A 60,948-nucleotide genomic window follows, 5' to 3' on the forward strand; every position below is an offset into this window, starting at 1 on the left:
AACAACAACTACTACTACTACGCCTTCATCCCAAAATAATTGGGGTCGGCGATATGAACCAAAAAAGAAAATCATTATGGGTCTTCCACATGAATCCTTTTCCTCCAATCATTTCTATCCAATGTCATGTCCTTGGTGAGGTTCAAAGCATTCATATCCTTTCCTATCACCTCCATCCATGTCTTCCTAAGCCTACCTCGACCTCTTTTAACTAATATATTTTCCCATTTCTCCATCCTTCTAACTGGAGCATCATTAGGCCTTCGCCGAATATGTCCAAACCATCGTAAACGGTTCTCTCTCATCTTATTTTCAATGGGTGAAACGCCTACCTTCTTACGTATCTCCTCGTTCCGAATCTTATCTTTTATTGTATTTTCACACATCCATCTCAGCATACGCATCTCAACTACACTCATTTTTTTAATATGATGTCTCTTGGCAGCCCAACATTCTGTATCATATAGTAAAGCAGGCATAATAGTCGTCCTATAAAACTTTCCCTTCAACCGCAATGGCATTCTACAATCGCACAAAACTCCAGTTGCACTTTTCCATTTCATCCACCCAACCTTTATCCTATGATTTACATCTCCATCAATTTCTCCATACTTTTGAATGATAGATCCCAAATATTTGAAACAATCATCCACTAGTATTTCTTGCTCACCAAGCTTCACTACACTCTCATCATTACTTCGTTGCTTACTAAACCGACATTCCATGTATTCTGTCTTACTCTTACTCAACTTAAAACCTCTTGCTTCCAATGTCTGTCTCCATAATTCTAACTTAGCATTAACCCCAGCTCTAGACTCATCAATCAAAACAATATCATCAACAAACAACATACACCACGGCACATTTTCTTGAATTGATCTCGTAAGCTCATCCATCACTATAGCAAATAGGAAAGGGCTTAAAGTAGATCCTTGATGTAACCCAACCGTTATAGGAAAATTGGTTGTCACCCCTCCACAAGTGCGGACATTGGTTACTACTCCTTCATACATATCTTTAATTATTTTAATGTACTTGAGAGAAACACCTTTCTTCATCATTGTCCACCAGAGAACGTCCCTAGGTACTCTATCGTATGCCTTCTCTAAATCAATAAAAACCATATGCAAATCTTTATTCCTCTCTCTATTTCTCTCGATAAGTTGTCTAAGAAGATGTATAGCTTCTATAGTTGATCTTCCAGGCATAAAACCAAATTGATTATCCGATATCATAACAACCTTCCTCAACCTAGACTCAATCACCCTCTCCCAAAGTTTCATAGTATGACTCATGAGTTTTATACCATGATAGTTTGTGCAATCTTGTATATCACCCTTATTTTTATATAGAGGCACCAAAGTACTCTTCCTCCACTCATTATGCATCTTATTTGTCCGCCAAATCTTGTTAAAAAGATTTGTCAACCATTCTAAACCTTTCTCTCCCAAGCATTTCCAAGCCTCGATAGGAATACCATCTGGGCCAACTGCCCTTCTTGATTTCATTTTCTTCAAAGCCTCTGCAATTTCTTTCTTTTGAATCTTGCGCATGAAGTCACGATTCATCTCATGAAAAGGAATAAAAAAGTCTCCAAGATCCTGAGCATGACTTTCATTAAATAGCTTATCAAAATAATTTTTCCATCTCTCCTTAATCTCCTCATCTTTGACTAAAACCCTTTGTGTTTCATCTTTGATACATCTAACCATACCCAGATCCCTCGATTTTCTATCTCTCATCTTTGCAAGCCTATAAATATCCTTCTCGCCTTCTTTGGTATCCAACTTGTCATAAACCTCCTTATATACCTTATCCCTCGCGTTCCGAACTACTTTTTTAGCTTCCTTCTTTGCTATCATATACTTCTCCAAATTCTCCTTATCACGACTCTTACTTAGATTTTTATAACACTCTCTTTTAACCTTAATAGCTAATTTGACATCCTCGTTCCACCACGACGTATCCTTACCTAGCGGTGCACTGCCTTTAGACTCACCCAATACCTCCTTAGCCACATTTCCCATGCCACCCGCTATCTTATTCCACATTGATTCTGAATCCTCCTCGAGACACCAATCAGCTTCCTTAACTACCTGCTCTACAAACATTCCTTGTTTAGCTCCTTTCAGTGCCCACCACTTAATTCTAGGATCTATCCTATGTCTATCCCTTTTGTGGCATTGTCTAATTCTAAGATCTAAAATTAAGACTCTATGTTGTGTAGCTACACTTTCTCCCGGTATAACCTTACAATCAATGCAACAACCCCTATCTCTCTTTCTAAGTAGGAAAAAATCTATCTGACTCATATTAACCCCACTTTTAAATGTTACTAAGTGAGACTCCCTCTTCCTAAACCAAGTGTTTGCTAAGATCATATCATAGGACAAACCAAAATCTAAAATCTTTTCCCCACTTTCGTTTCTTTCTCCTATACCATAGCCTCCATGGATACTCTCAAAACCATCCCTACTAATGCCTACATGCCCATTAAGGTCATCGTCGATAAAAAACCTTTCTCCATAAGATATCCCTTGTACTACTCCATCTAAATCTTCCCAAAATTGACGCTTAATGGAATAATCTAAACCTACTTGAGGAGCATAAACACTAATAATATTAATAATATATGTACATAATACTAATTTAATAAGTAAAATCCTATCACCCTTCCTACGGACCTCAACTACATTATCTATAAACTCACGACTCATAACAATCCCTACTCTATTCCTATTCCTATTTATTCTTGTATATCAAATCTTATATCCCCAAGGTTCTATCACTTTTGCTTTCTCACCTACCCATTTGGTCTCTTGTAGACATAAAATATCAATCTTTCTCCTACACATAACATCTACTAACTCTACCAACTTACCAGTTAAAGACCCTATGTTCCAAGAGGCTAACCTAAGTTTATGGTCTTGGACTAACTTCTTTACCCCCACCCGTCCAACAAAGTGAGGGAACCCTTGCCTATTTGACACCACACCCGGGCGCCGGTGTGACGCGTCGCTTCCGGGCGACGACCTAGCAACCCTTGCCCATTTATCACTGCCTCCGAGCCTATAGAGTACAGCGCGTCGCTCAGTAGGGAACGCCCCAACGAAATTCTCATATTGGTTCATATTCATAGGGTATGACTAAGTTTTTATGCTGGCTGTCGCAAGCCTATCGCAACCCTCCTCCTTTATCCGGGCTTGGGACCGGCAATGTATAACGAAACAGTTATACACAGGCGGAGTTAAATACCAAAAATATAAAAACTATAAAATTCAAAGTTCCATATTTGAAAATGTTCTTTCCAATTTTCATAAAATTAATGCAATTAATTAGGTAAATAATAATAATTATCAAGGTACTATGCAAACATGTCGGGCTAACTTGGTAGCCCGCAAGCTAATCCGGACCTGACCCACCTATATAATGTTAGATTTTTTGCTCAAAACTACCTAACTATTCCCTTTATCTTCTATTTTTTCTTAAGTTTGTCGGTAATGGGTTTTCTACGAAACATTTTTGGGAAAACTTATTTTTATATAGAAGAGTGGTGCCTTAAAGGGCAAGGCCAAAGTCATTAGATTTTAGGCTTGTGCCTCACTTTATTCTTGAATCTTGGATCTTGACCTTTACCTGGACTTTTGAATTGAAATTTGGACCTTGGGCTTTGGGTTTAGGTTTAGACATCATTTTAGTACTTAGGATGAATTTAATTCCTAAGTCTAAAATTGTCTTTGACCAGCTCATTTATGGATTTTGACTTAGCTTAAATTCTTTTTAAATTTTTTGGATCTTATTTGGATCAATTTGAACCTTGCCCAACATTTTTGCATAGACATTAAAGATTTGAAACGGTCCATAACCGCCCCTTATCCTTAGATTATTTGACCTTAACTCGATCAAGGTTGGATTTGACCTTGTCAAGGTTATTTTGGACCTATTTTGATGTCTACCCATTTGGGCCATTATGGTCGGCCGTTTTAGTCGAACATGGTTCATTAATTTGGCCATTTTGGCCTCTTAGGGTATGTTTGATAGCTTGTCCAGGGTTGGACAAAATGAACAAAATAGATGGAACAAAACATTGGTTTTGTTCGTTCTGAAACAATTGTTCCAAGTCAAACATTTGTTTGGATCGTACTCAGATGTTATATTCCAAATATCTATTGTTTGATGTCTTCTACCAAGAAACCCCTAAATTCGTCAAAATCTGGCAAGGGGGATAGCTTTTCGATGGTGCGGGATGGATTTGTCGTGACCCCGATGCGTTTGACAAAAACCGTTGATCGTGCACTGGCCGACGACAACCGCTGATGAAGAAAGAGCTCATCGACGTAGGCTGTTCATGGAGGCCAATGCTTTCCATTTACGAAGGTTGTCGACGACAACCCCTACTGAAGAAGGAGGTTGCCGTTCACGAAGGTCGCTAGCGCAAGCCATTCACAAAGGTCGATGCTTGCTATTCAGGAAGGTCGAGAGGATGTATGTCGAAGAGGATGCTCGTTGTTTGTGTAGGTCTAGAGGATGTAAACCCTCACATAATTCCACTTCCTCTCCCTCTTCACACTCCCATCATCCCCAAGTTCACCCCTCCCCACCTCTCACTCTCCACCACCTCATAGAGAACCCCAATTGCTCTCTCTTACCTCCTTAACCTCTCCACCTCCTCCTCGCCCTTTCCCTCCAATTTCCCACCACACACCGCAGAGCACTCTGCCATCTCCCTGAACTTCTTCTCCTTAATAAACCAGGCGAGGTCCTCTCCTTCCTCACCACTATCACCACAATTGTTGCTGCCAGAGAAAGTGAGGTCGAGGAATGTTGCCGGTGGGCACCTCCGACTGCCTGAGGGAGACAATATTTCGGAATCCAAGGGAGAAGAGGGTGTCATCGGCGAGGATGGCTATGACAACATCGTACACAGTGTGGTTAGAGGGTCGGCTACAGAGCGCGGGGTCATCGTCCATGAGGGAAAGAGAGACGAGCATGCCCATCAATGCTTTTTTTAAATAGTTTTGCTCAATCCTGTTATTTTTGTAATAGGGGGGTATGTAGAACAAAAATAACAATCAATAATGGATGCGACAAACAATATTCTGCGTGTCTGCCACATCTCATGTTTGCTAAAAAATGTGATCTTGTTGTGAAGCACCAAAGAAGAGAGAGAGAGAGAGAGAGAGAGAGAGAGAGAGATCCAGTTACTATTCAGATCTATGTCGAGTTGTAATCCTGATTTGGTTAACCTAGGTCCAGTTAGTCCAAACTTGTTTGGTCATGATCCGATTAGCCCAAATCCATTTGGTTAGCTCAAATCTAGTTAGCATCCAAATCCAAGCTAAAATCCAGATCTGATTGTTATTCATATTCCAATCAGGATCCAAATCCAATTGCTATTTAATTCTCTATCCAGGGTCTAGATCAGGTTGTTGTTTATATTCATATCTAGTGTCCAGATCTAGTTCTTGTTTGTATCTATATCCAGATCCAGTTTTTATTCAGATCTAGATCCATTTTCTATCCAAACTAGTTGATATTCAGATCCATTACTAATATTCTGATCCAATTATAGTTCGGATCCTATCCAGTTGAAGTTTGGATTCATATCTAGTTGAAGTTCAGATTCATATCTAGTTGCAGTTTGGATTTATACCTACTTGCATTCAGAATCCATACTCATACCCAACATCCGTACCAAAATCAAGCCTATATCTTCTTATCCTAATCAAAAAGTTGTTCAAGGTATTTTGTATTGAGGTTATTGGTCTCAATTTGTACAGGGCATTGACCAATTTTTTGTGAGTAGGCAAAAGCTTTGTTGTATCCTGGGAGCGTAGTTGCAGAAATACCCTTTATAGTGAGGACTTGATCCTAAGTGGAGCAACTATCACTTGAAAGAGAGTGTGTGTATACCCCTACCTCCGAGCATACCTGGTTCAAGCTTAGTTGCCAGACCCACTAAGTTAAGCATAATTCCCAACATTTTTCAAGTGAAAGATTTGTAAATGATGACTATGAAGGTTAGAAACCAAGAGTTGCCCAAGTTGTCTCAATTCGATGGCACTAATTTCAAACGGTGGCAACACATGGTGTTAATCTTCCTTATAATTGCAAAAGTGGTGTACATGTTCACGGAAGACCATGCAGAAGAATAAGAGGATGAAATCATTGTTGAGCAGGAGACTAAAGTAAAAATTGGATTCCTTCATGTGTCACAGATACATAATGAATGCACTTTTCGACACTCTGTTCAACCTCTACTCAGAAGTCAACACAATAAAGAAGTCGTGGGAAGCACTTGAAAGGAAGTACACAATGAATGATGTAGAAAATCATAAGTTTTTAGTTAACAAGTATATGGATTTCAAATTCTTTGATGATAAGTCATTGCTACCTCAAGTCCATAAAATACAGATCTTGGCTAATCAAATCAAGTCTAAGGGTATAAACCTTGACGAATCATTCCAAGTAGCTACAATCATTGGAAGATTGCCCCAATCTTGAAAAGATTATTGAAACAAATTAAAATATAAGAATAAGGAGTTTATCTTAGAACAACTTCTTCAATATCTTAAAATTGAGAAAGAAACTCGATCTCGAGATAAGAAAGATAAAGTAAAAAAGTTTGTGCTAAGGTAAACATTGTTGAACGCAAACCAAAGTTCAAACCCGGACTTAGGAACAAAAATAAAAATCCAAGTTCATTGTTAAGAGAAAAAAAATGTTTTCTACTATACTTATGGAAAACCGAGTCACTATGCAAAAGGATGCCAACACTGAAAGAAATTTCAAGGCAATAAAGTTAGTAAACCCGATGATGACCCCATAGTTGTAGTTAATGAGATATTTATGATTAATTCGGATAAAGAGTGATATTTGGATTCTGAGTCAACGATCTATTCATACAATGATAGAAGTATATTTAAAACATACGATACCAGAGGAGAAGACCATATAATTTATATTAAAGATAAACATGAAGCTAAGGCTCATGAAAAAGGAAGTGTGAAACTTTACTTCACCTTCGAGAAATATTTAATCTTCCAAAATGTGTATCATGTACCTACCACCATGAAAAATCTTGTATATATTTATTTTTTTATAACTCATGGTTTCAAAATTGTATTGGAATCCGACAGTATTATACTATCGAAGAATCACAAGTGTGTAGGCAAAGGCTATGCCATAATAGGCTGTTCAAACTCAATTTGAGTAAGAAAGTTAATTTTTCTTCTATTTATATGCTTGACTCATATGATTTATAGTATGTTAGATTGGGACATATTAATTATAAATCTTTTGAGAAGCATGAGTAACTTATAAATTATTTCTAAATGCAAATCTAGACATGTTAGAAAATATGATGTCTAAATTATTAGATTTAATACACATTGATGTATCGATTTGAAAAATACTTCAACTCGTAGGGGTAACAATTATTTTATAATATTTATTGATGATTTCGTATTTCATGAAATCAATAGATGAATCATTTGAAAATTTTAAGATTTTCAAAGCTGAAGTTGAAAGCTTTGCAAAATAAAGTCTTATAGATTTGATAGAGGTTGTGAATATCTTTCAAATGAGTTTATTGAATTTTATAAAATTCATCAAATATATAGACAAAATATTGGTCAAGAAAAGAATGTGTACAAAATGTTAAGGTTATTGTTTGGTTTAAAATAATCACCTAAACAATGGCATAAAAAAATTGATGAAATAATCATTTCATATAGTTTCAAAATTCATGACTTTAATAAATGCATATATAGAAAAGTAAAAAATGGTCATGTTATAATTATGTCTCTAAGTGGATGATATGTTAATCATAAGTAATAATGCATACATAATACCAAGAGCTTTCTTTTATCTGAATTTAACATGAAATATATAAGTTTAACTGATGTTATACTTGGTATTAAATTAATGAGATATGAAAATGGTTATGCATTTACTCAATCTCACTACATTAAAAAAATATAATCATTATAATTGTAAGCATATTACTACTCTGATTGATCATAATATTAAGTTATCGATTAACACTAGAAGAAACATATCCTAATTGGAGTATGCAAATATTATTGGCAGTTTAATATATACTATGAATAAAATTAGGCCATACATAACTTTCAACATGAGTAAGTTGAGCCGATATACTAGTAATACAACATAAGAGCATTGTAATGCTATATACCAAGTCCTGAAGTACTTGAGAAAACTCTAAAATATGAAATATTATATGAGAGAGAACTCATTGTACTTGAATGGTATAGTGATGCAAACTGGATTTCTAATTTCAGTGAATTATTATCCACAAGTGGTTGGATATTTACCCTTAGATTTGAAGCAATTCTTTGGAGATCTAAGAAGCAAGTTGTGATAATTCATTTTACAATAGAAGCATAATTGATAACATTAGTGTCAACTAGTATAAAAGCTAAGTAACTAAAGAATCTTTTAATGGAGATATCATTAGGAGTTTAGCCAGTATCCTCGATAGCTATGTGTTGCAATAGTCAAGTAACTATATGCAAAATGAGAAATAATATTTATAGTGAAAAATCTAGACATATCAATCTTAAGTATAATTATGTGAATAGTTTACTCAAACAAAGAGTAATCTCAATTGAATATGTGAAATCTTGTAAAAACTTAGTGGATTCATTGACAAAGAATTTTTTTTTGAGATATCGTATTTAAGACATTGAGGAAAATAAGGTTAAAGTCTATAAAAACAATCACCATTGATAGAAACTCAACTTCATGATAAGGGTCAAATCATGTTGAGTGATTCAATAAGAAGAACAACTCTCTTAGTGATTGGATTGATCACTTAATATTTTTTTATTTCTAATATCAAGTGTTTGAAACCTGTGTACGATGGTTGAGTTCGAATTAAACTATTAATAAGAGTCATAGGCCTTATGACTGAGGTATTTCAAATAGGTTTACATTCTTGATAGACTTACCTATGTGAATATGAAGGTAAGGGTCACCTTCTATGAGACTTAGACCTTGTCTCTAGAGCACTCATAAAATTGAGATACACCATAAGACCCTTAATATGTGATTTTTATATATTGGTAGACACACTATGACCACCTAAAGTAAAAGTGTGTTATGGTGTTTAGAAGGTCAATTAGGATTATCAATTCAAAGTTAAACGCTATTGAAGTCCCAAACTAACTAAGACTAAGTAACATTATCATGGGGGTTCAAACCTAAAAGGTACCTTCACTTATGCACTAAATCTTCACGAACAAGCTCTTGAGTCCTCTTCTTATCGTTTTGATTCACATAAGGGATTGTTGGATTTTTTGTTTAAAACTACATAAGTATTCCATTTATATTTCATTTTTTCGTAAGTTTGAGGGTAATGAGTTCTCTACAAAAGTTTACTCTTACATTGAAGGTCTTATAGAAGGGTGGTGCCTTAAAGGGCAAAGCTTTCAAGGGCAACAAATATTGGGCTTGTGCATCACTTTATTCTTGAATATTGACCTTGATCTTGATCTTGACACTTTACCCTTAACCTTTGACATTGGATTTAGATTTGGATCTTAGACATTGGATCTTGGGATTTGAGTTTGAGTTTGAGTTTAGACTTATATTTTTAGTACTTGGAACATATTTAATCCTCAAGTCTAAAATTGTCTTTGACTAGCCCATTTATGGACTTTGACTAAGCCTTAAATTCTCTTTGGATTTTTTGGATCTAATCCGGATTCATTTGAACCTTGCCCAATATTTTTTCATGGGCATTAAAAGTTCGAAAGGTCCATAACCGCCCCTTATCCTTAGCTTGTTTGACCTTGACTTGGTCAAGGTCAAATTTGACCTTACCAAGGTTATTTTGAACCTAGTTTGGTCCTACCCGTTTGGGCTATTATGGATAGCTATTTTGGTCAGTCATGGTCCATTAATCAATCTGTTTTGGCCTCTTAAAGCCCTTTATGGCCTTTATTGTGGTTAGGGGGTTGAGGCTTGTATAAACCCTAGCTCTCTCTCATTTATCTCATTCCTCACTACTCTCCTCTCTCTATCTCGAGCTCTGCTCTTCTCTTTCTTGAGTTAAGAACTCTCTCTCTCTCTCTCTCTCTCTCTCTCTCTCTCTCTCTCCTGCATTAGACTCAAATTCAGGTAGAGATATGATCCTCTTAGTTGGACCAGATTTTTGGGTATGGTATCGGGTTTAGACTCGGGTCTAATTGGGTTCACTATAAGAAAAACCATACTTGGACCCAATAAGAATTAAATGAACCAAACCCAGACTATACTCGTTTAAACCATATTTTTATCATTTTTACATTGAAAATTTGCAGGTCTTAATCGGAACTCGGGTTGGAGCCAGGTCTGGTATAAAATTCTATGAACTATACCCAGGTCCATGCATTAATCAAACCTTTGGGTCTGGACCCAGGTCTTAATCGGGTCTTCTTATTTATCACTATACCCGGATCTTATAGGGTTTGGTTTGGGTCAGGTCCAGGTAAACCAAGCTCGTTGACACCCCTACTAGAGATCATACCTTGGATCATATTTTATTGAAATAAAATTATATTTTTTGTGCCATAAAATTTTGGTGCAAGGTGAGCTGCTCATTTTTGAAGCCTATGAAAATCCATATTTCACATCATAATCATGTGATCTAAAGCATGTTTTTCACGAGCCAACCATGTAGGTCACATCTTTAGGGTTTTTTAAACCATCAAATGTTTTGATTGGGCAGCTCAAGGTTGGAGATTTCATTGATTAGAACCCACATTCATTCATCAGGCCATAGTAGATTGAGGCTACAAATCACCAAAATCACCGGTGGCATAGCTTCCCGTTGGTAAAACCCTTGAGCCCACCGGAGACTATACCCAGTTTTGACCATACGGTAAGGGATGCCACCTATAGGTTTCGAACTTGTGACGGTCAACTTGGCGACATTTACAATTCGCCCATACTACCAGATGAGTGGAGCCTTTGTGTGCTCAATCATCAATTTTTTGTGTCATGGTCCATTGGTTTTTTAAGTTTAAAAAACTCTTGCTTACATGTTATGATATCATGATAGAAAACATGCATTTCACTAAATCAACCTTGTAGATCATGTTTGTAGGTAAGGGGTCAATGTTTTAGGCATAGGTCCATTAGCTAGAAACCCAACCCATTATATGTTGGAAATTCAACTTAACTTAGTGGGTCAGGCGACGAAGCTTGAATTAGGTGTGCTCAGAGGCACACGTGTATATATATATGCTCTCTTTCAAGCGATAATTGCCCCACTTATGATTAAGTTCTTGATGCAATGAGTATTCTAACAACTACGTTCTTAGGATATAATCGAGCTTTGACCTACTCACGAAAAATTGGTTCACACCTTGCACTGGGTGAGACCAATAACCTCGACACAAACTACCTTAAACAACCTCTTAATCAGGATAAAAAAATCTAGGCTTGATTTGGGTTTGGATCCTGAGTATGAGTATGGATTCTAAATACAAGTAGGTATGGATCTAAACTGCAATGGAATATGGATCCAAACTTAAACTAGATATGAATCCGAACAACAAATGGATCAGGATCTGAACTGTAACTGGATTGGGATCTTAACAATAGATCTGAACATCAACTTGGTCTGGATAGCAGATGGATTTAGATCTGAGTAAAAATTGGATCTGGATATGGTTCCAAAGACCTTAGATAGAGATCCAAATAATAATTAGATCTGAATCCTGGATAGGGATCCGAACAATGACCATATTTGAATCTTGAATAGAGATCCGAACAACTAGATCTGGAACCTGACAGAATAGCAGCCATATTTGGATTCTGACATGGATATGGATCCTAATTGGATCTGGGCTAACCAACTGGATATGAGCTAACCGGATTGAGACCAAACGAGTTTGGGCTAACTGAATTTGGGTTAACCGGATCAAGATAGCAACTCGACCTGGATCCAAATAGTAACTGAATCACCTGAGTCCGAACCAAACCTGACCCATTGACAACCCCCTAATCTATAGTAAACAAACCAGGCTGAAAACATCTATAAGGTAAGATTGAGATCACGAGAGGTTGTTGACCCAAGTGCACATTAGGGGCACACTACTCGATTAACCTTGTTGGGCATATATACTCCCAGAGTGCTTGGGAGATATGTACTTGGCTCATTTCTTCTATTGTACTCTATGCAAACGGCTGCCCTTAGGACTCGAACCAGCAGGCTCGGACAATTTTTAGCCAATTGGGATGAAACCACTCACACTCAAACCATGGCCAAATAAATGACCAAAATTAGATCAGTTGTAGGGATGTCAACGGGTCGGATCTAGGTATTACCGAATCCAACTTGATCAGATTCAGATGAAAAAAGATAAAACTGAATTCGGATCTTAAACCCCCTATTTACACTTCATTGGAATAGGATCTTAGTTGAATTCGGGTTTTAATCAGATTCAGATTTCAATGCAAAATTAATATCGAATCTAAATCCGATTTCTAACCGCATTCGGATTTGGCTACCGAATCCTACTAATCAGATTCGGATTCAGGTCGGAGATCGGGTTACAACAGACCCCTTGACATCCCTAATCAGTTGGGTGATTACTGAGTCAGCCTGGTGATTCCAACGACTACTGGGTTCAGATAGTCAACATTGAGAACTAAAAGTTTAGCATCAAATATAATGTTTTTTCATTTAAAAAAAATTGATTAGAGTAACCATAAAAGAGTGGCCTATATATTTCCTCGTTACTTCTTTTGTTCCATGCCTTCCTACAAGAAGTGCAGCTTCGTCTACAAACAGCCTTTGTCTAATATGGAACTCTCTCTCTCTCTCTCTCTCTCTCTCTCTCTCTCTCTCTCTCTCTCTCTCTCTCTCATATGCTACTGGAACTAGAGTAATCCAAGATCTTCCATGAGGATGGAGATTTTCCCACTAGTAAGTCATTCTGCATATTAATGTTCTCCTTAGGATTTGTTTGCTTAGAAAGATTGTTTTTTTCCTCCAAATACAAATTCTTCCAGTCACCACCGGAGAATACCAAGTGAGGAATGAACATTGTCTTAAATAAATGAGCATATGAACATGCCTCCGTGCATATATTCTCATATCATACCATCTCCCCACGACTAAACTTCCAGTAAGAATTTTAAGGAAAATCCAACCTTCAGAAACCCCACAAACAAAAGCCAGAGACCAATAAGCTTGCCCTTGCCATATATGACGTGGCGAAACAAAATCTCTAAGGGAGGAGGAAATTCCGATCCTCCTGTTGAATCAAAACTTGGTTTCATTAGTTCCTCCACTACCATCATTCTTCAATTCTCACCGTGTGAATCATTCAGACCTAGAAGAATTTCAGTAGCTGTTTCATATTTTTCGCCTTAAAAAATAGGGAATATAAAAATGTATGCCAAGTCTCGTCAGTTGGTAACAGAATCATCTCCATGCAAATCCTGAAAGCTAGGGACTGCAGCTCTCTCCCTATCTGCTTCCTCTTTGTTCAACATCCATGCCAAGAGCCACTTTACTATGAATAACTCCTAGCAAAAATTTGTAGTCTGCTCAACAAAATTCTCACCAATAATCTCCACAGGAGCATCTTCCTTCAGCAAAATGATGGAATCTATTTGCATCTCGAACAATGATTTCCCTCCTTATGATCATTGAGATGTACTTTGTCCATGTATGACAGTCACCACAAACTCTAAGGTTCTTTGTAATCCTAATCACACTTCCAGCTGGTGTGCTAATCAACCCAAATGCAATTGCCAACCTTTCACTATGATCAAACAACATCTTAATCTTCATCTCTTCTGAGACATTGTGCAATACAGAGCTTGTATCTGGCACATATCCAAGTGTCTCAATTTGCATTAGCAATGTATGCAGCATCTGATAGATCTGGGTAGAACATGGGTGAGATGTATCCCCTGCTAAGAATGCATGGACACTGCTACTAACTTCTATCAAACTATACCCTGGTGTTTTATACAGTCTTCTGTTTCTCATAACAGCCCTCACCTTATCTACTTCACCCCATCTGCCTGCTCCCGCATAGATATTAGAAAGCAATACATAAATTCCTGGATTCATAGGGTCTAGTTGGAGCAGTCGATCGGCAATTTTAACACCCAATTCTCTCTTTTTATAAGTTCTGCATGCACTTAACATTGCCTCAAGCACAGCAGTTCCAGGCTCAAAGGGCATGCTTTTGATCGTCGTCTCTGCCTCTTCTATATGCCCTGCTCTACCTAGAAGATCAACCACACAAGCATAATGTTTCTCACTAGGTTTGAGGCCATGGCGTCTCACCATGCAGTCAAAATAAAACCTTCCCTCGTCCACCATACCCGAATGGCTACACGCAGTCAGAAGCAAAATGAATGTGGTTTCATTGGGTTCAACTCCTTCCTCTAACATCTGATTATAAACATCAATAGCATCATAACCATGGCCATGCATTCCATAGCCAGCAACCATTGCATTCCATAAAATCACATCCCTTGCAAATGTAAATTGGACAAACAATCTTCTTGCAGAGTCCAATTTCCCACATTTTGCATACATATCAATCAATGCAGTCAAGTTAACCACCTCAAATTCAAAACCATGACGAACAAGATAAGCATGAACAGTTCTCCCTTTTCTTAGAGATCCTATATGTGCACATGCATGCAGCAAACTAACAAGAGTGACAGAATTGGATTTGATGCCTTCAGCCTGCATTCCTCTGAAAACCTCCAATGCTTCATCAGCCTGGCCATTCTGTGAGTATCCAGCCGCCATTGCAGTCCATGAAACAACATTCTTCTCAGGCATTCTATCAAAAACATGTCTAGCATTATGCATAGATCCACATTTTGAATACATGTCAACAATCGCAGTGCTGATTATGATATTAGGCTCTAGGCCCCTTCTTATTGTGCAACAATGCACACTTTTTCCATGATGCAGATTTGCAATTTCAGCACAACCTTGAAGTAAACTAACCAGAGTGGCACAATCAACAACAAAGTCCATATTCCGAACGAGCATAAATGCATCTGCAACCAATCCATTATGCACATAGACTGAAATCATAGCATTCCATGACACCAAATTCCTATTCAACATGCCATCAAAGACTCGCCGTGCGCTCTCTACATCCTTAAGCTTTCCATACATATCAACCAAAGAGGTTTGAACCAAAACATCTGACCCCATTGCACATACACATGTATATCCATGAACCAATCTCCCAAGCTGCAAACTGCCACCTATAGCACAAGCTTGAATCAAGCTTGTCATAGTCACGGGACTTGCCCTAATCCCATCCATTTGCATTTCAAAAAACAATTCAAATGCTTTCTCAATATCACCATTGCGAGTGTAACCTCCAATCATTGCATTCCAACAAACAACGTCTCTTCCAGGAATTTTATCAAACAACCATCGAGCATCATCAATCTCACCAAACTTCACAAGGAACCCAATAGAAGCGCTTCCGAAGAAACGATCCTTCTCAAGCCCATAATCAAAAGCATTGACCATAATCTTCTTTCCATTCTCCAAATCTGACAAGTTCTCACACGCCTTCAGAGCCAGCGTGCAAATCGAGCTATCAAAACCGAAGCCTTCAGAGTGCATCTGATTATACAATTCCAAGCATTTTGAGTATAACCCATTTCGGTGGTACCCTCCAATAATGGAATTCCATAGAGGTACGTTTCGTTGAGGCATTTTGACAAACACCTGGTGTGCATCTTGTAGGCGTCCACATTCAGAGTAGAGTTTAACCAATTTGGTGGCAAGAAAGATGTTGGTGGAGAGGCCATTGGCTACAATTTGGGAATGGATGACTCGGGTGGAGTTTGGTGCCTTGGAGAACTGCTGCAGTAGGGATAGATAGCTTTTGACTATAGGTGGTAAACAGTGGGGCTCTTCAATGGCTGTGGTGGAGAAGAAAGGTGGCAGGGGTATTTTGAAAAATATGGAAGAGAGATGCAACCGTGGAGTAGGATAAAACATGTGATTGAGGAGGGCATGCAAAGAGGGTAATTTGGGTAGTCTAAAACTCACTCTCTCTCTCTCTCTCTCTCTCTCTCTCTCTCTCTCTCTCTCTCTCTCTCATCTGAGTGCTACCGTGCCACCATGTGAACAAAAAGAAAGTAGAGGAATTGAAGAGTTATATACCAAGCACAGAAGTAAATCTAAACCATCCATCTTAAAGATGGAGGGTGGTGGTTTGTATTTTATCACAAGGGCCAGAATGATAAGTTATGTCAGTATGGTTTGACAAAGTCGAACGGTCCCCTTTTCTCATATGGAACTAACTAGTAGGGATGGCAGTGGACCGGGGGAAAGCGGGGCCCCGCCTCGCCCCGTTTGGACCAGGGATGAAGGGTATGAAACGGGGATGGAGGCGGGGACGAAGGTTAAAATCCATCCACGTCCGGGGGGTGGAGGCGGGGATGGACGTGCACTTTTCCCCGCCCCGCCCCATCCCCGCCTCATCCCCGCCCCGACCACTTTTCCCCGCAATATCCCCACCCCACCCCGCCTCATCCCCGTTTGAACCGGGGATGGAGGACATGAAACGGGGATGAAGGCGGGGATGGAGGATAAAATCCATTCCCCGCCGGGGATGGAGGCGGGGGTGGAGGATAAAATCTTGAGGTGGGGCGGAGGTGGAGACCTTGTCCCCCGCCCCACCCCGCCCCGCCCCACTGCCATCCCTACTAACTAGCCATGCATTCTTTTAAGGCTTTATATCACCCATAGTGACAAACCCTTTTTTTGGCAAAAATCTCGTTTGTCAAAAACTCGCGAAAAAAATGATATTTTTTCATAAAACTCGCATTTTTTGGCAAAACCTCAGCAATAAAAAATATAATTAAAAAATATAAAAAAAATTATAACAAAATATTAATAACAATTATTTTAAAATAAAAATACACAGTTTTTTCACAATAAATAGCTGTTTAAACCATAAATATCACATTTAAATCACGGTATTTATGTTTTTTCATAAATCTCACGAGAAATTACCGTTTTAAACTTTCAGGCAATTTCCAACAATATTATCGCAAGATTTTCATAAATCTCGTGATATTTGTTACAGAGATATCACCGAGATAGTTGGCTGGCTGGCTTGCGTTGTCATAACTGAGTGGTCTTGACTCTTGACTACAAATCTAATGAGGGCTACACCCCCAGCTTACCTATCAAGAAAAAAAAAATCAAGTGCATGATATTAAAAAGCTCTTTTTCTACCGAGGTGGTATCCCATGTGGTAAGCGGGGGCCTGTGCCAAGCTGAAGGCCCAGGTTCGAATCCGCCAGCCACATGGGGCTCAAGAGATATCTGGTAAGGGTCTGCTTAACCCCAGCTGGACTTTCAAAACACAAAAAAAGTTATTTTTCTTCTTTTACATTGTTGCTCCTGAACGAGATTTATTAATTTCACTGAAAAATCAGTAGGTTCACTGTGCACGTCCGTGTGCACTCTAACCTGCTATCAAATCAAATGATCAGATAGTCAAAAAATTCTATAGACATTATTTGCATAGTTTTGTTTTAGCTAAAGACAGGTTTTGGTTCGTGTGGTTACAATGTCCAAGAAGGATTCTCAAGGGCTTTAAAATTCAACAGTTCGCAATGTACCAAAATTTCATGATCCAAACAGTTTACTTCTGGTTTTAATTCGAAAAAACACACGATCAGATACAATGTTGTCAATATAGATTTCGGACCGCAATTGATTCAAAGGATCAGCTGATTCAAACTCGAGCCAACTCAAGTCGAGTTGGTCATTTTTACTTAATTAATATAAAAATCATTTTGTTAAATATTAGAATATTTTCAAAATATTAAAATATTAAAAATCGCCTGAGGGCTGAATCAGCCCTTATGGAATCAATTTTGGGTATGCAATACAAATCGGCCAATTTGCACCGATACTAAAAACACTGATCAGGTATGATCCCTAGCAAACAACTCATGTTAAACCCATCTATGAGATCAGATCGAATAAGAGAAAGGTTGTTGACCCAACCCGGTCAAACATCGATGAACATCAACGCCAAGATAAATCAAGGATTCTTTTTGTGCCATCTAGTGCAGGCCACTTGAGTGTTAATAGTTTAGGTCAAAGATATAATCCACAAGGACCAGCTTCATTCATATCCATATGGAGGAATTAGATATGGATCAGTATAAGTCGCCACGAATGCGTTTAAAAGACATCTCATCAATTCCATAGGATCCATTTTGCGGTTCTGTGTATTCTGGTACTCATGAGATGGAGGCTGCCAAGAACTGCATGATATAATAGGCTGAGTAAACCCAGTCTCTTCCCTGTTGCAAGGTATGATTTCAACAAGGAAAGAGATTTGTGGGTATGGACCATGCGGGGATTGGCCATTGGCAGCCCTTTCTCCAAGAAGCTTGATGTTTTGAGGAATCCCTACATTGCAGAACCACCCATATTCAGAGGGTGTGTGGATGCACATGATCTTTTGCTTGAAAAGGTCAGTTACAGAATTACAATTCCAAGAATCAAAGCAGTGATAATGAATCACTTGGCTTCTATTTATAACCTCTCGACTTTACAGGGGAATTCACGTGTTACAGTTAACAGATAATCAAAAACAATTCTGTCGTTAGTCGTATGTGATGTACCTGCCCACTGAAAGGTATGGAAATTGTCTTGCAAGGCGGCAGTTGATTAGCTCGTCCCCGACGCGAGGAGCTACCTCAGCTTTTGCCTGGTCCGTGCCTGAGGCCTACAACAATATTCATGTGAGAACCCATGTCTGTATGTTATTGTGTAAAGAACAGTAAAACAAAGATGATTAGAACATATTCTTAGAATTAATCACATGTATATCAGTCAGCATTTTACCAACAAGTTTCTATGCAAAAAAGGACATCATTCAGCGTCATTAAAACGAAGATGGAAGATGGTTCAAGGCAAATGAGACGCAAATGTATATGAACTCCAAATTGGATATGAAAGCAGCACCTGAAACGCTGCTGATTGTGTAATTGTTGTGTAACTAATGATCAACCCATTACATCCGCCTAACACGATGGGATCTGTTATTTGTAGAATCATGTGTACTGTCATGTACTCTGGCATGGTTCTGGCTTCTGTCCCTTCCTCCCAAACTGCTGTCGCTGAAGCTTTCATGAATATGATTGTTCGCTTCAGAAAACTCGCCACTCCATGAATGCATTGGAATAAGATAGCTGTCATCCTTCGAATTTTTCTTCCGCCTATCAAGGCGCTTCACATTCTCGGATATCTGTGAAAAGGTTTCATTTATCCGTGCGATCCCCCGCTCTACTGGCTCTACCACGTGTGAAACAGTAAATTTCACATCGTTAACCATCTGCATGCAGACAATGCATCATCAATCATGATGAACCAGATAACTCAATCACTATACAAAATAATGTCAAAGCATCAAGCACCAGGACTTCAACCAGGAACTTAACACTTGGTAAATTTGTTGGCATGAAAAACAAAAGGGAAAAAAATTGTGGTGGAAGACATACTATTTCGCCACTTCCCATCACAACATCACGCACACTTTGTCCAAAATTTAATCGTTTATTTCTGTCATCAGGCCGAGCAAACCGCATCCTAGTTGACCTTTCACAGTCTCGCAGCTCTTCCAAATCTGGCAGAGCCTCAGGAGATGCATAGTCAGCCATCACAGCAACATTGTGCACACACCTTTCCCCATGCTCATAAGGCTGTGCTGGGAAAACATAAAGGTGTACAATAGCAGCTATGCCCATCTGGATTAAGTCGAGCACACAAAACCAATATCAGAAGAAAACATAATGGCATGCTAAGCAGCGTAAAAATAGGAGATAAAATAAAAAACAGGATGAAAAAAGGCTACAACACTGACAGGTCTTTGATTTACTTCAAATTAATGAAATAGCTTTCAAACTTGCACATGAGCTTCTACCATGTTGGCTAAACTCGATGTACTCTCCAGGAAATTAGAATACAAAATGAGTTCAAAAAACTGAACTGCTGTCCTCAAAATCTACATGAGCAGCCCCTGATACAAGACCATATGTAAAAGAACGAATCCCTACCCTAAAAGGAAAATTTAAGTTTACTGGTTATCACCTATTGCACTACACCACCATAGTATGTCTAACATATGTACCTAACATGACAGAAGATATTCAGTGGACACAGATAGGTTGTCATAGTTTTGCAAGTTGTAGATCAAAAGGATCTAACAGAGCACACACGCAAGTTAAGGGACCACCAATGAAACCATATGATGTTAAACATTTACGCATGTCAAATATCATAGTGATCAACATGTCATAGAACCTGCTCTGTTCTATTATCACATATACCCATGTTAATTTCTTCACCTGATTATCCATATCCTAGTGACGTAGCTGACCCATGTCTGCATCAAATGATTTAACTAATAAGCATGATTTGCAATAACAACATATGGATCACATAATGTAACAACTTGTAATGATTCTGCAGTATAGCCAAGTCCATCAAACAACTCAGTAATTAAATTGAATAAAAAACCTACATTAGCAATTGCATATCACTTGGATAAGTATCAACTTAAGGGAACTTATTGTATCAAGAGATGAAAAAAGACTACCAAAATAATGAAATGAAGCAAGGCAGTTAACATGGCATCTTCATAAACACATTGCATCTGCCTAAATAACTTTCCTCTTCCTCCAAAAATGAGGGTCTTAATTTTGTCTTGCTCTTTTTAATTTTTTTTCCTTTCTTTTTGTGTACATGAATCAAACATAAGTTCCACCCATTCAGACGTTTCAACAAAATGGCAATACTCATCCCCATCTCTGGTTGTTTCTTCATATGAACATCTTGAAAAGCAAGCACCAGTGCCACAGCCACAAGTCCCTTATCTCATTTGATCACAGCCAGGGAGCAAGTCAATTTTATTTCACATTACACTTGTCCATCCAGTAGTATTCCCTTTGTATACTGTTGCCGCTTCCCACTGGGAACAGATCTAGCATTCTCATAAACACACATGAAATGTGGCCACATTTTGGTCAGGGGAAATATCTCTGACATGAGTTGACAAGAATCATACTACTCGCTTTAGATCCTCTCTCGACATGTCAGTTTTTGCCATTGACCGAAAAAATCCAAGATCTTGAGGAGGATAGTTCATGACTACGAAACTATCCTCTATGCAGTCACACTCTATGCTGACATCTTCCCATAGTAGAGTGATGTTTCAAACTGCCCATTAGATGGAGCATGTAAGGGATGGTCTTGTCATGCATCAAATTATCCAGAAAAAATCAAGTAACCATTGGGCATCTTGTCATTCACATTAGTTACAAGGTCTAGACCAACCATATCCCTTCTCATGAAACTCCCCTCTTTCAGCAAAATCATGCATGATCTCAATAACGAAGGACATGGTTCCTTCCCCATTAGTTGTCAGAAGTTAGTTGGAGATCTAAACTTCAGCCATCATATACAAGGCTGAAATATGATTCTTACCAAAGGCTAAGTCAGATGTTTCAAGCTAATGGTGTTAAAGGGTATACATGGAATGATTTCAACAGATTTGCCATATAAAATTCTCTAATATAATGCAACCTGCATGTAAACAGACAACCGAAAAAAAAAATCTACCTTAAGAATTGATCTGGAAGGTATCGAGTATGAAAAGGTCACATATAACGTTCAACAGGGTTTGAGAATAGAATCGAATAATACTGAATATGTCAAGGCTACATATGATAGTCAAAAGCATGTCTCGAGTAATATACACACCTCAATGCATATGAAGTAATCCTGAATCCTTGTCTTGAGTTCTTGAGCCAAAGAACCCCTAAAAGCCCCCATAGAGAATAGGAATGCAACAGCCACACCTTGCCACCATGTTAAGAATACTATAGACTTGAACACAAGAAACTTCGCCAAAGGTTTGATGGACTCCAGCCTGTCTTTTGTGACAGAGTAAAATTGTACAAGGCAATACAATGCCCAGGTTTGGCTGAAGTTTAGAACAACTGCAAGGTAGGGGTAACTGCAGGTGACATTAAATTGCAATTGCTCATAATCTATCACTTGGGCAGAAAAAATGGCATGAATAGCTACTGCAACAGATAAATGCATTTACTGTGTAATAACCACTTTAAACATCAGCAACAGAAAAGCAGTCAAACCAGAAGATGCAACAAGTAATGGCAGAATCTTATGAGATGGCAATTCTTAAAGATAGTAAAAGGAATGAAAGTGTTATCTTACCCATAGTGCCAATCAAATTTCCCCTCACAATATATCCCGAAAAACTCAAAAACAATGGCCAAAAATGCACAAATAGTCTTCAATATCATCTGAAAAAGCAGCTTAGATGTCAAAGTACAATAAAAGCATGCATATGTTAAACAGCTAGCAGGCAACAATAAGTTGAATATGAGGATACTGATGAAAGAACAACAATGAGGACATACGTATTGAACTATGCCAATTTTTACAGCTTGATAGAAATCAGGGCCAAGATACCAGTGCTTTATAAACCAATTCAAAGGGAATGGATGCTTTACAACTCCATCTGTGTATGATGCTTCCAGAAGGGGAGTCATGGAACCTATTGTATCTTGTCCCTCCATAAACTTGATAGTGCTTTCCTCACCACCTATACAAGAGAGACAGAGAGAGAGAGTTAAACTACTTAAACGAAATAAGAATACATTTAATAAAGAAAAAAATCAAAAGAGTAGAATTTGCGTACCTAAGCAAGCTATTAAATATCTCTCAAAACAATATAATGCAAAAGCTTCGTAGCAATCGCGCATTATTTGACAATTAAATGACATCTTTGAGTCCAATAATGAAATGAACTGCATCCAAAAAACAAAAAGAAAATAAGTAGCACTTTAGTTCAAAGGTAAGAAAAGTTGAACACATTCAATCAGTCCTAACTAGCAATCATCACTTTTTAGGATATAGTTTGTCTATCATCAGAAACATAGGGACCAAATAATGTAATGGAACAGAAATACAAGTTTTTAATTTTAGATCATAATGATTGGCACTTGGCAGTGTGTGGGCCTGAACATATTCAGATTTATAATGGGCTGCTAATGTGTTTTCAATGGTCAATAAGACACCTTTCGAAGTCAGAGTTTAACATGCTAATACTGGTTAGGCATGTTATTCAGAAAGTTAGTAATGACACTTGGAAAATATATGTTAATAATGCTTTTACAATAACACTGCTTTTTGTTGCTATGTTTGAAAATAGAGGATGCAGTTGTTAAGTTTGAAGGATGCAATCAAATCCACATAATATACAAATGTCAATAACAAGAAGGATAAAAAATGGGGAAACGTAGAAAAGTCAGGGTATCTTAAAAACAGATTAAAACAAATAGAGAGCTACAAGGCACAAAAACTATACAAGTCATCTATTGCTTCTCTAGCCAAAAAGCGAATGACTGCAACTTACATGATGACATTAAACCTTGTGCAGGACAAGGTAATGATATAGCCAAACAAAAAGAGTGAAAGACCCACAGATTAGTTTTGCACACAAAAGTTGTTTCTGTTATAGAGCTTAGTTGAGAAACTTGGAAAGAGTATGAGAATACTTCAAGTTCCATCAATCTCTTGTAAGGTTAACCACCGGGTATAAAAACAGAATAAGTTAATCAATACGTAGATAACAGACTAAACAAAGTTATAACAAGCATGACATATAGAAGCAAAAAGACCCTTTGATAGGAAAATATACATGAATACATGTAAAACTCTACTGCAAACTCAAAATGTAGGTGAACCATCCAAGGAATATGAACAACGTTCATACTACAGATGCAAACAAATTAAGCCAAGCCAAAGTTCACTTAGGCTTCGAGGATAGAAACAATCCGGGTTTGTCAAGTCATGCCAGACATTCTGTCTGATGCCAACAGGCTAGGAATGGGCATGTACCATAAGCAGAACCCCTTCTTATGAGTATCTTTAAATCTAAAAGTTTATAGAATACTATATATCGGTAAAATCCATATGACGATACAAAGAACACCCATCTTACCGATTGTGTAGCATAAACAGGAACCATCAGAATGATCCCAATCAGAAATTTCTGCTCCTGAAAATTCAACATTGATGTCTAGACATTATAACTCTGACTAAAAGAGATAGGCAGAAAAGCATCATTGGTTGAATGACATCCAAAAGAAGAGTAGATTGCAAAAAAGAATGTGGAAAGCACAAAATGTGAATGCCAAGCATAAGATCAAGACAAACGATGACTTATAAATCTACTCTTTTTTTCAACCTCTACAACTGCAAATGATTGGAAATAAGAGCAAGGGATAAAGAAATACCTCGGGCTGATTGTACACGTTTAGGTGCTCAATGATAAGAAACAAAGACAATGCAAGGGCAATGAGCACAAATATTCCAGCACTAACAATTGGCCAGCTATGCAGCAACCTGCCTGATCCATCCATACTGGAAGACCATAGTCCTCTTGATCCACTTGATGACTCAGCTAAAGCAAGATGAAGAAGAAATAACAAACACCAAGCTCCTCTCCATGCCATCATGAATGCCAGCTTATGGAAAAATGAGCTCCAAAGATCATGAAAATTTTAACACCCTTAGTTCCTATCAATTTGACTATGAAACACTTTGTGTGATAAATGCAGAATGGCCATATGGATTATGGAGTCCTCAAACACTTCCAAATTAAACCACAATGCAATCATCAGATAGAAATGATTCAATCAAGCAACAGAACACACAAAAACAGCATCTAGAAAGCTGTTTTGTGATAATCAGCACTATTCTATATCTAATTTCCCTAGAGGCATGAACAACTTAACAGGAATATTTTGTTTCCATAAAATCTATTTGGTCATCTGAGAAATTCATTTCACACGGATGGATCAAGAAGAGCTTCAGACTTGATGCATATAATGACCATGAAAACCTGCAAATAAAAAGTAAAGTGTGTTAGCTGGGACCACGTGTAATGGATTTACAGCCACTTAAAGCCAATAAAAGGAAGCTAAACACCAATAATAGACAATCTATCCAACAAAACTACTAAGATATGAAAAGCTTCAGAATGTTTATTAGCTAGTGGCTGTCACAGGTTTATTGGGATTTCCAGAGACCGCAAATTAACTTGAACAAACTCATATGTATGTATGTGTGTGTACGTATGTATGTGTATATATATGTGTCAGTATATGATTTTTTCCTTTAAGTACAAATTCTTCAACAACGATTCAAAATCATTATGATTAAAAATATTACAAATAAATCTAAGTTGAAAAGTGAAATCATATGTAATCAATGGCAAATCTAAAACAAAAAACACATACATAAATACAAAACAAAAAATCAAGATCGCAAAAAAGAAATAGATAAGGACACTATTGATTGCAATGTTGTCAGTATCAATTTCAGACCTGAATCAATTTTCAAGAATCAAAACGATTCAAAGAATCAACTGATTCAGACTTGAATCAAGCTAGCTGAATCAGTCAAAATAGTTTTTTAACTTAAAAATATTATAAAAATAAAAATTAAGAATATTAAAAAAAGGTAGATTCAACCCCACATGAGCCCAATTCGAGGTGATTTGGGGTTGAATTGCCAATTTGAATCGATTGTGGGCCGATTCATAACAATTCTGACAGCATTGGTTGATTGTGTCCTATACAAGTTTGACCGTGTCCGTGAAGTATTGTGCCGTGTTGCACCATGTTGACATGGTATACACATGCTAAGTGAAGTCTGTGTGACATAGATTAGCTAGATTGACATTACTTCATTCATATAACTCCTCTTTCATACTGCAATCATATTTTACTGACAACTAAAATAGAATGGTTGATATATCTACATATACACATGCACAAGTTAAACTTACTAATGTCAATATAACATAGTATAGCTACTGTCACGGACAGAACAGCTACAACATAGTTTCATAAAGTATAACAGTCACCATATAAATAATGAAGCTGCCCTAGCACACTGCAATTGAAACAAGCATGGTGACGATGGGAGAAAAAGATGATTTGTGGCTTTGATAAGGTACAATTGCAACAAGCATGTCACATACACAAATCCAATGTGAATCGAGGCATTCTCAAAACATATAGTGAACAAAAATAGTAGCATAACCTGAAGATCTATCATCTATGCGAAGATCAAGCCATTTGTCTTCACATGCTCGTGTGCATCCTTTTCGATTACCAACCATAAACAACAACAGTGACCTTACACCACGAATACTTGTTAAGTACTAGCTAGTAGAGGTTACTTGTGCTTGTGCAGGAATATTGTAGTTCGGGGGTTGTTAGTGAGAATGGACAAAAAAGGAAAATATTCAAATCATACCCATAAATTTTGACGGGACTAACTTCGCATATTTGGCAGAATTTATGCGAACGGTGATTAAGAGGAATGGATACATTGGGTTCTTGGATGGGACCAAGTCTTAGCCTAATGCATAAGATGCCAACTATGAGGCAAGTCTGACAAATTGGGAAAGGGACAATGCCAAGGTGAAATTGTGGCTCTTGGGATCGGTAGAGCACAATATTTCAGTGAATATCATGAAGTATGAAAATGCCCAATATGCTTGGGCCTATTTAAAGCAAGTGTACGGGCAATCCAACTGGGTAATGAGGCACCAACTAGAACAAGAGTTGAAGTCTCTGAGGTAGGGGAATGAGTCATTTCAGGACTTCTATGCTCGCTTTCAACAAGCATCAGATGGTTTGATATCCATGTTGAAAATTTTGAAGTGTGATAGATGCAATGGGTGTGTTGAGTGCAAGAATCAGGATATTGAGGCCAAAGACCAAAAGCAAGTGAATTATTTCCTTATGGTGCTTCATCTTGAGTTTGATGGTGTTCACAACAACATAATTCATCGGTCCTTTCTCCTTTTTATGGTGTAGACTTTGGGTGAGATACTTGCAGAAGAGAGTAAGCTCAAGTCTCTCATTATCCAGGCTCCATCAGAGAGTGTGCTTGCAGTAACCTATCAGTTTGGGGGTCGAGGTGGTGGTAGAGCAGAAGGTCGGCCTAATGAAGATCGTGGGGATATGAGTTCTAACTTCTATCCAGTGCCATTATTGCAAAGGTTTTGGGCACATGCAAAACTCTTGCTCATTCCTCAAAAAGAAGAAAGGTGAAGTTGTATCTGCCTCCACTGAGGAAGGAAGTCCCATTCTTAAGGCCAGTTCAACTGATTTGAGTAGTATCAGTCCTCAGATTGGCGTGTCGCATGTGCAGAGTTCAGTTCAGCATGTGAGTGGTACTCACTAGCTATTGGAGCAGGTGCAATAGCAGATTCACCAACTTCAGCTCCTTGCGCAATTAGCCACTGACCCCTCCACTTTTGGTCCTTCCTCTTCTTCTGGTATTGCTTATGCAAGTATTCTTGGTAGTACCCATGGTTGGTTGATAGACTTAGGGGCATCCTGTCATATGACAACCCATGAGTCCATTCTAACCGATTGGCATCACTGTAGAGGTGTCTTTCGCACTGCTGACAGGTCTTCCATGTCTATTTCTAAAGTTGATAATGTCTCCTTTAGTTTTTTTCCCATCCTTAGCCATGAATCTTATTTTTGTTGGTCAAATAACCAAATTTAACTGCAATGTTACATTCTTCCTATTGATTGTATTGTGCATGATCAACTATCATGGAGGAGGATTATATTTGGCCTTAAGAGAGATGATCTTTATTATCTGGATTGGTTGGACACACGCAATCAAAGAAAATGTAAAGTTCGTCGGGAGGCAGCTGGTCTGGATGAGTCATTTTTGTGGCACCAGCAACTGGGACATATCTTCAACTCTAATTACTTCGAGATGCTTAAGAAAGTTGAAGTTTGTAGTTTCTGGTTATGTGCAAGAGTGTGAGAGTTGTAAGTTGGCAAAGGCTCAGCATTTCCATTTGGTTAGAGAGAGAGTCGAAGAATCCATTTGAACTTGTACATTCAGATATACGGGGATCATCTCATGTCTTGTCTAAAGGTGGTTTGTCATATTTTGTTACCTTTATCAATGATTGTATAAAGTTTACATGAATTTTGATGCAGTGAGGGAACCGGCTTTGGTGCCCTTGATCTCAGACGATGATGGCACGACCCTCACGGTCGTGCGATATGCAGAAAATAAGAGGATGGTCCACCGAAAACGATAACACTTGTTTTTATTTTCAATATAGAATTCAATCGATCAATAGAAGGAACATAACCAAAGGAAAGGTAACAAAAGAAAGGAATAAAATCCAAAAAAAAAAAACTGCTGAAAGACAAAATGAAAAGGCTACTGCAATGTTCAGTATTCTCTGCCTTCATGCAACCCTAAACAGGGTATTAATAATGCATGACTGGATCTGGGTCTCGGGTCCAGTCCTTGGACCCGAGGTAACTTGTTGTTGCTGGTGGATCGGGGCTCTGTCAACGTGCAGTGCTACTTCCAGCCTTGGCTCACCTTGAGTAAGTGCGCAGGGGCACCACTTCCTTGCACTGGGGCACCGGACTCGCGATCGGATCCATTGTCTGGGTCCGATCGTCCATCCCATCGGTGCCAAGATCCATGGACACGCCTGGGCCACCCTGTGTAGACCGGACCCGGTCCTGCTCTGCATCGATTTACTTTATGAGAAATAAAAATGAACTCTTTGAAATTTTAAAGAAGTTTTGTGCAACGGTTGAAAACCAATTCTACACTGTAATTAAAGTCATTCGTACTGACTCTGTTGGAGAGTATATTAATGGCATATTTGAGTTTCTTGTAGGATAAAAGAATTGAACATCAAAAGACTTGTTCCTACACACTTGAGCAAAATGGCGTGGCAGAAAGGAATAATTGACATATTTTGGAGACTAATAGAGCATTACTTTTTGATAGAAGGGTACCTAAAGAATATTGGGCAGATGCAGTTTGTATGACAATATACCAGATCAATCATATGCCATCAATTGTACTTAAAGGTATATCTCTATTTCAAAAGTTGTATGGATTTGTACCTAATTATAGCATCTTTGGGTGCACTTGTTTCGTTTTACTACCTAGTAGACATAGAGATAAGCTTTCACCACGTTCTGTAAAGTGTTAGTTTTTGGGGTTTTCTCATGGACAAAAGGGTTATAAGTGTTATGATCCAATGTAGAAGCCTGTATGGATTTCAAGGCATTTGGTATTTCATGAAGATATACCTTATTTTAGCAAGATTGAACCTAAGGAAAAGGTATATGGTGACTTCTCCTTATACCTTTTCTTCAGTCAAACGGGGTGGAGAGGAATGTGATAATTCAGGGGGAGATAACTAAAGAAGGGGGGGGGGGGGGGGGGAGAGAGAGAGAGAGATAGCTCAAGAAGATGGAGGTAGGTTTGGTTTATCCTACTCTAGGAGGCAAGACAATGCGCTAGAAATATCATTTGGGGATAAAATAGAACCTCAAGAAGTAGGAAGTCCATAGGCCAATTTTGATCCCCTTCCAGCTGATTCAAAGTACACTAATCAAGAGCCTTTATCTTCTGTATCTTCTCCACCTCAAGTACGTTGTCTATCTAGAGTTTTTATTTCTTTCACTTGTTTTGTGTCATATGAGTCTTTTGTTAAAACATATGTAATAATACCATAATACCCTATCGGGTATTATGGTCTTTTCACAAAGTACCCAATAAGGGTACTTATTTTATTTCTTTTATTTTACTGTTTTTTATTTTTGTTTTTATTTTTTAAAATGTATTTTTTGGATACCGAAAAGGGGCCCCACAATAGAGTCGTTGGGGCCCCCAACGGTCACATTTGTAACCGTTGGGGGCTCCCAACGACTCTATTGGGAGCCCCTTTGGTCTCCTTTTCTTATAAATAGGGGGAACCCCCCTTGTATGTTGTATTGCTCTCTAGAGCTCCTCTTCAATAATAGTGATATTATTTTTCATGTGTGTAGCCTTTTTATAAGGCCCTTCATATATCCCTTAGTGGATTTTCTCTCTTGTGCGTGTTGCACTTGTCCGTGTGGGACATAGTGAATGCTTTAGCATTCTTGGTTTCTTCCGCATATTTCATTACATGGTATCAGAGCCATACGATCTTCTAAAGGTAAAATCGTCTCTCTCTACTTCCTTTCTTTCTCACATCTTCATTGTGTAGCAATAGAAGTCAAGATCGATCTATCATTCAAACTCAATGGGAAAAATTACATGATGTGGGCATCCGCAATGGAGAATAATCTCAAAGGCAAGAAGCTTTGGGGTTATGTAATGGGAACCGTTCCGGAACCCCAACTTAAGCTCACAAAGATGGAAGGAGATCAAGAGAAAGCACTTGAAGGCGATGCTCGTCTCAATGCCATTGAAGATTATAATCATCAAATGGAAGATTGGGAGAGCAACCATGCAAAAATCCTAGCATGGTTTATGAATAATGTCGAACTCAAGGTATGTGCAAATATTGCAAAATTCCGCCGGGCAAATGAAGCTTGGTTTTTTATGAAGGGTATGTTTACCCAAAAGGATCTTGCAAGAGCTTATTTTTTGCAAGAAAAAGTAAGAACCACAAAACAAGGTGACATGAGCATACAAGATTATTATAGTGCTCTAAATCCTTTGTGGGATGAATTGGCTCTTTTAGAGCCTAAATGGGTGGCTATGGAGGATGTGGTACTAAGACAAAAACAAATGGAACAAGATAGATTGTTTCAATTTTTATTTGGGCTTCGTCCCGAATTTGAACAAGTGAGATCCTCACTTCTCCATAGATCCACGTTTCCTCCCTTAGAAGAGACTATTGCCGAGATTACTCAAGAAGAGACTAGGCATAGCATGGGTAAAAGCATAAAGGAAGTTCTTGCCGTATCTAAACCCAGCAATCATGTTAAAACATACAAACCACCTCATTTTGGTAAGCAAGGGAGTGGTGGAAGAAAAATGATTATATGTCATCATTGTTATGAGCCGGGACATATTAAACCCGTTTGCCCAAAGCTAAATGGGGCATTCAAGCCAAAGGTGGCTTCCGTTGAAGAATCCACCACCAAAGAAGATGACGGCAAGAACGGGGATCTCAAAGATACTCTTGGACAAATCTCTTTGGCTCTCCAACAAATTCTAAAGGTCACTTCTTCCACCTCCGGTGCCGCCATGGCCTCATCATCACCTCCCGGTACGTACTCTTGGATTTTAGATTCCGGAGCCTCTTTTCACATGACTCCTCATGAAAATGCATTAACCAATGTGCACACCAATTCAAAATTATCTTGTGTCTCTACGGCCGATGGAACTTTTCTCAAAATAAATGGTATTGGAACTCTTGATTCTAAAAATATTCAAAATTTTCTTGTTCCAAAAGTTAGAATTGTTCCTAAATTAAATCTTAACCTCTTTTCCGTTTCTCAAATAGCCGACCATGGATGTGAAATATCTTTCTCATCCCAAGGGTGCTTTGTGCAGAATCTCCGGTCCGGGAAGCGGATTGGGCAAAGCCATAGGAAGGGAGACCTTTATTTTATGGATAACTTAACACTTCCAAATACCTCATTTTGTACTTATGTCCAAGACAAAAATATTGAAACTTGGCATAAAAGGCTTGGACATCTAAGTTACTCAAAAATGTATCTTTTTCCTTTTGGAAACAAGTTTTGTAAAGAAAAAGATATCAATTGCAAAGATTGCATTTTTTGAAAAATGAAGTCTACTCCTTTTCCTATTAGAACCTTTGTGACAACAAGACCTTTTGAATTGGTGCATTCCGATGTATGGGGACCATCTCCGGTTTTATCCAAAGGTGGTTATTCGTATTATGTGACATTTATTGATGATTATACTAGATACGTATGGATTTATTTTCTTAATGTTAAATCGGAAGTTTTTAACTTCTTCAAAGAATTTCATGCAAAAGTTCAAAATCAATTTCAAAGTCAAATATCCATTCTTAGATCCGATTCGGGTGGAGAGTACCTATCAAATGATTTTCAATCATATCTAAAACAACATGGCATTTGTCATCAAAAATCTTGCCCAAGAACTCCTCAACAAAACGGTCTAGCGGAGAGAAAACATAGACATATTTTAGAAACCACTAGATCCTTACTCATTTCTAAAAATATTCCTAAAAATTTTTGGGCCGAAGCCGTGTTAACCTCCACCTATTTAATCAATAGGATGTCATCTTCAAGATTAAACAATATCTCTCCTTATGAAAAACTTTTTAATATGACACCCGACTATAATCGTCTTCGTATTTTTTGGGTGTAAATGCTTTGTTCTTTTGCATAAAAGAGATAAATTGTCACCTAAAGCAATAGAATGCGTATTTTTAGGATATGGTGAAAATCAAAAGGGCTATAGATGCTTTGACTATAAGAACAATAAATTATTTGTCTCCAAAGATGTGACCTTTTTAGAAGATGAAAATGGATTTGAAATTTTGGAACAACCAAATGAAATTGATTATATGTTTATCAATGATCTTTTAGAAGACTCAAATGATGATCTTTTGAGTCATCCGAAATCTTTAGAAAATATTCATGATAATGGTGTATCACCAACTAATGGTGACAATCTCCAAGTATACACTCGGCGTGAGGAAGAACAACCTATTAGTGCTTTAGAAAAATTCTTGCGGCTTAATGAACCCCTAGAAGAAACCTCTCTTAGGCGTTCTTCTAGAGAGTCCATTCCACCAAATAGGTTTGTCTCATATGAAACTCTTTCACCTAAATATAGAGCTTGTCTAATTGCCTTGCATTCTTACTATGAACCTTCCCACTATAATCAAGCAAAAAATATTCCTCATTGGGTTGAAGCAATGAAAGTTGAACTAGATGCTTTAAATAAGGCTAAAACTTGGAAAATAGTTTATCTTCCTCCAAATAAAAAAGCTATAGGATGTTGATGGTTCTACAAAGTCAAAACAAAAAGTGATGGTTCCCTAGAACGTTATAAAGCTAGATTAGTTGCTAAGGGATATTCACAAGAATATGGCATCGATTATGAGGAAACTTTTGCCCCCGTGGCTCGCATGACAAGTGTTAGAACTCTAATAGCAGTAGCATCATCTAAGAAATGACCTATATTTCAATTAGATGTTAAAAATGCCTTTCTTAATGGTCAGTTGAATGAAGAAGTATATATGGACCCTCCGCCGGGAATTAATGTTAACCAAGGTCAAACTCTTCGGTTATTAAAAGCCTTATATGGTCTTAAACAAGCCCCTAAGGCTTGGTATGATAGATTTAGTGCTATCATGTTAAAATTGGGATTTCGTTCATGTTATACTGACACTGCTCTTTTTGTTAAACGTGCAGGTAATAGTATCATCATCCTTCTGCTTTATGTTGATGATATGATCATCACTGGCAATGATGAAAGTGGTATTCTTAATGTTAAAAATATGTTAAAACATAATTTTGATATGTCTGATCTGGGTTTTCTCAGGTACTTTCTTGGTATAGAAGTAGCATACTCTCCTCGAGGGTATATATTGTCACAGATGAAGCTTGCTGCAGACATATGTTCCAAATCTGGGATCTCAGATGACAAAAAGGTGGAGACTCCCGAGGTTATCAATGCTAAACTACGACTGGAGGATGGAGTTCTGCTGGATGATCCTACGCCCTACAGGCAACTCATAGGCTCCCTCACCTATCTGACTATCACCAGGCCGGATATTGCTCATGCTGTGCACTCTACAAGCCAATTTCAGCATGCTCCTACATCTGTGCATATGAGTGCTGTGCTCCGAATCATTCGATACATCAAAAATACTTTGACTAAAGGGCTATTCCTATCCTCACTCTCATCCTTAGATTTACTGTCTTATACTGATGCTGACTGGGGAGGAAACCCAAATGATCGAATCTCAACTACTGGCTTTTGTGTTTTCCTAGGAGATTCGCTAATTGCTTGGAGGTGCAAGAAACAGCAGAAAGTCTCGTTGTCTTCTACTGAAGCAGAATACAGGGCTATGGCAACTACTACAATGGAGCTTGTGTGGCTTCGAAGTCTTCTTCAAGATATGGGAGTCGAAATTACCGGTGCTTCGAAGCTTTATTGCGACAACAAAAGTGCTATCTACATTGCCAGCAACCACACCTTTCATGAGAGGACTAAACATATTGAAATGGACTGTCATTATGTACGTGATGAATATCTTCGTGGGACAGTTACACTGCCATATGTCACTCCAGAATATCAACTTGCAGATTTCTTTACCAAAGCCCTGCCTGCTCCTCGCTTCTTGTTCCTTCTTGGCAAACTTTCGGTCATTCCCCCGTAAAGTTTGAGGGGGGTGTTAAAACATATGTAATAATACCATAATACCCGATAGGGGTATTATGGTCTTTTCACAAAGTACCCAATAAGGGTACTTATTTTATTTCTTTTATTTTACTGTTTTTTATTTTTGTTTTTTTTTTTTAAAATGTATTTTTTGGATACCGAAAAGGGGCCCCACAATGGAGTCGTTGGGGCCCTTGTGACCGTTGGGGGCTCCCAACGACTCTATTGGGAGCCCCTTTGGTCTCCTTTTCTTATAAACAGGGGGAACCCCCCTTGTATGTTGTATTGCTCTCTAGAGCTCCTCTTCAATAATAGTGATATTATTTTTCATGTGTGTAGCCTTTTTATAAGGCCCTTCATATATCCCTTAGTGGATTTTCTCTCTTGTGCTTGTTGCACTTGTCCGTGTGGGACATAGTGAATGCTTTAGCATTCTTGGTTTCTTCCGCATATTTCATTACATCTTTCTCCCTTCAACATCACACTTGTCTTGCTTTAATATGTTCCTAAGTCAAGCCCAATTCATATGCAGAGGCAGCCTCAAAAGAGGAGTGGCAGTAGACAATAACAAAGTGTTGAAATCTCTTGAAAGAATGCATGCATGGGACCTTGTAGATCTTGCTTATGACAAGAATGTAGTAGGGAGCAAGTGAGTATACAAAATCAAGACTAAGGCAAATAGATCAATTGAGAGGTATAAGGTGAGACCAGTGTTATTAAAAACGTGCCTTAAGGCGAGGGCCCTTTTGCCATGAGGCGCACTTGCCCTAAGGCATACGCCTCATACGCTATGAGGCGTGCACCTCAGGGTGAGGCGCGCCTCTGACATGAGGCGTGTTGACTCAATTTTGGGGCTAAATCAAGGTTGTTAAATGTGATGAGGCGAAGCGAGGCGTTGAGCCTCTTATGAAGCGAGGCGTAAGCCTCGAGTCGTTGAAGCGTAAGCTTCAAGAGCGCCATCATCTCAACCCTTCACGACCACCCTGCTAGCCATGTGGGGGACACAAGATGCCAACTTATCCTGTTTTCTTTTCCTGGATAAGATGGATTCATACAAAGGTTCCAAACGCCATAGGACATCCCGGGTCCATATACACAAGACCCGGTTCACCATTCCGAGTAAAAAAGAAATGATTTTTCTCAAAAAATGACAAGGGTATATTCGTCATGAAAAAAAGCAATGGTCGTTTCTTTAGACAGAAAGCGACTGACGCTTGTTTTCCTCTTCTTTCCTTTGTTCCTTTTGGGTTAGCGATTCCGTCACCCGCCTGAAAATAAATCGTGTCGGGATTTTTCGGTGATATGGCGGACCACATTCGGCTTCCGATCATTCCCCTCTTGCTTATCTCCCTCGTTTTACGGCCGTCCACGTGCGAGCTCGACCTTTCCTTTGCGAGGATCCATTTACCGGAGGAAAGTTCCGACGAGCGCTCCTCCGATCGTCGTCGGTCTCTTGCCCGGTGACCTGCTTCACCACTGATCCCGTCTGCGGCGTTGAAAGCGTCACGTATTGGTGCGGCCCGATGATGCGCTCTGCTCCGGCACCGACGTAGCGAAGCTAGGGTTTTGCAAGGCCGGCAACAACGAAAATGGCGTGTTCCAAGGTCAGGCTTTCCTTCTCGTCCATATCGTCTGGCTCATCGTGCTAGGGTTTCACCTCCTGCTAGGGTTCTTCTGAATGATCCTTTATTTCTTCTTTTCTTTTTTTTCTTTTTCTTTTTTAGGGCATTGTAAATCGTTTAGGCGTTGAAGCTTCATGTCCTATGGCGTAAGCTTCAATGCCACACAAGTTTAGAACTCGGTAGGCAACTCAATGAAACAGAAATATATGGAACCAAGTGTTTTCTTGCACAGAAGAGCAGGCCTCAAACATGATGTGTACGCCTTAGAAGCAAAGCTCACCTCGACGGGAGGCGTGCGCTTCACCCATGTTTAGTGTGCACTTTGAGACACAAACGCCTCACTACAGCGCCTCAGTACCTTGAGCGTGTGCTTCACCTCTGAGGCGTACGCTTTAGGTACTGAGGTGTTCGCCTCTCACAACACTGGGCTAAATAGCCCGAATTTCGAGTTATCTCCCTCCCTACTCTCTCGGTCTCCTTGCGTCTCTGGCAAAGAAGAAGAAGAAGAAGGTACGCCTGCGTCTCCCTGCATCTCTCTCGGCTCTCCCTGTGTCTCTTTACTCTCTCTGCTCTCCCTACATCTCTCGGTTTCATCTCTCTGTCTTCCTGCGCCTCTGGCAAAGAAGAAAAGATACCCCTAAAAAGGCCTAGGCATCCTAGTCGGTACCAAAAAAAAAACATAAAAAACATAATAAGAAACATGTATACAACATAAAATCAATCAATAATAAGCAGTAGACAAATAATATGTTGTTGAACACTGTAAAACAATTATATTACATAACCTTAACCTGCTCAAACAAATTAAGAATAAATTAACAATTGAATAAACAAACCATACAACTAACAATGTCAATGAACAATACACAAAAAATAAAATCATGTATACAAAAAAATTTAACAACAATAGACATAATATAAAGCAATAAACATCATCCAAGCAATAGACAAATAATGTCTTCTTATTCTTCTTCTCAACAATAAACATAATATAAGCAACAGACAAATAAATGTCTTCTCTTTCTTCTTCTTCTCCTCGAAGAAGAAAAAATGATGTCTTCAAAAAAAAGCCTAGGCGGTGACAACCTAGGCAGCAATATAGGGCCCCACCGCCCAGACCTGGTCGCCTAAGCAGTAGGGTTGCGCCTACGCCGCCTTTGACAACTAAAGAAGCTATTAAAAATTATGGGCACAAGTTCAAACCACCTTCTAAACGCGAGATCAGAATGTGGATTTTGAAGAATAAGGTGGATTGTATTTATGAAATTTTAAAAGAGTTCAAAAATGAATGGTCAAAAGTTGGTGTGAGCATTATGGCAAATGGTTGGACAAATGAAAAAGGAAGAAACTTAATTAATTTTCTTGTGAACAGCTCATCTAGGATAATATTTTTGAAGTCTATTGACATTAGCGACATGGAAAAAACTATTGCAAATTTGTGTAAGTTGTTTGAAGAAGTTGTTAAAAAAGTTGGTGAAGGGAATGTAGTGCAATTCATTACCGATAATGAACCGAATTATGTGGCAACTGAGAATATGTTAACAAAAAAATATGTTTTTGTACACCAGTGTGGCGCATTGCTTGAATATAATGTTAGAAGATATTGGAAAAATATCAATTTTTAAATATACAGTGAAAAAGGCAAAAAAAAATACAAAATATATCTATAGTCATGCATGAATATTAAATTTGATGAAAAATTTCACAAAGAAGAAAGAATTTTTACATCCAACTGTCACTCATTTTGCCACAACCTATGTCACATGGGTGCGGGTGCGGGGGTATGGCAATTTCAAAAAACTTGGGTGTGGGGGTGCGGCAAAAATATAAAAAATTATATATATATATATAAAGTCTAAAAGTTGGACATAGATGATCCTGGGTGCTGAAAAGAAGTCGTCATTTTGTATTTGCTGGACCCGACCCGCTTTATATATTGGATCGGGTCCAAATCCAATCAATATATAATGTAAATTAGCATGTCATTAAGGGGTACTTTTGTACCCTAGTGTTTTTGTTCTCAAATTATTAATACAATGAGAGGCGCAGCCACAGGCCACGACGCACTTTCTCTGGAATCTCTCTCTCTCTTTCTCTTTCTCTCTCTCTCTCTCCCTGCGATTGATCTGTGCAGAGATCAAGGGCTCTCTTCTTTCATGGTATCAGAGCAGCGTACAATCTGGGAATAAAGAACTGCCTCTTTTTGTTCCCATCAACGTGAAAGTCTATCACGGTGATAGATTAACCAAGTCTGGGTGTGAGAATCTTGTTCACGGTGATAGATTCTTTGCTGAGACTCTTCTTTGTTGTTTAGTGGTCTTTGTTGTTTCGTGGGTTACACTCTGCTGTTTCGTTTTTTTTTTTTCTGTTTCATCGTGGGTCACGGTGACAGATTCTTTGCTGAGATACTCTGTTGTTTCGTATTTTCTGTTTCATCGTGGGTCACGGTGATAGATTCTTTGTTGTTTCATCGTGGGTTTTAAATCTATTTTCTGCTGATTCAATACACTTCTCTCTGTTGATTACACTTCTTCTTTGTTGTTTCGTCGTGGGTTTTGAATCCATTTTCTGTTGATTCAATACACTTTTCTCTGCTGAATCAATAGATTGTTCTCTGTTGTTTCGAAGGTTCTGAATCCTTCCTTTGCCGATTTAATACATTTGACTGTGCCTTTTTTTTTGTCTTTCTGTCTGTTGTGCACTACCACGTGAAGTTGATTCAACACGTGAACTGGTTCTTTTTTTTGTCCTGTTAGCTGAGTCCAGTCACGTATTTTTTGACCAAACACGTGGAGCTAATTAGTCGAGCCCTCTATTTTGTCTCTCACACCTAAGTGCCAGTTCAGGTTTTCTCTCAAATGGATTTTACTCATGCGCAGTCATGCTTGTCCTCAAGCTTTCTCGGTCAACTAGTCTCTGAAAAACTGAATAACTCAAATTTCTTAACCTGGAAAAGGCAGATTATCCCATTTATAAAAAGTCAAGACCTCTCTGGTCATCTGGATGGATCGGTTCCTCCGCCTCCAGAATTCATTTCACAGGAAAAAGTGGATGATAAAGGAGAACAGTCTATTGTGCTTCGCAAGAATCCAGAATATGTTGTCTGGATGAAGAGGGATCAATCACTAGTGGCATACATCACTTCAACCCTCTCACAGGAGGTCCTTGTTGCCATTCCTGATGATTGTTCGGCCAAGGAGCTGCGGAATAAGCTAGTTCAAACATATTCACAAATTTCTGAGGCAAAAATTATGTTTCTTAAGCGAGAGTTTCAAATGCTGAGGAAAGATTTCATGTCTATTATGGAATACCTAAACAAAATGAAAGGCATCACAGACCAGTTGGCTATTGTTGGGTGTCTTGTCAGTGAAAAAGATAAGGTGCAACAAACCTTGAGCGGATTGGGGCCAGAATATCATGTTATGACGACAACCTTGCTATGTTTACCAGAACTTCCAAAGTTTGAAGACCTTCGTGCGAAATTATTGCAATATGAAATGACTCTGAAAGGATCTTCTGAAGATTCTCATAGACATTCAAGAACTCAAGATGTTCTAGCTACAGGAATGAGCTATGGTCAAGGACGAGGAAGTTCTTTTCGAGGAGAAGGAGGTCAAGGGAGAAATACCTATGGTGGTTGTGGCATACTTTCAACACCTAATATACAAGGACAGAGACCCATCCCCATATGTTTTCAATGCAACAAGAAAGGGCACATTAAAGCGAATTGTTGGTTTAACCCTCAAAACAAAGGAAAAGCTCCACAAGCAGAGGCTTGGAAGGATGGAGAAGTAAAACACTTGCTATTGGCAGCCTTGGCAGGATTGAATATGAAACAAAATGACAAAGGCATTTGGTATGTTGACTCTGGAGCAGCTACTCATGTCACGGGTGATGCAGGTAAACTCTTGTCTTTTACACCTTATGTTGGTAAAAACAGCATAGTCACGGGAGATGGATCTCATCACTCAATCTCACATACTGGAAATGTCATTATACCCATGTCAAAGTTCTCTCTTAAACTTCCAAGTGTCATTCATGCACCTAATATTCAAAAGAACATTGTTTCTGTCTCAAAACTCGTTGATGATGTTAATGCTTCAGTTGAATTTACTCTCTCTTCTGTTTATGTCAAGGATCTTCGCACGAAGAAGACATTCCCTGAAGGAAAACGATAGGGCAACATGTACATCTTTCAAGAAGATCCTTCTTCCATTCATTCTGATCATTCACGCTTGAAGCCTCACCAACGACAATTTTTTTATTCTGATTTTATATTAACTATTTCTGAATGTAATAAGCCAAGACTTTGGCATAGTCGTCTTGGCCATTGTGGTAGCCATTTTATTGAAAAACTTGTCTTGAATAATCTCATTCCTAAGTCCAGTCTGAGTTCAGAGGTCGTTGATACAAAGTGTTCTAGTTGTCATTTATATAAGAGTCATATTTTACCATTCGCTTTCATTAATAAAAGAGCTTCAAGGACATTTGAGGTCATTTGTTCGGATGTCTGGGGTCCTGCCCCCAATTACTTCTCTTTCTGACAGCAAATACTATCTTATTTTCATTGATAGTTACTCGCGCTATACCTAGATATTTTTTTATGAAGCATAAATCAGAAGTCATTGGATTGTTCCAGAGATTTCATTCCTTTGTTCAAAATCATTTCTCTACCAACATTCTCAATTTCCAGTGTGATGGAGGAGGTGAATTCTCCTCGAGTGATTTTGTTAGTTTCCTTCAACATAATGGGATAAAGAGAAGAGTGTCTTGCCCGCATACACCTCAACAAAATGGGATTGCTGAGAGGAAACATCGACATATTGTTGAGACTGCAATGAGCATGATGCACGGGAGCAATCTCCCTGTATCATTATGGACTGAGGCTTTTCATTCTACAGTTCATGTGATAAATCGGATGCCTATGAGTATCTTAGAGAATAAGTCACCATATTTTTCTTTATTCGGCACACAACCTGATTATCATGAATTACGTGTGTTTGGATCTGTTTGCTATGTTCACATTGACAGCTCACTAAAGAACAAGTTCCAAGATAAAGCCTTAAAATGCAGGTTTATAGGATATGCAGAAGACTACAAAGGGTACAGGTGTTATGATCCCTTGAGTAAGCGTGTCAAAATATCAAGGAATGTAGTTTTTGATGAAATGAATTTTGATGATCAGAATGCTAGATCAACTCTTTATGCTGATAACTCAAGTCCCAGCGTTGAGGTATACTACCCATGGTTAAGTTCAGAACTCTTTTCCAATGGTAAAATAGACTGTCCAGCAAATTGCAGTCAAAAGGAGACATATGAGACATCAACCAATGAAACTCAAACGGAAGAGATTGTTACACATGACTTGGAGCCAAGAAGGTACAAGGGTGTTGTGTACACCCGGCAAGAGAAAGGGCCCTCATCCATTTCTTGTACAAGTACGGAACCATCTGATCCCGCTTCACAGATGATGGATATCAAACGATCTTCACGGATCCGACATCCGCTTGATAGATGGGTAAGTTATAAAAAAATTTCATTGGATTTTCAGTTGTTCTTGACATCCATAAGTAAAGAGGATGAGCCACTCATGTTCTATCAAGCTGCGAGTTCTAGAAGATGGGTAGAAGCAATGAATGAAGAAATGGAAGCCTTACATGAATGTGGGACATGGAAAATTGTACCTAGACCCCTAAACAAAAATGTTGTTGGGTCAAAATGGGTGTACAAGATAAAGTATAAGCCAGATGGGAGCATCGAAAGGTACAAGGCTAGACTTGTAGCCAAAGGATTCACACAAGAGGAAGGACAAGACTTCGATGAAACTTTTAGTCCTGTAGTTAAAATGGAAACCATTCGCATTGTGTTGAGTCTAGCCATTGAGAATGGATGGACATTGAGCCAGCTGGATGTAAAAAATGCATTTTTGCACGGGGATTTAAAAGAGGTGGTCTACATGGAACAACCCACTGGATATGCAGAACGAGACGCCAAAAAATATGTATGTAAGTTAAAGAGGGCACTCTATGGTTTGAAACAAGCTTCTCGTTCCTGGTTCGACAGCTTTTCTCTAGAGATACAAAAGCATGGCTTCTCTCGGTCCCTTCTAGATCACTCATTATTTATTCACAATGAACAAGGTGTCATTACTCTTCTATTGATATATGTAGATGACATCATCATCACAAGGAACTGTAGAAGTCACATTGAGCGGGTGAAGAAGTTGTTAAATCAGAGGTTCAAGATGAAAGATTTGGGAGAGCTGCGATATTTTCTTGGGGTAGAAGTTGATAAAAGAGGTGATTCACTCACCCTTACTCAACACAAATACACGTTGGACATTCTCAGCTCAGCAGAGCAAGTATGACAGATTGTAAGCCGTTAACAACTCCAAGTGTCATCCATCAGAAACTGAGTTCAAAGGAAGGAGATATATATGAAGATCCCACTAAGTATCGCAGCTTAGTTGGTATGTTGCAATACCTAACTTTTACTAGGCCTGATATAGTATACTCAGTTAATCAGGTATCTCAGTTTATGCATGAACCTCGTATGTCACATATGAAGGCAGTCAAACGCATACTTTGTTACCTGAAGGGTACAGTTGGTGATGGGCTGGTATACAAGAAAAGAGAATTAGATCCAGGCGGGAGCCATGAGATCGTCATTTATGCTGATGTTGATTGGACAGGTGATCCAGATGAACGGCGATCAGTATCTGGTTATTGCAGTTTCATTGGATCAAACCTGGTATCCTGGAGCAGTAGAAAGCAAAAGGCGGTTGCTAGGTCAAGTACTGAGGCTGAATACAGATCGATGGTTGCTGCTACGGATGAGGCTACATGGATAAGACATCTCCTGACTAAAATGGGAGAATCGGTTGCTCAATCATTGCTACTGTGTAATACTCAAAGTGCCATCAACATGTCCTTCAATCCCATCCACCATAGTCGAGCAAAGCATATTAAAATAGATCAACACTTTATTAGGAAAAAGGTTGAAGATAAAGAGATTGAGCCCATGTATGGCACCGACTGAAGAACAAGTTGCTGATATTCTCACTAAAGGGTTGACAAAGGACAAATTTTGGTTTCTGAAGGGCAAGTTGTGCATGATTCAGGAACATGCACAACTTGAGGGAGGCTGAAAAGAAGTCGTCATTTTGTATTTGCTGGACCCGACCCGCTTTATATATTGAATCGGGTCCAGATCCAATCAATGTATAATGTAAATTAGCATGTCATTAAGGGGTACTTTTGTACCCTAGTGTTTTTGTTCTCAAATTATTAATACAATGAGAGGCGCAACCACAGGCCACGACGCACTTTCTCTAGAATCTCTCTCTCTCTTTCTCTATCTCTTTCTCTCTCTCTCTCTCTGTGATTGATCTGTGCAGAGATCAAGGGCTCTCTTCTTTCAGGTGCGTTGACTGCACCCAGGGTCAGGTTGACCGCATCGGGTGCGGGCGCAGGTGCGGCACCTAGTTGGAGAGTCCTTGTGACATAGGCCACAACATATCTCACACTTTATAGTATTGGATGTTACAAGAAAGAGTTGAAGTCGATGTTCTTGTCTTCAAATTTTAGATCATCTAATTACTATAAGAAATCTGATGCTAAGAACATTTATTATACTGTTCATAATGATCATAAGTTTTGGGTTGTCATATCATATGCAATTAAAGTTGTCTATCGTGAAAGTGTTGCGATTAGTGGATGTAGATGATCCTACTAAGAGATTTTTGTTCGAGGCAATAGATAGAGCAAAGGAGAAAATTTCTTCAAACCATGATAATGTTGAAAGAAAATATAAACCTATTTGAGACATCATTGATAGACGATGGGACTTGCAACTTCATAAGCCTTTGCATGCAGCTGTCTATTATTTAAATCATCAATCTCATTATGTTGACTTCAACCCGTATGGAGAAGTTATGAGTAGATTTTATAATTGTGTTGAAAATTTGGTTTTTGATGCAAATGTTCAGTTGAAAATTACAACACAAATCGATGCATTTAAAAAGGCAAATGAGTTATTTGGTAGAGAGGCAATTGTTACAACAAGAAAATTTAAAAGTTTGGGTAAGTTTGTAATTATGTTTTTATTTGTTAATATTTTATTTATGTTTTATTATTTTTTTGTTAATTGTGACATTTTTAATGCTTTTATCATTTTTTATTGTTTTATTTGAATGCAGATAATTGGTGTAGTTCATTTGGGCACAAAAATCCTGAATTGATGAATTTTGCAATTTGAATTCTAAGTTTGACAAGTAGTGCATTTGGTTGTCAGAGAAATTAGAGTATTTTCTCATTGGTCTATGACTTTGTATTTTATTTTTAAAATATATTTGTGTAAGTTTAATTATTTTATAATTGATTATCAATTATTTGAAATTATAGGTGCATACAAAATGGAGGAATAGACTTAAACAAGAGAAGATGAATGCATTGATTTTTGTCATGTACAATATGAAATTAAGAGAGAGAAATATGAGCAAGAGGGCTACCAACCTACCAAAAACCTCATATGTCTAGATCATATAGGCTCAGACGATGAGTGAATTATGGAGAAGGAAGATCTAGTGTTGCCTAACGATCTCAATTGGTTGGAAGATTCATGGTTGAACTCGAACTTCAACATAAACGCCATTAAGCATGTGCTTATTGAAAAAGTCACTTCACCTCATGATTCACAAAGTGATTCTAGGCAAGACAGGTCTTCAAGAGATCCAGAAAAAACTACATTTTTTTACCTTGCTATGAATATAAATGTATTTTTTTAATTAAATAAAGTAAATACATGATTTTTTATTGAAGAAAAAAGAAAAGCAAAAGAAGAAACCGAGGATGTGGAGGAAGAAAGTGCAGACGATAAAGAGTCAAAGAATGAGGATGAAGGAGAACAAGGCTTAGATATTGATGATGACGAGACACATGAAGAGCCTACGCCCTAATTCATATCATAGGAGCAATAGGCATTTATATGTTTTTTTCGGTTTTTCATTTGCACTTATGAATGTTAACTCTTATTTTCAAGAGTTTTGGACACATATATTAACATTTGGTTGTTAATGCCAATATGCATTTTCTAATGAAGCCATAATGTTGTTAATGCTAATATGCATTTGGTTGTTAATGTTAATTTTTTATCAAATGAATGCTCATATTTTATTTCTTAGATACTTACGTAGATCAAGTTGTTGCATTAATGTTACTTTTACATGTTAATCTCATATTTTTCCGGTATTTATTTGAGATTTTGCTTCATCAATAAAGCATTTTTTTATTTATTTGTAATTTTAGATATTTTTTATAAATTTTTTTAAGTTTAAAAAAAAAATGAGGCTTACGCTTTAGGCCTCGATTCAGGTTTTGGTGGAGCGTCTCGCTTCGCCTCAACGCTTTTCACAACATTGGGCGAAACTTATGGCTAAAGGCTATATAGTCAACAATTTTGCAATGATTTTATGGAAACATTTACACCACTGGCCCATATGACGACTATAAGGACTTTGCTTGTAGTTGCTGCAATTCGTCAGTAGGATCTTTGGAAACTTGATGTCAAAAATGTTTTCTTGAATGGAGACCTGGAAGAGGAGGTTTATACGGAGTTGCCTCAAGGACGAGTATGCAAATTGAAGAGGGTTTTGTATGAGCTAAAGCAAACACCACGTGCATGGTTTGAGAAGTTTAGTAATGCAATGAAGTCCCTTGGTTTTGAGCAGAGTCATCACGACCCTGCTTGTTTGTATCCTCTTCCAAGCATGAAAAATGTATACTACTATTGTATGTTAAGATGATGTGCAGAAAATTGTGAACACCAATAAAAGTTTGGCCACTATATTTGAGATGAAGATTTGGGATATTTAAAGTACTATATATATCGGGAAGTAACATATTCAAGAAGAAGGCATATTTGTTTCAACACAAGTATGCAAGAGATCTAGTGATGAATCATTTATGAGAGGCATTCTTGTATTTTAGCTGGTAGGTAGAGTTTTTGTCTTGTAGTATAGCCATGAGGGGCATCCCCCTTTAAGGTGAATCTTTTTAGTTTTGCTTGCTAATGAAGTTTTATGGTTCTCTCCTTCTATTCTTCTATTCTTTCATAGTGGTTTCCCTATCTTCTTGAATTTGTATACATATAAATTACCAATCTAACACTTCCATAAAGAAACCAAAATGACCAACACATGGGGAAGGTTCACTTTGATAACAGGTTTCACAAACTGTGAAAGTTTGTCCCTAAGAATGTGCCTGAGAATGTTCATTATATGACAGATTCTCAGGACAAATTCTCATGTTTGCTTTTGTGTGTAAATGCACAGCCCCTTCCCAGGAAAAAAAAATGTCAACAAATTGCTTTTATGAAGGCCCAACGGATAACCCCCCAAAAAAGATGACAAATCATTCCTTTTCATATTCACAAGGGAATCATACACTGGTAAACTTTCTCATGTTTGCAACGCCATGTGATTCGGTTGTGATCATGATTTGGAATCACAAGAAGCTGCAAAATTTTCAGAATCACAGGGTGTTGCAAACTTCTCAACTTCACCATCCATTACAGAAAACTGATACAGGTAAATCAACTGCATTTTGTGAGCCCTTCCACCTTCAGTTACTTTGTTGGAACTGTGTCGTGAATGCAGCCAATTCACAAAATATATTTCTGTGATACTCCATCCTTCACAGACACTAAACAATAACAGCACCATTGACCTCATACCACCAATACCTGATATTACACTCATCTAGACATGCCACAGTGCAACAAGAAACTCAGAACCAACTCGCCAAAACATGATCTTGATAAGAGGCCGAGCTTTCCCATAAGTTGGCACTCGACCCTTAAACAAAGAAACCGAAATACCAAGTGCCACCGTATATTCCACAAAACCATTTACTGTGTTTCAAACAACTCACCATCCTTGGCAGAATCCACCGTGATCAATGTAGAATTCTGCAATATGTTGCTATAACGGGAATCATCCCATTCAAAACCAAACGCTTCCCATAAGCAAAAAACAAACAAATGAAAGCAGCGTTTAGCGACTCGGCAGGGCGGCGACTCAAAAAAACAAAAACAAAACAGTCGATAGCATCGTTCACCAAATGAACAAAAACCAACAATATGAATCAACAGAGCATTTAAAAAGAGAATCTCCGAGCAACAGAAGAAGAACAAGAAGGAAAGAAACCCTAAAAACTGCCCTAAAATTCCATATACCAACAGCCTTTCTGATTTCATAAACGCTCCACAAAGAACAATCGAGAATAACAGCATAATAAATCAATAATCCATTACTAAACTTCATCAGTATGCGATTTCGCTACTCAGTACAAAGAAACCCTAAATTGACAATCCCAAAAGCGAATTTTATTTACCATTCTAATTCGAGAAAACGAAAATCGAAACCAAGGCGAATTCATTCTGCAAAATATTACCCTAGAGTACATAAATTCCATCTTCCAAACAAGAAATAATTAAGAAAAAGGGAAATTAGAAGCCCCAGAAATTTACCTGTGAGAGAGAGAGAGAGAAAGAAAGAAGAAGCAACTCTCCGGACCTTTTATTCCATTTCATTAATTGTGTTTTACATTGAAAATGTTTCCGTAAAACAAGGTGTCATATGAAAAATAAGGCAAATGCTCATCCGCCGCCACGTTAAAAGCAAAAAAGATATTTTTCTCCGCGTTTATGTCAATGGGTCGGGTTTGGTTCCGATTCAGCAAAAGATTCTATAATAGATTAAAAACAGGTCGGATTTGGGTTTTAGGGTGTAATGATTCGAATCTCAGTCCGTCTTCAAATACGATCAAACCCAGAAGCTGAGTACATGTTAAAGTGTCTCCACTGAGGGTCCAAATGGGTCTTTTATGGGCTAGATCATTGTAGATCCGAGAATATTGGGTAACATGTCTTCATACGGATCCGTATCAGTTGGTTGAATTTGGATCCAAATTTTCCGTTTGGATTTGGCATAGATCCAATTATAGTTACCACATAAGGTTCAAATTTGTATCAGAAAATGAAAAAACCCATTCATGAAAGTCCAAAATCAATTTCAAATATAAAGTTATATGTATTCCAAATACATGGAGTCAGATTTGCAAGTCCTCTTTCTTCATTCCTGTCTATCTATAACATATTCTAGATGTATATCAAATGATAATGTATTAGATTCAAATCAAAGGTCCAGCTGAATCTGATCGGTTCGCTTCCCCAGACTGATAATAGGTACTGCCAGCTATTTGGATGGGCCGCTAATACTTTTCTTGTCCATTTATATAAGATCCGAATCCGATTAATCACATCCAATAAAATCATCCGATTCAGTAGCATCCACATCCAACCAGACCCGACCCACATACATCAGTCTCTATTCAATACAACCAAATGGCAGCTCATATATTCGGGGCTTGTTTTTTAGATTTAACAAAGGTTGCCAGTTTCATTTTTTATTTCTCTTCTACTTTATTATGATCTCGTTATTTCTTTTTGTCTCTTTAAGGAAGCAACTCTCTTAGACCTGCCACGTCGGACATGCTGACGTGTCACGTTTGCGAAGGAGTGGACCCGTGGCGGTGGGGAAAGTGACGTTGGAGACACCAGTAGACCTTGACCATTAACTCCCATGAAAATGGATCGGATCCCAGGTTTTTGAGGCTGATCCACGTCCAGCTGCAGTATGGCCTAATCGGTTATATTGTAATTCACCCACTAGGGATGTCAACTGATCGGGTTTGGGTTGGATGTCCAAACTGAATGTGCATCTGATTAGTCAGATTCGGTGAACAAAGTAGTATCTGATTAATAATCAGGTCCTGATTCAGTATGCATCTTTGCATTTGGATCCTAATCTCATTCCAAACTGAATCACAATGCAATCGATAATCCAAATGATTACATGTAAATCATATCTGACTAGTTAATCGACCCAGATACCCTATTACATATTTCCATCTGAATCCGATTCAACAAATATCAGACTAGGTAGGATTCAGTAATGCCTAGATCCAAACCGGATCCACCCATTACATCCCTACACAGCATCCACATGACACTCCACGCGTTTTTTGGTTGGACGGAAATGAGACACCTACCAAAATGGGTGGTTCCAGACCCAGATCCAACTAAGATGTGCTGATATCGGATCCATATCTGTATCTGACCGGATCTTTTATGCGGAAAACTATACCTGGATCTGATAAGGATTATGTAAACCAAACCCGATTCATATATAATAAAATAATATTTTAAAATTGTGTATATAGTAAAATTGTGGATCTTAATTGGAAGTTGCACCAAACCCGGGTTTGGTACAAAATTTCATAAACCATGTCTTGCCCATTTGATAACCGGACATCACTTATCTGACCCAATTAGTTAATCAGACTGGTTCCCTTGTTATCAAACCCTAACCCTACCAGATCCGTTAGGAGCCTAAAATATGAGAACTAGAAACATGGGCATTTTCAACATTTTTTTTCAAATCCAATCATGCAGATGTGCTTGGCATGGTGAATTTCTTAGGAATCAACCATTGGACCGTGCATTTTAGATGAAAAAATGTGATTTTTGAATTTTTGAATATTTATGAAGATTATGAGTCATTTATTTTAAACCCTTAATAAAACTAGTCTATGCATCAAACTGGGATGATTCAAGAGTGGGTTTTTATAAAACCAAGCATGTAGATCACATCTCTATGGTTAGACTCAAGAGAAAAGAACAAAAAAATCCACAAAAATCACTGTTCACAAGTTAATTCAACATTAAATGTGATTTTTTTAATACATGCTTGATTTTGGTTGGAATTATAAGGGTTTTATGTTTTTTTTCAATTAACATATTTATGAATGTTAGAATTCAGGGTTTTGATTTGTTTTTTTACTGTGCATTTGTACCCACCCTAGTTTAGATTCCTGGCTCCGCCCCTGTTTCCATATGAATTTGAAATCTGAATGTAAATTTCAATTTGATTAGTTCAGATTCAATAAAGGCTGCATCCAAACTGAATCTTTCACTTTTACATTTGTATGTGTAGGCTTGTAAACAGGCTGTCTATGTTGATCCGGTGATCTCCAACTTTCAATAAGTGGATCTTACTTCGAACAGATGATATGGTTATGGATCTAGATGTGATCCAACCTCGATTTGCAAAAAAATGGGTCAAGTGTATTAGTTTTTCATAGAATATGTAAAAATAGGTTGGATCAGTCTGACTTCTGAACATATTTATCTCTCGGTTTGTAACTCAGTTCTGAGTAAATTTCACACTGCTACTCAATCTGAATCTGACCCATTTGATAAACGAGCCTGATTTTAATGGACATGTATCCAAATTTCTTCACCTTTTGTGTTCGTGAAGGGCTCTGGATCGAGCCTGGAGAGGGCAGACGTTTTGGATCAGGGTGGACCCTGGTTACCTTGGCCCAAACCCTCCTGTGAGGGATTTTTGGGTCAGGGTGGGCACCTGCCCACACTGGCCTCTACTTGGCTCCGCTTCTACTCCTGCTTGTTTCAATTAGCTTGGGCTCTTTATGAGCTCAAGCTCGGCTCGGCTCGGCTCGGCTCAACACAAGAAATGAACCGAGCTTGAACACTATGTGCTCGGTTCATTCGGCTGGTTTACCAGCCCTAGGACCTTAAGGATCCGAAGCAACAAAGACAATTAAAAGTATGACCCTTGTTCAGGGTGCTTCTAGGGATGAAATTCCTATAATATCTCTTCCCTCTATCACTTGATTCACCAACAGCACAGCATCCCTTCTAGATGATTCTAGAACCACTTGGGCTTCGCCGAAGCAAGGGAAACCCCCAGTGGGACCCCACGGTGCCTTACCCACCTTTGATTTAAGATTGATGCTAGATTAACCAACTAAACAGCATTAAGCAACCATACCAAGTTGGATTTAACCATTCCAAAACTTTCACTGGATTCTAAATCATGTCACGAATCTCTATTTTGGAAAAAAAAATGAAAAATCTTATTTATAGAGAATTCTTTAGAAATATGGCATACATAACAAATAAAAAATATATATAGCAAATATGAAAAGTGTTTTTATTAAGATAAATTCATCGTATTTCCAAAATTGTCTAGATTTTGAAAATATCACATTTTTTTTTTGGATTATACCGACTTTTCAAAGTATGATTACAACATTGTTATATATTCGGGCTATCATTGATATTTTTTACATTGGTACCTTGCATTGGCCCACGGCACATTTGGCTAAGTGCCTCAGGCTTAAGGCTTTCAAGTTTGAAGGATGTCACAAGTTCGATGCCCCGGGTGTGCATTACTATATTAAGGTCTCGTGGCAGCAGGCTTCTTGGTAGGCAAGGAGACGGCCAAGGAGTTTTAGCCACTTGGAAGATTGGGTCATACGGCAGAGCATCAATCTCTCCCGGGCCACACCAGAACCAGCACAATGCAGTAGCTAGCCCCTCTGTAATATGCAGTTGCAGAAGAAGCACAATGCAGTAATAGCTAACCCCTCTGTAATATGAAGTTGCTTGCAACATAAGAACCTTATGCTTACTTTGCCTTGAAGAACTGTTTTCAGGCACAACCCATCTGCTTTTCCTCATCTTTTTGTCCTTCTTATCTCAGTCTCTATCATCATTTTTTCATTCTTTCAGAAAAGATAATGTAGTTAAAAATATTCGCATTTAAAATATGTTGAAAATATTAGAGTTCATGATCATATAAGACGTAGCGATTGGTGCAAGGCTTCCATCTGATGCCACGTCAGCCCTAAGAGGTGCTTACCTAGAAAGACCACTCGCTAATTTAGCTAAATTACTTATAATGAAATTAGAGTGAGAATATTTCTGTACAATGAGTCTGTCAAAATTAAACAAAAAGGATTTATGCATTTGATGCATACTTGAATCCAGCCGTTCTGTGGCGGATCTCAGTCGAACATCCGACGCCACTTGTTCATGCATTTCTTGGTCAAGGACCTGCATGATCTCCATTCCTATCTGGACCTCTCAATAAGTCTTAATATTTTATAAAAAAAAAAAACTCGAAAAAGAAATAAAAATGACAGTGACCTATTAGTCACCACCTTATAGGCTTAAATGAGTCCACCACTCATTAAGGAGAGAACATTTCAACATCTCTGTTTGGAAACCGACGATGGGAGGGAGTTTATGCATTCGGAAAAGTCGCAGCTTCCTAATGTTGGATTTGACAGCTTTTTGTTGATATAGAATGAAAGGAAGAATAGAAATGTATGTATCCAATAAAGTAGTATATGAGTTGGTAAACAGTAAGATGTACCATCCTTATTTACTGATCGAAAGTTTTTTTTTTTTTTTAATTTCGACCAGAATCCTACAGGGATAAGGATTTGGCAAATACCTTCTCCCCTTGAAGGAAATCAAAATAGAGGAACAAGAAAAGATGAGAGATGTGGACTGCCTCCCTATTTTCATGAATATTTCAATTCCATCTTCCTGAGCAGGTTAGATGACAACCCACATCTGTCATTTCTCTCTAGTTAGTATCATTTCTCTCTGTTTGCGTTTGGATGAATGCTCAAGGATTTGAATCCAAAATCTATAGTAACTTGGTTTTTTAATAATCCAGTTGAGGCCTCATACAGAGTGACAAATAGTAAAATGACATTGATAGTTGTCAATAGGGCTAGAAAGTGAGACAAGCAGCTGGCTGTTCAGCTTGACTCAATTCATGAAATGCTCAGTTCAGCTTGGGAGCTTTGTTTGATGAGCTGAACTATAAGCCAGCTTGTTTAGGTATCTGAACTGAGTCTGAGCAAGGGAAGCTTGGCTCGTGTAGACTTGTTATATATATATATATATATATATATATATATATATACTACAAGAAAAACGTCAACTAGCGACGAAAATAATCCATCGCAATTTTGTGACGGATTAGCGAGAGAAAATAATCCATCCCTAAAGTTTGATTTAGTTGCGAGATTTGCGACGGACCAATTTCGTCGCTAAATAGCGACGGACTTACATCCATCGCAAACTATGTCGCAACTTAGCGATGGTAGAAAGCCGCTATTTTTTGATATTTTATATATAAACATATTTTTATTAAAATAATATTAAATAACATTTTAAAATTAAATAATAAACATACTTGTTAGAGTCGTGTCAGCATGTCATAACGTGTCACCCATGAGACACATTTTAAGTTGCGTGTAACTGTGACATAGGTGCCTAGACTCGTTTGACTAGGTCAGTTGACTATACCTTTTATCCAACCAACTCCAAAGAACCCATTTTCAGCTCAAAAAGTTTGAGATTGATGAGATCCAATGAGATAGTATCATCAACATAGGGTCTCGGATCGAATCCCATGGAGGCTACCCCAACTTTAAAAATAAAAAGGTTCTGAGTTTGATGGTTTCTTTGTGCCAACTATAAATCATTCATTTATAGTTTTGGTTTCATGGATGCATATAATATGAGTTTAGGTAACTCAAAGTCATGTTAGTCTTCGTTATCTTATTGTTTTGAGTATTTGCAGCCAATTTCAGCGACCTCATTGTTGAGTTTTGGGTCCCATACCCAAATCCATCTCATTTTTCAATTCTCGAACCCCATCGTATTTATTCAAACGAATTGAGTCACTGGCAGTTTCTGTTGGGTTAAATTTCATTTAACTAATGCAGATGTATCATGTCGTAGCTATATTAATTAGTAAGTTTTTTTTTTGAAAGGCAAGCTGGGGTTAGACAGACTCCTACCAGATATCTCTTAAGCCCCATGTGGTAGAGGGATTCGAACCTGAGCCTTCAGCTTGGCACAGGACCCAGCTTACCAGATGGGATACCACCTCGGTGGTTGATTAGTAACTTGTTGATAGCCTATTGGTGGTCTGTTCTGCCTTTCAAAACAAAAGGGCAAGGTTCAAATCCCATTGATTTCTTTCTATGCAAGTTATAATAGCAAAAAAATGTTTTACACAGCTTTGTTTGGATTTATACTTCTACTTGCGCTTCAACTATTGCAAGGGTAAAATGGTAATTTTAAAATATAAGTTAATGTTAGCCCAAGGACAACTCAACGTCAGTTTGTGATTGGGCACTCTTGAATAAGGGTGGGCAACCGGCCAGCCCAATCAAAGCCCGGCACGGCCGTCAAGGGACATGCACTCGTCGGATTCTAGCTCATAATGTCTTTTTAACTTTGGTATGTTTACCCGTTGCTCTTACCATATAACTAAAGCCTTGCTAAATGAGTTTTTGCATAACAACAACAACAACAACAACGCCTTCATCCTAAACAATTGGGGTTGGCGATATGAACCAAAAAGAAAATCATTTTGGGTCCTCCACGTGAATCCTTCTCCTCCAATCATTTTTATCCAATGTCATGTCCTCGGTGAGGTTCCAAGCATTCATATCCTTTCTTATCATCTTCATCCAAGTCTTTTTAGGCCTACCCCGACCTCTTTTAGCTAATAGATTTTCACATTTCTTCATCCTTCTAACCGGAGCATCATTAGGCCTTCGCCGAATATGCCCAAACCATCGTAAACGATTCTCACTCATCTTATTTTTAATGGATGCAACACCTACCTTCTTACATATTTTCTCCTTCTGAATCTTATCTTTTAGTGTATTTTCACACATCCATTGAGGCATACGCATCTCAGTTACACTCATTTTTTGCAAATGATGTCTCTTGGCAGCCCAACATTCAGTATCATATAGTAAAGCGGGTCTAATTGTCATCTTATAAAACTTTTTCTTCAACCGCAATGGCATTCTACGATCGCACAACACTCCAGTTGTACTTTTCCATTTCATCCACCCAACCTTAGTCCTATGCTCAATAAAAAAAAATGTTTTTTTCAATAAAAAAATGCACTTGTTTTGACATGACTTTTGAGATAAAATGTGGATGAAAAGTTAGGTACGATGTAATCTTATCCCAAGTAAAGAACATGTGTCCAAGTATATGCAACCGAACACCAATTCAAAAATCTAGGTTAAGGGGGTGTTTGTTTAAGTGTGAGTTTGTTATGAAAAGAGGCAGAAAGTGGGCATGTTTCATACAGGGTGTGAAATGAACAATCCATAAGGAAACCACCATATGTAGGGCCGACCACTTTTATAGGGGTGGGCAACAGGGCCCTGGGTCGAGTTTGGGTCAAGGTTTTAGGCCTGAGACCATTAGCTACCGGACTGAAACCCGGCTCATATAACCTGGCCCGTTACATGTGAGTTAGGTTAGAGTCGGCCTGCGGGCTACCTGGCCGGCTAGACGGGCCTAAGCTATTTATCAATTTGGAAAAATATAAAAAAAACTTAATTAATTGTATAGTAACTTGAAATTATTTGACATTGGCCCATTGGGCTAATGGGCTGCTCTTCAAATCCGAGTCCATTAAGAATTGGGCAAAAGCCAGCACGTTAGTAAATGGGCCGGGCCGAGCTGCACTTAAAGCTCGGCAGGCTGAGCTCTAGACGGGCCCAGCCCGGGCCAGCCCAATGCCCACCCCTATTTGTCCATGCATGTTTGGAAGTAGTAAAAGCTTTCATAGATAATTTGTATCTTCAGGCATGTTTGCAACTATCAGACACCCAACTAAGAAAGCGCAAGAGTGTTGTTCTTGAGAAAGCCAGTCACAATGTCAGACCTGTGACCCCCTTTCTCAGGTCTCATTTTTTTATCACGCTCTCAAGCTGCACTTTCTCAAGTTTGCAAGTAGCGGGTATTTATTTAAATCCTTTTCTTACGAAATATGCTCTGTTTTATAAGAAATGATCTTTTTCGTAGAAAGTGTAAAACAAACATGTCCCTGAAAAATATAAGGTGGGACTAGCATTATAAATGCCAAAAAGCAGCTTTCCTGTCAAAATGGGTTGATACCGCCCCCATGGGAGAGGACTTTCCCTCTAAAATGGCTCTTTCAAAGGAAAGTGGCTTCCTTTGGCTGGGAGTGTAACAAACACCCCCTTAAGAAAGCAGTTGGATTGTGCTTTTTTTTTTTTTCAGAAACCGAAGAAAGTGGTGCTTTCTTATGTGCTTGCAAATGTGCCTTTCATATTCAGAATCTTTCTATGAGAAAAAATGGACAAAAATATAAAACTTTTTCGCTTGTTTGGAATAGTATGGGGGCGGTTCCATTTTTCAATTTCTTACAATTTTTTTTTCTCTTCCAAATGTACTTTAAAATGAGAGATTTATCACGCAAACACAAGCTTTTCCCAGCCACCAAACAGAGGATAGTAGATCATGAACCAAACATGGGTCAAGGTTGGTAGAGGATGAAGCGTATCTTAGAACCAATATCGTTGTAGTGGATAGGCATGTGATTAGAAGATGGCTTTTGCCTACTCATTGCACCTGAGTTGTGTTCAGTTTGGCCAAAATTACAACTATCAAACAAGTTTGATTCATCTAGACAACAGGAACCATAAAGTGTCTTGTCTCAGCTCATGAAGAGTTCAATAACCAGGGTGCATATGCATATCCCTTACCTTTGAAGTAAAAGCAGCAGGCAAGAGGGACAACCAAGAGGTTTAAACCATTTGCAACTCCCGAACCTCACTACCTGAACCTGGTTTACCCAAAAAAAGGAGAGTTTGAATTTGATGGGTTGGGCTTTCGGCCGGCCTAGGTGTAGGTCGGGCTTGTCAAACATGGCCTGGATGGTTTGATGCACGCCTCTACTTACATAAATAATACTAACCCAGTTTGCTGATATATAATAATAATAATAATAAATAAATAAATAAAACTAGAAATTGTGATTGACCGTTAACAAGCTGCAAAAAATTTAGAACCTATTGTTAGGGTCCTTACGCAAATATAAAATGGTATGAACAAGCACTAAAAGAGCAACTAAAAGTATTAGTAAGCAATTTTTTTTTAAATCATGGAAAAGGAAAAACTTTTAGATTTTACATATCAAGAAAGGGTGTGAATGGGTCGGGTTTCGGCTGGACTCAACCTGTACCAAACCCTATATGGTCATGGTTTAGTGATAAACAAGGAGGTCTGATTAGAATCTAAATCAGACTCAAAGGGTCCGATCAATATATGGAACCAGGTATAGTTTGTGAAATTTCATACCAGGCCTAGGCCCTACCTGAGTTCCGAATAAGATCTACAATTTTTCAATGTAAAAAAGATAAAAAAAAAGATTATTTTACTGGTTATGGACTGAGTCTGGTTCATCTGATCCTTATAAGATCCGAGTATGGTTTCTCTTATGGTGGGTTTGATTGGACTCGGGTCTGGACCTGATACCACGATCTCAAATCAGATCTGAGTTTGGTCTCACCTGGCTCCCAACCAAACTTGACCCGTTGACACCCCTACCTGATACACATGGGATAGTGCTTAATCATTGTTTGTACTTGGTCTTCTAATTAAGTCTTGTATAAAAGATGGGCTAAATCTATGTAAATTTAGATGCTCAACCATGAGCATCTTTTGGATGTGAGATGGGCAATTTAGAGAGAGAGAGAGCGAGAGTTGTTTTGCTACGTCGCTGAATCTTCTTTATCTTGTGATCTTACATATATAATGGCAGATAGAAGAAAATGACACGTGAGAGAGATTATTGTTTATAGGAATAAAAGATAATTCCCCAAAACATTTAATGGTCGTTAGCTAGCTACGAAGCTATGTCACACATACTCTTATAACAGGGCACCGCACCCGCGGGGGGTACAACACTTGGACACAGTTTGTGAAGTCAACCACACTGAGGTTCATTTCTATCCAAAAGTGGATTCGGTTAACCCTAATCAAGTCCATTTTTATTCATATTATATATATATATATGCACACAAATACACATAGTGTTAACTTAAAACTGTTAAAAATTATATATATATATATATATATATATCTTTCCCGCACTCCCTCACCCAAGTTTTTTTAAAGTGCCGCATCACTGCATCCGCACCCATACTCGCATCAGCATCGCCGCATCCATATCTGTACCCGTATCCACACCCGCAGCAACAGGAAGCTTTAACAAGACCACCAATTTCAATATTCTATAATGTCTGTGCCTATATATATATCCATATCATCTATTGCATCAATTTTGCATAGAAAAATAAACCTCACCAAAGGCAGTGGACTATGCCTAGAGCACATAAATCAAGAGATCCCATCACATGCACCTCACCTGCTGCAATCCTTCCAACAGAACCAGAGATATGAGAAGCGTGCATTTTCAAGGTTTTACTCAAATTTGGTGCAATCTAGTGAAGCATGAGGAATATTTTGGTGTGCCAACGAAATTATTCCATATCTAACATCAACTACCAAATAAAAAGAAAATATGTCCAAGAGAACATACAAGACCATATTGATCTCTTGGTTTTCTAAGATGACTAAACCCATAGATTAGAGTTCTCATGAACCATGCCTCTCTATGCCTATTGTTGGTAGCTTTGGTTGAAAAATTAATTTAGTGGGTACGACAACTGAGTGTGAATAAGGTACGCTCGGAGGCATGTATTAGAGGTGATATCTTTAAAGCGATTATAGTCCCACTTATGATTATATCCTTAGTGCAATGGGTATTCATGCAACCTTACTCTCGGGATACAACCCAGTTTTTACATATTCGCAAAGGTCGATTCATACCCTGCAGTGAGACTGAGCAACTCGACATGAACAACTTTGAATAGACTCTTGACTAGGTGAGGTAGACCTTAGGCTCAACATAGACTTAGACTCTAAAGTAGGCTTAAATCCTATGCTCAACTCAAGAGAGAGAGAGAGAGAGAGTTTGTAGGTGATGATAAGAATGAGAGAGGATTGACGTATATATAGGCCTCAACCCCAACAACTAGCTATGAAGGCCAACAACTAGGAATTAATGCTTCTAGGTGGCCAAAACAATTAGAAGGGGCTATGCATGAATCAGGGGCAAAAAAGATTGGTCAACGAGTTTAAAAAGGCCCAAATGAAGTAAAAAAATATTCAAAGTTCAAGGAATAGTCAACGGTCAATAGGCCTATAATAAAAAGGAAGGATCTTAGAAAGTTGAACCATTAAAAAGGGCCATCAGGAACATTGAACCTGGTCAAGGGCAACTCTAATTGTAGAGTGGACTGGGTCAAGGTCTTAAATGGTTGGTTAAAGCTACCAAATGGGCCAGTCAAAGGTCTTGGGGATATAACCATCCCAAGAACTAAAAAAATAGTTAAAGTCCAAGAATGACCATGACCAAACCAAACCGAGCTGAGTCGGGCTAAACCGAACCAAAATTGAAACCCAAATCCTAGTATGAAGCCAAGGTCCAAAGTCCAAAATTCAAAGTTCAATTGATATGCTCATAATGAGCCTTACCTATAAATACAACTCTACACTATTTAAAGTCAAGTGAAGTTCTAATACTCTTCAATGTAAGACTACATTTTTGAATGGTTTAATAAACACACAAACTTAGATAAATATAAGAAAAAAATAGACAAAGTTATGGTTTACCCAATTGTTTTCATACAAAACCCAAAACAATCTTCCATGTGGATCAAGACTATAAAAAGACTTAAGAGGTTATTCGTGAAGATTCAATGCATAAATGAATGTACCTTTTAGGTTTGAACCACCACATTAGTGTTATTTAGTCGTGGTCAGTCTGAGACCCCAATAGCATTAGCTTTGAATTGAGAATTCTAATTGACCTTTTAGACACAACAACACACACATTCTTTTAGGTAATCATAGTGTGTCTACCAATATATAGAAGTTGTACATTAAGGGTCTTGTGTTGTGTCTCATTTTCATGGGTGCTCTAGAGACAAAGCCTAAGTCGCATAAAAGGTGACCCCCACCTTCACACTCATATAGATGAGTCTATCAAGAGTGTAAACCTATTTGAAACACTTAAGCCATAAATACTATGGATCTTCATTAAGAGTTCAATTTGAATTCAACCTCTGTACACAAGTTTCAAGTACTTGAGCTCAGAAATGGGAAAAATATAATTGCTTAAACCAATCACTCAGTAACCTGTTCTTTCCATTGAACCACTAGACTTAGTTTGACCCATATCATGTGGTTGGATCTTCATTAATGGTGATTATTTTTTATAAGCTTTAGCTCTATTCTCCTTGATGTCTTAAAGACAATTTCACAAGAAATTCTTTTTGCCAAACGGATCCATTAAGTTTTGGTAAGATTTTATACCTTTGAGATTACTTTTAGATTGAACAATCTATTAACGTAAATGTTCTTTAGACTCTACAAGTTTGGGTTCACTCTAAATGTTCTTATGTGTTTGCATGGAGCTTGCTTAACTAGTATTCACAAATTTATAACTTATTGAGGTCTCTATTGATCATGCATAAACTTTGTATTTTATTCATTCATTTTTATGCATGATTCATCGAAAAATCATATTAAAAACTCATTCTTATCAGCGTTTTTGAGAAACTGCTTTAAATTGAAAATAAAGAAAAATTGCATATGTAAACCCTCTTCATTTTTTAGAGTTTTAGTAGATTTAGAATTTTCTAATGTGTAGTCTAATTAGATTAGGAGTGTAGTAATTAATTTTAATCTGTTTAGAAGTGTATTTTTTTGAAAACACATTTTTCTAGAGGCATTGTTTTGAAAATTTTAAAAATTAATTGGTCTTTTATAGAAAACACGTTTTCTAACCTAATTTTTAATATAAATAATATCTTTTCAGACATAGGGAACATTTTTCCTCTTGAGAAAATCCAAGTCTCTTCTCACTACAAGAAAAATAGCCATTAGCGACGGAAATTTGTGACGAATTTTTTCTGTCGCAACTTTGCGGCGGATTAACGAGAGAAACAAATCCGTCGCTAAAATTCGTAATATTTACGAAAATAGTGACGAAAAAACTTTTGTTGTTAAATTCGTCGCTAATTAGCGACGACTTTGGCTACAAAGGTTTTTTCGTCGCTACGCAGTGACGACATTAGCGACAGAAATATTATGTCGCTAACTGGTCATGTAAATTTATGACGGAGTTGTGACGAAAGTAGGTTGTCGCCAACACTATATAAAAAAAATGCTAAC

General features: G+C 38.1%; 1 protein-coding gene and 2 pseudogenes across 3 annotated transcripts; 1 reads left to right on the forward strand and 2 right to left on the reverse strand.

Moving 5' to 3' along the window:
* Positions 1-13,576: 13,576 nt before the first annotated feature.
* LOC149848337 (pentatricopeptide repeat-containing protein At4g33990 pseudogene) lies at positions 13,577-15,721 on the reverse strand (annotated as a pseudogene).
* Positions 15,722-18,450: 2,729 nt separating this feature from the next.
* Positions 18,451-47,470, reverse strand: LOC149848338 (protein LAZ1 homolog 1-like). 3 transcript variants are annotated; one of them, XM_089991429.1, is made up of 10 exons: positions 47,452-47,470; positions 24,364-24,971; positions 24,069-24,125; positions 22,764-22,872; positions 22,483-22,667; positions 22,277-22,365; positions 21,800-22,055; positions 19,540-19,785; positions 19,004-19,373; positions 18,451-18,757 (listed from the first exon to the last, which is right to left on the reverse strand). In XM_089991429.1, exons 2-9 carry the CDS (start codon positions 24,583-24,585, stop codon positions 19,053-19,055), a joined length of 1,485 nt encoding a protein of 494 aa, XP_089847555.1. In that variant the 5' UTR covers positions 24,586-24,971; positions 47,452-47,470; the 3' UTR covers positions 18,451-18,757; positions 19,004-19,052. The 3 variants fall into 3 exon arrangements, with proteins under 3 accessions (XP_089847555.1, XP_089847411.1, XP_089847482.1); XM_089991285.1 differs by having other exon boundaries at positions 18,451-18,764; XM_089991356.1 differs by lacking the exon at positions 47,452-47,470 and adding an exon at positions 47,316-47,361 and having other exon boundaries at positions 18,451-18,764.
* On the forward strand, positions 24,095-24,170 carry LOC149848339 (small nucleolar RNA SNORD36; annotated as a pseudogene).
* Positions 47,471-60,948: the final 13,478 nt, after the last annotated feature.

The sequence above is a fragment of the Nuphar pumila genome, chromosome 1 (assembly GCF_984573655.1).
Source record: "Nuphar pumila chromosome 1, dmNupPumi1.hap1.1, whole genome shotgun sequence".
Classification (NCBI taxonomy): Eukaryota; Viridiplantae; Streptophyta; class Magnoliopsida; order Nymphaeales; family Nymphaeaceae; genus Nuphar; species Nuphar pumila.

Bases quoted from the DNA above. Each gene is read 5' to 3' on its own strand.
- LOC149848338 (XM_089991429.1), bottom strand. From the start codon at position 24,585: ATGATGGCATGGAGAGGAGCTTGGTGTTTGTTATTTCTTCTTCATCTT. The intron at 22,668-22,763 runs GTACGCAAATTC...TCTCTTGTATAG, and splicing joins ATATTTAATAGCTTGCTTAG to GTGGTGAGGAAAGCACTATC. The intron at 22,056-22,276 runs GTAAGATAACAC...TGTCACCTGCAG, and splicing joins AAATTTGATTGGCACTATGG to TTACCCCTACCTTGCAGTTG.